Here is a 72,089-nt window from a genome sequence, read left to right on the forward strand (position 1 = left end):
GTTTTTTTTTCGCCCTGGGCTTCCAGGCAGATGGCTAGCGACCCGTCGGTGCGTGCTGCCCGTGCACTAACACTGTGATGTTATTGGCCACGTCATAGTGTGTGTCCCAGCAGGGCGCATAGACCTGCTGCCCGCTTTCTGCCGGGAAGCTTCAGAGGTTAGAATACAGTTTTTTATTCTTAAGGGGGCTGGGCAGGGGCCATTACCATGGGGGCTGCAATGGGGGCATTACCAGGGGGCATTATCGTGGGGGCTGTGCAGGGGACATTAGTATTGATAAGGATGGATTCTATATCAATACTTAATGTCCTTAGTCCACTTTAATAGAATTGTGATGAATAAGCATTATTCCATAAAGAACATGAATTATCCAGAATGGACACTGATCAGTTATTTCTACTCTTAGTTATGGAACTAGCTGCACCGGGCTCTGAATAGGAAAATCAATAAGCTAATTATTAACCGATCAAGTGCTATGAAATTATAGAATGTTTCCTTAACGCTTTCCAATGATTGTAAGACAACTCAGCAAATTTGGCTCCTCTCCAATATACTGACTTGTCCCCCTGGAGGATTAACCTAACAGTATGAGGGCTGTGCATGGGATATTACTATTGGGCGCTGGGCCATGCAGGGGACATTACTATTGGGCGCTGGGCTGTACATGGGACATTACTATTGGGCGCTGGGCCGTGCAGGGGACATTACTATTGGGTGCTTGGCCGTGCATGGGACATTACTATTGGGCGCTGGGCCGTGCAGGGGACATTACTATTGGGCGCTGGGCCGTGCAGGGGACATTACTATTGGGCGCTGGGCCGTGCAGGGGACATTACTATTGGGCGCTGGGCCGTGCAGGGGACATTACTATTGGGCGCTGGGCCGTGCAGGGGACATTACTATTGGGCGCTGGGCCGTGCAGGGGACATTACTATTGGGCGCTGGGCCGTGCAGGGGACATTACTATTGGGCGCTTGGCCGTGCAGGGGACATTACTATTGGGCGCTGGGCCGTGCATGGGACATTACTATTGGGCGCTGGGCCGTGTATGCGACATTACTATTGGGCGCTGGGCCGTGCAGGGGACATTACTATTGGGCGCTTGGCCGTGCAGGGGACATTACTATTGGGCGCTGGGCCGTGCAGGGGACATTACTATTGGGCGCTTGGCCGTGCAGGGGACATTACTATTGGGCGCTGGGCCGTGCATGGGACATTACTATTGGGCGCTGGGCCGTGTATGGGACATTACTATTGGGCGCTGGGCCGTGCAGGGGACATTACTATTGGGCGCTTGGCCGTGCAGGGGACATTACTATTGGGCGCTGGGCCGTGCATGGGACATTACTATTGGGCGCTGGGCCGTGTATGGGACATTACTATTGGGCGCTGGGCCGTGCATGGGACATTACTATTGGGCGCTGGGCCGTGTATGGGACATTACTATTGGGCGCTGGGCCGGGCAGGGGACATTACTATTGGGCGCTGGGCCGTGCAGGGGACATTACTATTGGGCGCTGGGCCGTGCAGTGGACATTACTATTGGGCGCTTGGCCGTGCAGGGGACATTACTATTGGGCGCTGGGCCGTGCAGGGGACATTACTATTGGGAGCTGGGCCGTGCAGGGAACATTACTATTGGATGCTGGGCCGTGCAGGCGACATTACTATTTGGCGCTGGGCCGCGCAGGGGACATTACTATTGGGCGCTGGGCCTCGCAGGGGACATTACTATTGGGCGCTGGGCCGCGCATGGGACATTACTATTGGGCGCTGGGCCGTGCAGGGGACATTACTATTGGTCGCTGGGCCGTGCAGGGGACATTACTATTGGGCGCTGGGCCGGGCAGTGGACATTACTATTGGGCGCTGGGCCGTGCAGTGGACATTACTATTGGGCGCTGGGCCGTGCAGGGGACATTTCTATTGGGGGCTGGGCCGTGCAGGGGACATTACTATTGGGCGCTGGGCCGTGCAGGGGACATTACTATTGGGCGCTGGGCCGTGCAGGGGACATTACTATTGGGCGCTGGGCCGTGCAGGGGACATTACTATTGGGCGCTGGGCCGTGCAGGGGACATTACTATTGGGCGCTGGGCCGTGCAGGGGACATTACTATTGGGCGCTGGGCCGTGCAGGGGACATTACTATTGGGCGCTGGGCCGTGCAGGGGACATTACTATTGGGCGCTGGGCCGTGCAGGGGACATTACTATTGGGCGCTGGGCCGTGCAGGGGACATTACTATTGGGCGCTGGGCCGTGCAGGGGACATTACTATTGGGCGCTGGGCCGTGCAGGGGACATTACTATTGGGCGCTGGGCCGTGCAGGGGACATTACTATTGGGCGCTGGGCCGTGCAGGGGACATTACTATTGGGCGCTGGGCCGTGCAGGGGACATTACTATTGGGCGCTGGGCCGTGCAGGGGACATTACTATTGGGCGCTGGGCCGTGCAGGGGACATTACTATTGGGGGTTGTGTGTTGGTGAGGGGACCCTGCTTTGGACATTTTATCAATGAGGGGAGGCTGCTGGCCATTTTGTTAATATGTATCAGCTGCATTTCCCACTCTTGGTTTATACTGAAGGCAATAAGTTTCCCAGTTTATTTTGTTGGAAAATTAGGAGGCTCGGCTTGTACCTGGGCGAGTATATTTGGAAGAAAAAGGGGGCTACAGAAAAAGGAGCGTTATCAGGAGGGGGCTACAGAAAAGGGGGAACTATTAAGGTACAGAAAACGGAGGGGGATACAAAAATGGGGGAGCTATAAAGGCTACAGTAACAAGAGTGGTTACATAAAAGGGGGGGTAGTTCAAAGGGGGGGGTGTTAGATCCGGCGGAGGCAGGGAATGCCCAATTATATGGGTTGGAGTAAGATGTGGGGTATTTGCTGGGCACACTATTTATTTTTCTAGGGATCATGGTGCTGGAAAATTTTTGGTGCAGCCGCTCCCCGAATACAAAAAGTTTGGGGACCATTGCACCAGAGAAGAGGAGAACAGGGAAGAGAACATACGGGCCTGATACCCCGGGGGATAGAAGAGACATCTATAGTCCACATGACTGGTAGAAAAATACAGATTTTATTAAAGTGCCAGGAAAATGTTTGTCTTGCAGTCTCATTAATCCAAACACGTAATGTTCCTCGTGGCCTCCTCGTGGCCTCCTCACGGCCTCCTCATCCTTCTTGAACTCTTGAGCTGTTTGTCTTGTCGCACTTTTCCTCCTCCATCTTTTTCCAGACTTGGATCAGTTCGTCTGTGACGACTCCGTGCACAACGATTGCCTGCATGTAGTTACAATTGTCGTATCTCATCCCATGGACACGGAAACGGGCGTCGTGTCTGTACGTCAAATTTGATGCTAAAATCAAGAAGCCAAAGTAGACATCATCCAAAGGGAAAACCGGCAATACCAGAGAAGCTTCGTATAATCTGTGGACTGAGGGTCCTGAGAAGATGAAGCCTCCACCGGACACAAAGCCAGGATAGAATGTCATTGGGTAGAGGGCCTCGGAGACTCGGTATTTTGAGCCACGGATTACATTTGGTCGATGATTATGAAAGCCATGGACTAAATCAGGAGAACCAAAATTCTTTAGAAGATCCACCATCAGTATTTTGTTCACAAACACATCGTCGTCACCTGTCAGAAGAACAGAGGACATTATATAAGGTCTCAGTTATAGTAGAGGAGAAACAGCGTCACACATAGGATTCCTATAAATGAGAAGGTCCGTTGTTCTACTCACCCTTGTATACGTAGGCCACCCCCGGGAGATTGTGGTGCAGCCACTCCAGGAAGCATCGCTCCTTCAGAGATAAGTTGTGATGTTCCTCAGTAATGTCCCATTGTAGGATGTCCCCATACGTGTCGCTCTCCACTTTCACCAACTCCATTTCCCCGGACACCTTCGTTCTCCCCACCAGAAAGAGATGTTTCATCTTGTATCCTTCCACCCGCTGATCCTTTGCCCAGGTCTGTCGTATGGCCGATCTCCGGGCTCCCGATCCTGGGGGGGACTTGACGGCCATCACGATGAGAGATGAGTTGCCGTCGTCAAACCTCGCTACAGGGGGACTGAGGATCACGGAGCATTGATAAGTCTGCATGTAGGGGAACTCCATATAAAACCTGGAGAGGTCCAAGTGATAGTCATACTCTCCATCATTCAGAGTCACCGATTGTCTCTGCACTGGAATCATGGTCGTCACATTAGGCACAATAAGAGTAATTCTGGAAATAGCAGGATCAAACTTCCCAATCCATCTACTCGTCACGAAGATGATGGCACAAATCAGAGCACAGATAACCAAAAAATGTATATGCTTCATATCCTAAGGAGAGAGAAGAAAAAACTGGAGGTTCATGAAGTGTCCCAGGGAATCCAAATCCATGGAAATTACTACTATAATACTGCCCCCTATGTACAAGAATATAACTACTATAATACTGCCCCTATGTACAAGAATATAACTACTATAATACTGCCCCCTATGTACAGGAATATAACTGCTATAATACTGCCCCTATGTACAAGAATATAACTACTATAATACTGCCCCCTATGTACAGGAATATAACTACTATAATACTGCCCCCTATGTACAGGAATATAACTACTATAATACTGCCCCCTATGTACAGGAATATAACTACTATAATACTGCCCCCTATGTACAAGAATATAACTACTATAATACTGCCCCCTATGTACAGGAATATAACTACTATAATACTGCCCCCTATGTACAGGAATATAACTACTATAATACTGCCCCCTATGTACAAGAATATAACTACTATAATACTGCCCCCTATGTACAGGGATATAACTACTATAATACTGCCCCCTATGTACCAGAATATAACTACTATAATACTGCCCCCTATGTACAAGAATATAACTACTATAATACTGCCCCCTATGTACAGGAATATAACTACTATAATACAGCCCCCTATGTACAGGAATATAACTACTATAATACTGCCTCCTATGTACAAGAATATAACTACTATAATACTGCCCTCTATGTACAGGAATATAACTACTATAATACTGCCCCCTATGTACAGGAATATAACTACTATAATACTGCCCCCTATGTACAGGAATATAACTACTATAATACTGCCCCCTATGTACAAGAATATAACTACTATAATACTGCCCCCTATGTACAGGGATATAACTACTATAATACTGCCCCCTATGTACCAGAATATAACTACTATAATACTGCCCCCTATGTACAAGAATATAACTACTATAATACTGCCCCCTATGTACAGGAATATAACTACTATAATACAGCCCCCTATGTACAGGAATATAACTACTATAATACTGCCTCCTATGTACAAGAATATAACTACTATAATACTGCCCTCTATGTACAGGAATATAACTACTATAATACTGCCCCCTATGTACAGGAATATAACTACTATAATACTGCCCCCTATGTACAGGAATATAACTACTATAATACTGCCCCCTATGTACAAGAATATAACTACTATAATACTGCCCCCTATGTACAGGGATATAACTACTATAATACTGCCCCCTATGTACCAGAATATAACTACTATAATACTGCCCCCTATGTACAGGGATATAACTACTATAATACTGCCCCCTATGTACAAGAATATAACTACTATAATACTGCCCCCTATGTACAGGGATATAACTACTATAATACTGCCCCCTATGTACAGGGATATAACTACTATAATACTGCCCCCTATGTACAGGGATATAACTACTATAATACTGCCCCCTATGTACAGGGATATAACTACTATAATACTGCCCCCTATGTACAGGGATATAACTACTATAATACTGCCCCCTATGTACAGGGATATAACTACTATAATACTGCCCCCTATGTACCAGAATATAACTACTATAATACTGCCACCTATGTACAAGAATATAACTACTATAATACTGCCCCCTATGTACAGGAATATAACTACTATAATACAGCCCCCTATGTACAGGAATATAACTACTATAATACTGCCTCCTATGTACAAGAATATAACTACTATAATACTGCCCCCTATGTACAGGAATATAACTACTATAATACTGCCCCCTATGTACAGGAATATAACTACTATAATACTGCCCCCTATGTACAGGGATATAACTACTATAATACAGCCCCCTATGTATAGGAATATAACTACTATAATACTGCCTCCTATGTACAAGAATATAACTACTATAATACTGCCCTCTATGTACAGGAATATAACTACTATAATACTGCCCCCTATGTACAGGAATATAACTACTATAATGCTGCCCCCTATGTACAGGAATATAACTACTATAATACTGCCTCCTATGTACAAGAATATAACTACTATAATACTGCCCCCCTATGTACAGGAATATAACTACTATAATACTGCCCCCTGTGTACAGGAATATAACTACTATAATACTGCCCCCTATGTACAAGAATATAACTACTATAATACTGCCCCCTATGTACAGGGATATAACTACTATAATACTGCCTCCTATGTACAAGAATATAACTACTATAATACTGCCCCCTATGTACAGGAATATAACTACTATAATACTGCCCCCTATGCACAGGAATATAACTACTATAATACTGCCCCCTATGTACAGGAATATAACTACTATAATACCTCCCCCTATCTACAGGAATATAACTACTATAATACTGCCCCCTATGTAGAGGAATATAACTACTATAATACTGCCCCCTATGTACAGGGATATAACTACTATAATACTGCCCCCTGTGTACAAGAATATAACTACTATAATACTGCCCCCATTGTACAGGAATATAACTACTATAATACTGCCCCCTATGCACAGGAATATAACTACTATAATACTGCCCCCTATGTACAGGAATATAACTACTATAATACCTCCCCCTATCTACAGGAATATAACTACTATAATACTGCCCCCTATGTAGAGGAATATAACTACTATAATACTGCCCCCTATGTACAGGGATATAACTACTATAATACTGCCCCCTGTGTACAAGAATATAACTACTATAATACTGCCCCCATTGTACAGGAATATAACTACTATAATACTGCCCCCTATGTACAAGAATATAACTACTATAATACTGCCCCCTGTGTACAAGAATATAACTACTATAATACTGCCCCCATTGTACAGGAATATAAATACTATAATACTGCCCCCTATGTACAGGAATATAACTACTATAATACTGCCCCCTATGTACAGGAATATAACTACTATAATACTGCCCCCTATGTACAAGAATATAACTACTATAATACTGCCCCCTATGTACAAGAATATAACTACTATAATACTGCCGCCTATGTACAGGAATATAACTACTATAATACTGCCCCCTATGTACAAGAATATAACTGCAATAATACTGCCCCCTATGTACAAGAATATAACTACTATAACACTGCCCCCTATGTACAGGAATATAACTACTATAATACTGCCCCCTATGTACAAGAATATAACTGCAATAATACTGCCCCCTATGTACAAGAATATAACTACTATAATACTGCCCCCTATGTACAGGAATATAACTACTATAATACTGCCCCCTATGTACAGGAATATAACTACTATAATACTGCCCCCTATGTACAAGAATATAACTACTATAATACTGCCCTCTATGTACAGGAATATAACTACTATAATACTGCCTCCTATGTACAGGAATATAACTACTATAATACTGCCCCCTATGTACAAGAATATAACTACTATAATACTGCCCTCTATGTACAGGAATATAACTACTATAATACTGCCTCCTATGTACAGGAATATAACTACTATAATACTGCCCCCTATGTACAGGAATATAACTACTATAATACTGCCCCCTATGTACAGGAATATAACTACTATAATACTGCCCCCTATGTACAGGAATATAACTACTATAATACTGCCCCCTATGTACAGGAATATAACTACTATAATACTGCCTCCTATGTACAGGAATATAACTACTATAATACTGCCCCCTATGTACAGGAATATAACTACTATAATACTGCCCCCTATGTACAGGAATATAACTACTATAATACTGCCCCCTATGTACAGGAATATAACTACTATAATACTGCCCCCTATGTACAAGAATATAACTACTATAATACAGCCCCCTATGTACAAGAATATAACTACTATAATACTGTCCCCTATGTACAGGAATATAACTACTATAATACTGCCCCCTATGTACAGGAATATAACTACTATAATACTGCCCCCTATGTACAGGAATATAACTACTATAATACTGCCCCCTATGTACAGGAATATAACTACTATAATACTGCCCCCTATGTACAGGAATATAACTACTATAATACTGCCCCCTATGTACAGGAATATAACTACTATAATACTGCCCCCTGTGTACAGGAATATAACTACTATAATACTGCCCCCTATGTACAAGAATATAACTACTATAATACAGCCCCCTATGTACAGGAATATAACTACGATAATACTGCCCCCTATGTACAAGAATATAACTACTATAATACTGCCCCCTATGTACAAGAATATAACTACTATAATACTGTCCCCTATGTACAGGAATATAACTACTATAATACTGCCCCCTATGTACAGGAATATAACTACTATAATACTGCCCCCTATGTACAGGAATATAACTACTATAATACTGCCCCCTATGTACAGGAATATAACTACTATAATACTGCCCCCTATGTACAGGAATATAACTACTATAATACTGCCCCCTATGTACAAGAATATAACTACTATAATACTGCCCCCTATGTACAAGAATATAACTACTATAATACTGTCCCCTATGTACAGGAATATAACTACTATAATACCGCCCCCTATGTGCAAGAATATAACTACTATAATACTGCCCCCTATGTACAGGAATATAACTACTATAATACCGCCCCCTATGTACAGGAATATAACTACTATAATACTGCCCCCTATGTGCAACAATATAACTACTATAATACTGCCCCCTATGTACAGGAATATAACTACTATAATACTGCCTCCTATGTACAGGAATATAACTACTATAATACTGCCCCCTATGTACAAGAATATAACTACTATAATACTGCCCCCTATGTACAGGAATATAACTACTATAATACTGCCCCCTATGTGCAAGAATATAACTACTATAATACTGCCCCCTATGTACAGGAATATAACTACTATAATACTGCCCCCTATGTACAGGAGTATAACTACTATAATACTGCCCCCTATGTACAAGAATATAACTATTATAATACTGCCCCCTATGTACAGGAATATAACTACTATAATACTGCCCCCTATGTACAAGAATATAACTACTATAATACTGCCCCCTATGTACAGGAATATAACTACTATAATACTGCCCCCTATGTACAGGAATATAACTACTATAATACTGCCCCCTATGTACAGGAATATAACTACTATAATACTGCCCCCTATGTACAGGAATATAACTACTATAATACTGCCCCCTATGTACAGGAATATATCTACTATAATACTGCCCCCTATGTACAGGAATATAACTACTATAATACTGCCCCCTATGTACAAGAATATAACTACTATAATACTGTCCCCTATGTACAGGAATATAACTACTATAATACTGCCCCCTATGTGCAAGAATATAACTACTATAATACTGCCCCCTACGTACAGGAATATAACTACTATAATACCGCCCCCTATGTACAGGAATATAACTACTATAATACTGCCCCCTATGTGCAAGAATATAACTACTATAATACTGCCCCCTATGTACAGGAATATAACTACTATAATACTGCCTCCTATGTACAGGAATATAACTACTATAATACTGCCCCCTATGTACAAGAATATAACTACTATAATACTGCCCCCTATGTACAGGAATATAACTACTATAATACTGCCCCCTATGTGCAAGAATATAACTACTATAATACTGCCCCCTATGTACAGGAATATAACTACTATAATACTGCCCCCTATGTACAGGAGTATAACTACTATAATACTGCCCCCTATGTACAAGAATATAACTATTATAATACTGCCCCCTATGTACAGGAATATAACTACTATAATACTGCCCCCTATGTACAAGAATATAACTACTATAATACTGCCCCCTATGTACAGGAATATAACTACTATAATACTGCCCCCTATGTACAGGAATATAACTACTATAATACTGCCCCTATGTACAAGAATATAACTACTATAATACTGCCCCCTATGTACAGGAATATAACTACTATAATACTGCCCCCTATGTACAGGAATATAACTACTATAATACCTCCCCCTATCTACAGGAATATAACTACTATAATACTGCCCCCTATGTACAGGAATATAACTACTATAATACTGCCCCCTATGTACAGGAATATAACTACTATAATACTGCCCCCTATGTACAGGAATATAACTACTATAATACTGCCCCCTATGTACAGGAATATAACTACTATAATACTGCCCCCTATGTACAGGAATATAACTACTACAATACTGCCCCCTATGTACAAGAATATAACTACTATAATACTGCCCCCTATGTACAAGAATATAACTACTATAATACTGCCCCCTGTGTACAAGAATATAACTACTATAATACTGCCCCCTATGTACAGGAATATAACTACTATAATACTGCCCCCTTGCTGAGAGGTTGTGTGCAGTGTGAGCTCCTGAGTCTCCTCATGCCTGGAGATAGCACAGGGCGGGGCCACGCTGGGTGGGGATCTTCCCCAGGCAAGGTCCAGGCTCCAAGGCCTTCTCTGGGAGGAAACTCTCATGCACCAAAACCCGAGGATGTAAATCCTGAAGTGAAATCTGTGAGTAAGGTGCAGAATGTCAGTGGTTTTAGGGCAACCGGAGTTTGTGAGAGAAAGAAGGTGAATGTTGTGGAAAAGCAGGAAGCAGCAGTAAGTACCTACCTGTGTGGTGAATCCATCCACCAATGTTAATGAGCAGCAGAAACCTGTGAGTGAGACCAGAGCGCTGGGTCAGGCAGTGGGGAAAGTTGTGCAGGAGCAGAGGGATCTTCTCAGAGATTATTGTAATTATTGAGACTATTATTATTATTATAAATTGTATTACTTTTATTATTATGGAGATGATTATTAATAATAGTAAAAATAATAATAATTATCTCCATAATAATAATAATCTCCATAATAAAAATAATAGTCTCAATAATTACAATAATCTCTGAGAAGATCCCTCTCTATATACCAAGGCATTAAATCTGTGTCGCAGTGTAACAGTAGTCATAGTTCTTAGTTACCAAAATTCTACACCTTGATAATCACTGAGATTATAGCTCAGTTGGTTGGGGTGCTGTGACATTGTTGTTCATGGACACTGCAGGTTCTGCATTTTTTTTTTTATTGAGATGATTTTTATTATTAAAATATAGCTAAAATTTGGGGGCGTGGCCAGGTAGTGATTGGGGGTGTGCTTAGGGGGATCGCCGCCATTTTGTCCCATTTTGTCCCTCTTTCCCTTTCACAAATGTTGGGAGGTGTGCTGTGTGCACCTGAGCTCCGCCTGGCTGACCAGATCCCAGCGCTGTGTGCACCTGAGCTCCGCCTAACTGACCAGATCCCAGCGCTGTGTGCACCTGAGCTCCGCCTGGCTGACCAGACCCCAGCACTGTGTGCATTTGAGCTCCGCCTGGCTGACCAGATCCCAGCGCTGTGTGCACCTGAGCTTCGCCTGGCTGACCAGACCCCAGCACTGTGTGCATCTGAGCTCCGCCTGGCTGACCAGATCCCAGCGCTGTGTGCACCTGAGCTCCGCCTGGCTGACCAGATCCCAGTGCTGTGTGCACCTGAGCTCCGCCTGGCTGACCAGATCCCAGCGCTGTGTGCACCTGAGCTCCGCCTGGCTGACCAGATCCCATCGCTGTGTGCACCTGAGCTCAGCCTGGCTGACCAGATCCCATGACCTGCCCTGATGTCATCCAGTAGAGCCACGTAACGCCAATCCTGCAGCTGGCAACATTCCCCTACCACAGAGCCGGTGATCAGCCACTTACAGCAGAGGCACTACAAGTCCCAGCAGCCTGCAATCCCCAGCAAGAACAGAGACACCTGACTGATGGTGCAGTGCAAGCACCACAAGTCCCAGAAGACCTCTCCTCGTAGAGAGACTGTAGAGACGTTCCTGAAGGTAACACTGCAGCAGAGCTCCCAGGTGACTCCGGAGCAGGACAATCAGGATTCTGCTGTGCCTGTTACTGACCCTGCTGATAGTAATGTGTCATGTACCGCTGAGATTTCTGTGTCTGATCCCAGTGGGAAGGGGAAGGGGCTTCACCATCTGTCTGGGATGTTGCCATAGAGCAGTCAGAGCAGTGTAGGAAGGCTGATGGTGGGGAGGAGGTAGCGCAGTCCACCGTTCAGGACTTCCCCCCTTTAGTCCCTGATGTTAGTGCGGACCCTCCTAATGCAGGTGCTCAGCTGCCCCCACAGTGCCCCCAGTCACAGCGTGGTACCGGTCCTGATCGGGGTGCACCATCCTTTATGCTCACATTATACCGGTCAGGCTTTTAAGAGGCGGAAGGTAGTCAGATTTAAGAACAGAGGAGCCAAGGAAGACCTACCTGACCGGAGGTTTGTGGTAAGATCTCTGCTATGTGACCAGATGGGTTTCTCGACAAGTGACATCCCGGCAGTGATAAACCTCCCAGACCGCCAGGGATATGACGTTAGCTTTAAGTTAATGTGTAACCTGGAACGGTTTTGGGCCAATTTCTCCAGGGTCAGAGATGCTGAGGGGTGGAATAAGTTCAGCTTCATCCCCATCTCTAAGCCTGGTCAGGTTACTGTCACCATCATCTTCTGGAATGAGTATGTGCCCCCGCAGGATATTGTGCTCCGGGTCAGGAGACATTGTGACCTCATGTCAGAGCTCACCAAGACCCGGGATGAGGACGGGATCTGGACAAGAGGGTGGAAGGTCCTGGTGAGGTTGTGCCAATACAACAACATTACCCAGCACCTGCCCAACTCTTTCTTCATTGGCCAGGAGAAGGGGTATGCTTCTATCCTGGTCAGCCCCGCAGATGCTTTAGGTGTGGTAGGGCCGGTCACATGGCCAGTAACTGCACTGTGGTCAAGTGCAGCCTGTGTGGAGACATCGGCCATGTGAGTGCGGATTGCCAGAACATCAGGTGTAATCTGTGTGGAGAGATGGGGCATGCTCACAGGGATTGTCCTAATGTCTGGCACAACATCTGAAAGACCTTCCCTGATGAGGATATACTGGCAGGGGCAGATTACATGGGGGAGGAGGAGGCTTTGTTGTCAGGGTCAGCTCAGGCTGGGCCAGAACCTCAGCGGATGGAAAGTGACACCATACCAGCGCCAGACCAACCACCGAGCAACACCAAACCAGAACCAGACCAACCACCGAGCAACACCATACCAGCACCAGACCAACCACCGAGCAACACCAAACCAGAACCAGACCAACCACGAGCAACACCAAACCAGAACCAGACCAACCACCGAGCAACACCACACCAGAACCAGACCAACCAACGAGCAACACCAAACCAGAACCAGACCAACCACCGAGCAACACCAAACCAGAACCAGACCAACCACGAGCAACACCAAACCAGAACCAGACCAACCACCGAGCAACACCACACCAGAACCAGAGCAACCACCGAGCAACACCAAACCAGAACCAGACCAACCACCAAGCAACACCAAACCAGAACCAGACCAACCACCGAGCAACACCAAACCAGAACCAGACCAACCACGAGCAACACCAAACCAGAACCAGACCAACCACCGAGCAACACCACACCAGAACCAGACCAACCACCGAGCAACACCAAACCAGAACCAGACCAACCACCGAGCAACACCAAACCAGAACCAGACCAACCACCGAGCAACACCACACCAGTACCAGACCAACCACCGAGCAACACCACACCAGAACCAGACCAACCACCGAGCAACACCAAACCAGAACCAGACCAACCACCGAGCAACACCAAACCAGAACCAGACCAACCACCGAGCAACACCACACCAGTACCAGACCAACCACCGAGCAACACCACACCAGAACCAGACCAGGCCCAGACACAAAGCATTGAAGGGAACAAGCAGGTTGTCCATCAGGTTGTACCACCCTCAGTGCCCATTCCTTCTCCAGCACCAACTTCTACAAAGAGAAGGAAGAAGGATACATCTAAGCCTGAGGGTGAGTGGACCACTGTCCAAAAATCATCTAGGATGAGGGTGGACAGAACGGCAGATGTGACAATGACTGTGAACAGGTTTAGTGTTGTCGGAGTCTGATGCGGAGGAAGAACTAGAGCGGGAATTGCAGAAAATGGTGGCAGAATATGAGGATGAGCCAGATGCAGATCCCCCATCCAAACAGAGACCTCAGGCAGTAGGGCCAGAATCTGAATCCGATATGTAGACGGGTGGTCAGCAGGAGGACGCGGACTTATGGTGATGGGGTTACTCTCTCTGCTCCTTCTTATAATAATAATAATTCTTTATTTATATAGCGCCTACGCAGCGCTGCACAAGGCATGGCAAATTGGTCCTTATGCCTCTAATGGAGGATTAGTCATCTCGACTAATGTAAATAGCATTAGGGCAAGGAAGACGAGACATGCAGTGTATGAACATCTCCAATATCTGGACGCTGATGTCTTTTTCCTACAGGAGACTCATTTCCACAGTCTTAGTCTCTTACGAGAAGCAGAGAGGGAATGGCGCTCAGGTCCATCCCTCTGGTCTGTGGAGCCTTGTGCCGGGGTCTCCATACTCTTTAATACCCACAATGTCACCATCCATAGACTAACCGAGGTGTTGATGGGAAGGTGTCTGGTGCTGGAGGTCGGAGGCTCCGACTTATTAATATCCATGGTCCACAGACTGAAAGGGGGAATCTGTTTAATGAGGTGAAGCCCTATCTCTTCACAACGGACATTAACGATTATCCCAAACAATCCAATATTCACTCCTTATCGACGGAACAGGAAGAAACACTAAATGCTCCTCTACCAACAGCAGAAGTAACTAAAACTATTACATCCCCGGCTAAACACAAGTCCCCAGGACCGGACGGTGTCACCTCCTAATATTACAAAGCTTTTATCTTACCTGATCACCTTCCCAAATGTTACAATGAAGCAGCTGATACAAACAAGTTCCCTTTAGAGAATCAACATCCCCAAACCTAATAAATCGCCAGAACTTCCTCATCATTACCGCCCCACATCCCCGCTCACCACGTACCTTAAGTTGTAGGTTTCTATAATCGCCTCCTGGTTATTGCCTTTTATCTCACAGATAGTAAGAGAAGACCAAGCAGGATTGATCCTTGTATAACACTAGAAGAGAGAGAGATATATCACCTTCACTCCTCTAAGACCCTGCAGTTCTGGGCACCTTAGATGACGAGAAGACGTTTGACCACATGAACTGGTTGGACGCCTTTTCAGCGCACCGAGCTATGGGGCTAAAATCAGAATCATAAACACTATTGGTGCATTATACAACTCCCAGCCCCCACTACTGATAATGAAATGCCCCATGCAGCCAGCCCCCACTACTGATGGTGAGATGCCCCATGCAGCCAGCCCCCACTACTGATAATGAAATGCCCCATGCAGCCAGCCCCCATTACTGATGGTGAGATGCCCCATGCAGCCAGCCCCCATTACTGATGGTGAGATGCCCCATGCAGCCAGCCCCCATTACTGATGGTGAGATGCCCCATGCAGCCAGCCCCCACTACTGATGGTGAGATGCCCCATGCAGCCAGCCCCCATTACTGATGATGAAATGCTCCATGCAGCAAGCCCCCATTACTGATGATGAAATGCTCCATGCAGCGAGCCCCCACTACTGATAATAAAATGCCCCATGCAGCCAGCCCCCACTACTGATTATGAAATGCCCCATGCAGCAAGCCCCCACTACTGATTATGAAATGCCCCATGCAGCAAGCCCCCACTACTGATTATGAAATGCCCCATGCAGCGAGCCCCCACTACTGATAATGAAATGCTCCATGCAGCGAGCCCCCCACTACTGATAATTAAATGCCCCATGCAGCCAGCTTCCCCCACTACTGATGATAAAATGCCCCATGCAGCGAGCCCCCACTACTGATAATGAAATGCCCCATGCAGCGAGCCCCCACTACTGATGATGAGATGCCCCATGCAACGAGCCCCCACTACTGATGATGAGATGCCCCATGCAGCGAGCCCCCAATACTGATGATGAGATGCCCCATGCAGCGAGCCCCCAATACTGATGGTGAGATGCCCCATGCAGCGAGCCCCCACTACTGATAATGAAATGCCCCATGCAGCTGCCCCCACTACTGATGATGAAATGCCCCATGCAGCGAGCCCCCACTACTGATGATGAGATGCCCCATGCAGCGAGCCCCCAATACTGATGGTGAGATGCCCCATGCAGCGAGCCCCCACTACTGATAATGAAATGCCCCATGCAGCTGCCCCCACTACTGATGATGAAATGCCCCATGCAGCCAGCCCCCCACTACTGATAATGAAATGCCCCATGCAGCGAGCCCCCACTACTGATGATGAGATGCCCCATGCAGCGAGCCCCCACTACTGATAATAAAATGCCCCATGCAGCCAGCCCCCACTACTGATGGTGAGATGCCCCATGCAGCCAGCCCCCCCTACTGATTATGAAATGCCCCATGCAGCAAGCCCCCACTACTGATTATGAAATGCCCCATGCAGCCAGCCCCCACTATTGATAATAAAATGCCCCATGCAGGGAGCCCCAACTACTGATGGTGAGATGCCCCATGCAGCCAGCCCCCACTACTGATAATGAAATGCCCCATGCAGCCAGCCCCCACTACTGATAATTAAATGGCCCATGCAGCGAGCCCCCACTACTGATGGTGAGATGCCCCATGCAGCCAGCCCCCACTATTGATAATAAAATGCCCCATGCAGGGAGCCCCCACTATTGATGGTGAGATGCCCCATGCAGCCAGCCCCCACTACTGATAATGAAATGCCCCATGCAGCGAGCCCCCACTACTGATGATGAAATGCCCCATGCAGCCAGCCCCCACTACTGATAATTAAATGCCCCATGCAGCCAGCCCCCACTACTGATAATTAAATGCCCCATGCAGCGAGCCCCCAAAACTGATGAAATCCTCCATGCAGCCAGCTGCCCCCCTACTGATGGTTAAATACCCCCTGCAGTGAGCCCCCCTACTGATGGTGAAATGCCCCATGCAGCCAGCCCCCACTACTGATGGTGAAATGCCCCATGCAGCCAGCCCCCCCTACTAATTGTGAAATGCCCCATGCAGCCAGCCCCCCTACTAATGGTGAGATGCTCCATGCAGCCAGCTGCCCCTCTACTGATGGTGAAATGCCCCATGCAGCGAGCCCCCACTACTGATGATAAAATGCCCCATGCAGCCAGCCCCCCCTACTAATGGTGAAATGCCCCATGCAGCCAGCCCCCCTACTAATGGTGAAATGCCCCATACAGCGAGCCCCCACTACTAATGGTGAGATGCCCCATGCAGCCAGCCCCCACTACTGATGATAAAATGCCCCATGCAGCCAGCCCCCCCTACTAATGGTGAAATGCCCCATGCAGCCAGCCCCCCCTACTAATGGTGAAATGCCCCATGCAGCGAGCCCCCACTACTGATGGTGAGATGCCCCATGCAGCCAGCCCCTCTACTAATGGTGAAATGCCCCATGCAGCTAGCCCCCACTACTGATAATGAAATGCCCCATACAGCGAGCCCCCACTACTGATGATGAAATGCCCCATGCAGCGAGCCCCCACTGCTGATGGTGAAATGCCCCATGCAGCTAGCCCCCCCTACTGATGGTGAAATGCCCCATGCAGCAAGCCCCCACTACTGATAATGAAATGCCCCATACAGCGAGCCCCCACTACTGATGGTGAAATGCCCCATGCAGCCAGCCCCCATTACTGATGATGAAATGCCCCATGCAGCCAGCCCCCACTACTGATAATTAAATGCCCCATGCAGCGAGCCCCCACTACTGATAATGAAATGCCCCATGCAGCCAGCCCCCACTACTGATAATGAAATGCCCCATGCAGCGAGCCCCCACTACTGATGATGAAATGCCCCATGCAGCGAGCCCCCATTACTGATAATGAAATGCCCCATGCAGCGAGCCCCCACTACTGATGATGAAATGCCCCATGCAGGGAGCCCCCACTACTGATAATGAAATGCCCCATGCAGCGAGCCCCCACTACTGATGATGAAATGCCCCATGCAGCCAGCCCCCACTACTGATAATGAAATGCCCCATGCAGCGAGCCCCCACTACTGATAATGAAATGCCCCATGCAGCGAGCCCCCATTACTGATAATGAAATGCCCCATGCAGCGAGCCCCCACTACTGATGATAAAATGCCCCATGCAGCCAGCCCCCCCTACTAATGGTGAAATGCCCCATGCAGCCAGCCCCCCCTACTAATGGTGAAATGCCCCATACAGCGAGCCCCCACTACTGATGGTGAGATGCCCCATGCAGCCAGCCCCCCCTACTGATGATGAAATGCCCCATGCAGCGAGCCCCCACTACTGATGATGAAATGCCCCATGCAGCCAGCCCCCCCTACTAATGGTGAAATGCCCCATGCAGCCAGCCCCCCTACTATTGGTGAGATGCCCCATGCAGCCAGCCCCCCCTACTAATGGTGAAATGCCCCATGCAGCCAGCCCCCCTACTAATGGTGAGATGCCCCATGCAGCCAGCCCCCATTACTGATGATGAAATGCTCCATGCAGCAAGCCCCCATTACTGATGATGAAATGCTCCATGCAGCGAGCCCCCACTACTGATAATAAAATGCCCCATGCAGCCAGCCCCCACTACTGATTATGAAATGCCCCATGCAGCAAGCCCCCACTACTGATTATGAAATGCCCCATGCAGCAAGCCCCCACTACTGATTATGAAATGCCCCATGCAGCGAGCCCCCACTACTGATAATGAAATGCTCCATGCAGCGAGCCCCCCACTACTGATAATTAAATGCCCCATGCAGCCAGCTTCCCCCACTACTGATGATAAAATGCCCCATGCAGCGAGCCCCCACTACTGATAATGAAATGCCCCATGCAGCGAGCCCCCACTACTGATGATGAGATGCCCCATGCAGCGAGCCCCCACTACTGATGATGAGATGCCCCATGCAGCGAGCCCCCAATACTGATGATGAGATGCCCCATGCAGCGAGCCCCCAATACTGATGGTGAGATGCCCCATGCAGCGAGCCCCCACTACTGATAATGAAATGCCCCATGCAGCTGCCCCCACTACTGATGATGAAATGCCCCATGCAGCGAGCCCCCACTACTGATGATGAGATGCCCCATGCAGCGAGCCCCCAATACTGATGGTGAGATGCCCCATGCAGCGAGCCCCCACTACTGATAATGAAATGCCCCATGCAGCTGCCCCCACTACTGATGATGAAATGCCCCATGCAGCCAGCCCCCCACTACTGATAATGAAATGCCCCATGCAGCGAGCCCCCACTACTGATGATGAGATGCCCCATGCAGCGAGCCCCCACTACTGATAATAAAATGCCCCATGCAGCCAGCCCCCACTACTGATGGTGAGATGCCCCATGCAGCCAGCCCCCCCTACTGATTATGAAATGCCCCATGCAGCAAGCCCCCACTACTGATTATGAAATGCCCCATGCAGCAAGCCCCCACTACTGATGATGAGATGCCCCATGCAGCGAGCCCCCACTACTGATAATAAAATGCCCCATGCAGCCAGCCCCCACTACTGATGGTGAGATGCCCCATGCAGCCAGCCCCCCCTACTGATTATGAAATGCCCCATGCAGCAAGCCCCCACTACTGATTATGAAATGCCCCATGCAGCCAGCCCCCACTATTGATAATAAAATGCCCCATGCAGGGAGCCCCCACTACTGATGGTGAGATGCCCCATGCAGCCAGCCCCCACTACTGATAATGAAATGCCCCATGCAGCGAGCCCCCACTACTGATGATGAAATGCCCCATGCAGCCAGCCCCCACTACTGATAATTAAATGGCCCATGCAGCGAGCCCCCACTACTGATGGTGAGATGCCCCATGCAGCCAGCCCCCACTATTGATAATAAAATGCCCCATGCAGGGAGCCCCCACTATTGATGGTGAGATGCCCCATGCAGCCAGCCCCCACTACTGATAATGAAATGCCCCATGCAGCGAGCCCCCACTACTGATGATGAAATGCCCCATGCAGCGAGCCCCCACTACTGATAATTAAATGCCCCATGCAGCCAGCCCCCACTACTGATAATTAAATGCCCCATGCAGCGAGCCCCCAAAACTGATGAAATCCTCCATGCAGCCAGCTGCCCCCCTACTGATGGTTAAATACCCCCTGCAGTGAGCCCCCCTACTGATGGTGAAATGCCCCATGCAGCCAGCCCCCACTACTGATGGTGAAATGCCCCATGCAGCCAGCCCCCCCTACTAATTGTGAAATGCCCCATGCAGCCAGCCCCCCTACTAATGGTGAGATGCTCCATGCAGCCAGCTGCCCCCCTACTGATGGTGAAATGCCCCATGCAGCCAGCCCCCCCTACTAATTGTGAAATGCCCCATGCAGCGAGCCCCCACTACTGATGATAAAATGCCCCATGCAGCCAGCCCCCCCTACTAATGGTGAAATGCCCCATGCAGCCAGCCCCCCCTACTAATGGTGAAATGCCCCATACAGCGAGCCCCCACTACTGATGGTGAGATGCCCCATGCAGCCAGCCCCCACTACTGATGATAAAATGCCCCATGCAGCCAGCCCCCCCTACTAATGGTGAAATGCCCCATGCAGCCAGCCCCCCCTACTAATGGTGAAATGCCCCATGCAGCGAGCCCCCACTACTGATGGTGAGATGCCCCATGCAGCCAGCCCCTCTACTAATGGTGAAATGCCCCATGCAGCTAGCCCCCACTACTGATAATGAAATGCCCCATACAGCGAGCCCCCACTACTGATGATGAAATGCCCCATGCAGCGAGCCCCCACTGCTGATGGTGAAATGCCCCATGCAGCTAGCCCCCCCTACTGATGGTGAAATGCCCCATGCAGCAAGCCCCCACTACTGATAATGAAATGCCCCATACAGCGAGCCCCCACTACTGATGGTGAAATGCCCCATGCAGCCAGCCCCCATTACTGATGATGAAATGCCCCATGCAGCCAGCCCCCACTACTGATAATTAAATGCCCCATGCAGCCAGCCCCCCCTACTGATAATGAAATGCCCCATACAGCGAGCCCCCACTACTGATGGTGAAATGCCCCATGCAGCCAGCCCCCACTACTGATAATGAAATGCCCCATGCAGCCAGCCCCCACTACTGATAATGAAATGCCCCATGCAGCGAGCCCCCACTACTGATGATGAAATGCCCCATGCAGCGAGCCCCCATTACTGATAATGAAATGCCCCATGCAGCGAGCCCCCACTACTGATGATGAAATGCCCCATGCAGCGAGCCCCCACTACTGATAATGAAATGCCCCATGCAGCGAGCCCCCACTACTGATGATGAAATGCCCCATGCAGCCAGCCCCCACTACTGATAATGAAATGCCCCATGCAGCGAGCCCCCACTACTGATAATGAAATGCCCCATGCAGCGAGCCCCCATTACTGATAATGAAATGCCCCATGCAGCGAGCCCCCACTATTGATGATAAAATGCCCCATGCAGCCAGCCCCCCCTACTAATGGTGAAATGCCCCATGCAGCCAGCCCCCCCTACTAATGGTGAAATGCCCCATACAGCGAGCCCCCACTACTGATGGTGAGATGCCCCATACAGCCAGCCCCCACTACTGATAATGAAATGCCCCATGCAGCCAGCCCCCCCTACTGATGATGAAATGCCCCATGCAGCGAGCCCCCACTACTGATGATGAAATGCCCCATGCAGCCAGCCCCCCCTACTAATGGTGAAATGCCCCATGCAGCCAGCCCCCCCTACTAATGGTGAAATGCCCCATGCAGCCAGCCCCCCTACTAATGGTGAAATGCCCCATGCAGCCAGCCCCCCCTACTGATAGTGAAATGCCCCATACAGCGAGCCCCCACTACTGATGATGAAATGCCCCATGCAGCGAGCCCCCACTACTGATAATGAAATGCCCCATGCAGCGAGCCCCCACTACTGATAATGAAATGCCCCATGCAGCCAGCCCCCACTACTGATAATGAAATGCCCCATGCAGGGAGCCCCCACTACTGATGGTGAGATGCCCCATGCAGCGAGCCCCCACTACTGATGGTGAGATGCCCCATGCAGCCAGCCCCCCCTACTGATGATGAAATGCCCCATGCAGCGAGCCCCCACTACTGATAATAAAATGCCCCATGCAGCGAGCCCCCACTACTGATAATAAAATGCCCCATGCAGCCAGCCCCCACTACTGATGATGAGATGCCCCATGCAGCCAGCCCCCACTACTGATAATGAAATGCCCCATGCAGCCAGCTTCGGCCTTCATTAAATGTCCCATACAGCCCTCTCGGTGTATTTGAAAAAAAAAACAAACGTCACATACTTACCTTCTGGCCCTCCCGGATGCTCCCCGTGGCTCCTCTTCATTCTTCTCTTTGCGTTTGCCTGTCGGCTGAGCATGGAAATGCCTCTGCTCGGTGTTAGAGCGCATGGATGCCCCTCTGCCCACTGTTACACACATCAGGGAGCACCAGAAGGTAAGTATGTGGGGCGTGGCATGGCTGCCGTCTATGATGGACGTGTGAGGCTCCGCAGCAATCCGCCAAACCAGTGACTACAAAGCAATCAAACCCGCCAATATCTCACCCAATCCTTCCTACTACCCTCCTGTCATGACCAAGAAGAGGAAAAACGCCATGCGCCCGCAAAAACTCACTCATTTCATGTTTCCTTCATCACTGAGCTCTATCCAAGAGACGCACTGCTGCACATCCATTTTTATACCGAAAGAGCGACTGCCTGAAACCGGAAGAAAGATGGGTCAACTTCCAGCTCCACGCGCTGACATTGCATCGTACACGACCTCTCTGCAACCACTCTACAGCTGAGAAGACAACGCGCTCCTATGACCGCCATCCTGTGAGTAGATAATGGGGCTCCCCTGTGCACCTCGTCCTCACTAAGGACGGAGTAACCCACGCGGCACCATCGGTACTACTAAAACATTGGAACATTCCGAATATGCCAACATCTCTGGAGAAACCTCCAGACAGAATAGAAGAGGAATGGGAAACCACAACGCCCACCACTAACCAGCGGTCAGGAACACTGGCGGCCGCGGCCCTTGGCTCACATCGCCGTCTATACGGTATCTGCTGGACTTTCCCCCAACATCGTCCGTCAGAACCTTTCTCCAACTATGGCTCGAGCCAGAACCATGGAGTCCACCGGGCGGCACAGAAGTCACTATTTGTGCAGGTTGTTTTCTATGTTATTTCCACTTGTTTTTCTTGTAGGGAAAATACATTAAGATAATTTTCATTTTTTACAGGGATGGAAGTAAAAGTAATAGCGATATAAACTTTCTGCCCTTGTGATCAGAGAAGACAAGCGCTGAGCGATATTTCTTGCGTTTTATTCCAAAATAGCAACAAGTTACACATCAGCCGTGTCCTATGGTAGAGCCGCAGCTTCTCCAGGCAAAGGTTCATCCACCACTCCTTCTAAATAGTTTCAAACAATAGCCCCCACACCCTAATCCAGCCGCACCTCCTCTGCTATCTGGGTATTACCTGGTAGGGGGTGGTGGGAAACCCCCACTGGAGCTGTGGAGTGACCTAGACTTCTGGAGGTTCCAGGAATAGAATCCTCCAGAGGTCCATGTTACACACATGATCAGATACGGACACACATGTAACACACTACAAAACACCAGATAGTGATACATGCCAAGGATACGTCACAGCCTCTTCCCTCTGCGTCCATAACCCCATGAATCTATGGCTATTAATACAATATCCAAGGGCCTGAACGCTCCTTCCAAAATTATGGGGATTAATTAATCGCCATAAACTTATTGGAGGAAATTTCAACCTCATTCCTGATCCTCACGCTGACTCTACTGATACGTCAAGGCTCCAGAGGCCAGGGCTGGATTCTGAACTATGGAAATACGATTTATTTGATACATGGAGAGTTATGTCCGGAACAGAAGAGACGACTCATTCCATTCACAGGTTCACAACTCATATCCCGCATTGATCTTATACTGGTGGATAGAGTTCTGCTTCCTTGGACGTCCGAGGCTAAGATTGGTATAATCACGTGGTCTGACCACACGCTGGTCACGCTTCAGATATCGGAGGGCTGGTCTTCTGTTCCCCCTCATGTTTGGAGATGTAACCCTTACATTTGATGCCATTTGTCCTATCGCCCCCACATTGACAGCAGCCTCACAGAATATTTCCATTATTACACTGACTCGATCACTGATGTGGCCACCGTTTGGAATAATCATAAGATCTTCATGAGAAGGATTTACAGGAAATGCGGCTTCATTGATGTAAAAAAAAAGGAACGCCCAGACACGCGAAATAACTAGAAAACTTCACGGAGCGGAAGAGATACATTAATCAAATCCTTCCCCTCAGGGATTGGATCACATTCAAACACTTAGAACATTAGAATACCGCAAATCAAACGGAAACATTTAGAATCCACTATTCCCTTCTTATATAACCCAGCAGATAGTGGTGAGAGTTATACGCCAAGAGATCCAAATCCTTTTACGAGGGTCTATATAATCTACATAATGATCCGTTCACAGCTCGGCCCAACATAACGGACATCAACGATTTCCCCAAACAGTCCAATATTCCCTCCTTATCGGCAGAACAGGAAGAAACACTAAATGCTCCTCTACCTTGGCAGAAATAACTAAAACTATTACATCCCCGGCTAAACACAAGTCCCCAGGACCGGACGGTGTCACCTCCTAATATTATAAAGCTTTTATCTTACCTGATCACCTTCCCAAATGTTACAATGAAGCAGCTGATACAAACAAGTTCCCTTTGGAGAATCGACATCCCCAAACCTAATAAATTGCCAGAACTTCCTCATCATTACCGCCCCACATCCCCGCTCACCACGTACCTTAAGTTGTAGGTTTCTATAATCGCCTCCTGGTTATTGGCTTTTATCTCACAGATAGTAAGTGACGACCAAGCAGGATTGATCCTTGTATAACACTAGAAGAGAGAGAGATATAGTACATCACCCTCACTCCTCTAAGACCCTGCAGTTCTGGGCACCTTAGATGCCGAGGAGGCGTTTGACCGCATTAACTGGTTGGACGCCTTTTCAGCGCTCCGAGCTATGGGGCTAAAAGGCAGAATTGTAAATGCCATGAGTGCATTATACTCCTCCCCATCTGCTCAGACCTTTGCATATGCCTCACTATCAGGAAATGTTTCCATTACCAATGGAACGCAACACGGATGTCCCCTCTCCCCTCTAATTTTTATCTTATCAATCAAACCTCTAGCGAGGACTCAACGAACAACTGCTGTCATATTGGGCGTCCAAATAGGGGGGAAATCACATACCAACCTACCACATACGTATACGCAGACAATCCTTACACTAGAAAAACCGGAAACCTCTCTAGAAGCGGCCATGCAGGTCATTGAAAGATTTAGTCAGATCTCATGTTACAAACCAAAATATTCAAAAATCTCTCCCCATTCACATCCCTCACAACTCCCTTTACTATTTATAACAAACATTCTACTTAGATTGGCAACAATAATCCGTACAATTCTTAGGAAGCCAAGTTACGAATTCCCCAAATACCTTCTATGCACATAACTTTGTGCCGCTCCTTACTAGAGACTGTAGCTCCTTGTAGAAGATAGAAATATCATCTCTAGGCCGCATCGCAGCGCGTAAAATAAGCCGATTACCAAAGCTCCTTTATCTTTTTAGGACCCTACCTGTAACCCCTCCCCAAATCTTATCTCTACACAATACATTCTAAGATCTCAATTCATCTGGGTGGGGAAAAAACCTTGTAACGCAAAAACCAAAAACTCCAACCTTGACTGCATAGCCCACCAACCCCACTCCCACGCCTCCCCCTTTTCCCCATTATACTCGCATACCACAAGGTTGGATAAATATTGGCCACAGCAGCCATTTTATTACAAACCACATACAACATAAATAACATTTTATAACCTCTTACAAATAACTTTTAATATGAAAATACTGCCTAGAAAGGAGGAGGTTCTTGGAGCTACTAAAGTAGAGAGTAGCCAATCTGTCCCACTTGTTACTTACCCTCAACCGCCACCTCTGATTCAAGGGCACCAGACCCCCCTCCCCTTTTTCAACACTCCCCGGGACACCACCCAGCGGGAGACCAACAAACAGCATGTCTTTTCCTGGAAACCAACCAGTATGTTTCCCATCACCCGAACTTTCCACCAATTCCAAGGACCTCGCACCCTGCCACAGCCGGCCTGCTTCGACCACCTCAAGCATGCAGGCCCTCCACCATCAATAACAACCCTTTCGATACCGCCTTGAATATTCAAGGCCCATATATCTATGCCAATCACATTTAGATGTACTTCATCAGCCAGCCAGCACTCCCCCATGCCCGGTTTGGCGAACAAACAACCCTCCGTTCCCCACCACAAAACTGTCTATTGACCTGTTAAGTTTTACCCGAGCCCTATTTAAACAGGATACCGACCGATCATGTCTCCAAACTTTTCGATGCATCATATCCGACCAAACCACCACCAAATTGGGCCAAACCACCCACAAACGCCACAGGTCATGCTTCAAATCCCAAATCAATTCACGCACCGGACGGACTCCCAAATCATTCCCTCCGACGTGTAGAGCCGAACGAACTTGTGAAATTCTTGCAAAACTCTTGCCCCACTTCATTCATCTGAACCCTAACCACCTTACGACTACTTTCTCTCTTGGGAAACCCAACTGCCACCCGCCTGGGCAAACAGCGGCCCTCTCCGCTCCCCAATGCACGTAGGAGTGCCCAAGTATCCACACCATCTGAGACGTCTCTCCTGAAAATAGAAAAGGAAAGTTACATAACAACCCCTAACAATAACAAAAACTCATGACCCCTCACCCCCACATACTAACCACCTCTACATGCACCATCCACGTCCCCCACTCACTCCTTCCTCAAAGGGCTAAATGACCAACATAAGAAACATACCTTCTTTATTCCCTCCTCCCGATTCTTTTAACCAAGTCTCGGCCCAAACCCCAAGCCACAGCCTCCGTTGTTGCCCCAATCCTGAACGAATGAGTAGCAAATTCCTTCGGATCCAATCCCAACTCCACCAAACATTGTCTGAAAATGGCCGTAAATTGACATCTTGACAAAAAGGTCCCATCAGAATGGCGCAATAGTGGTCCCTTCTCCCTCACCCGCACTTCCCAAAAACACTGCAAACAAGTCACCGGCACATTGGCGACCCTGCGACAGCTCCCAAAACTATCAACCGCCCCTTACCCCACCGATCCGTCTTAGATTTCCTCAACGTAAACTCGACTTTCCCCATACCTATCCCATCATTCATAGACAAACCCCTAGGATGCGACAAGTGTTGAATCAGTCTCCGGCTCCGTTGTTTGGAACTACTCCCAGCAGGGACACCACCAAATCTTTTACTGGCACCGTTTTATATGGACCCGCCATCCTACTCAGCCCCACATCCTTTTCCAACTTTTCGGTAACCATCCCCGGATAACTGTAAGCAGACTTCAAATTCCTCCGCGAACCACATCCTCCAGCCCCGGAAACACAAAACCTCCCAAAAACCCTTGCGCAACAACTTCGCCCCCTCCCGATCTGGATACCTACTTAGAAAGGTTTCCATCTCTTGCAGTTTCACTGGAGTCGCCCCCTTGTGATCGGATTGTGGTGCATCGGCGTCGGCTTTCACACAACAGAAATTGGGGGGTGTGGCCATCGGAAAATTGCGGATTTGGAAAAAACGCGGAATTTAAAAAAAATTTGTGTCGCAAGATCAGCACTCACATACACCGGGACGAAGAAGGGGAACCCGGCGGACCTCGGCGCAGCAGCGACACCTACTTGATATTGGGCGCATGGACCTTAATGAATCCCGGCAAGCTCCGAATCAACATCGGACAACGGGCTGCGGGATCGCAAATGAACCAGGTAAGTAAATCTGCCCCTATATCTGTGGAGCTGTTCCTGTGAAGGCGGACCGGCTCCCCATATGGAATATTGTCCAGCACATGTTTGGGGTGACATGACATGGACAATAAAAATTGTATTGCCGCAGTTGGCTGATGAAATGGTGACACCTCTATAGTTCTGTCTTGTCCTGCAAGTGCGACATCCAAATCATCAATACTTTTACCCCCGAAATGGTGTGCGAAGCGTAAGTTCATGTGGTTGGTATTTAAATATCTTACAAAATCGTCAAATTCAAAATGAGTTCCATCCCGAATCCATCTCAGATCCTCTATAGAGCGGCCGTAGCACTTTATAGACTATCGGTGTGGATCGGGGTCTGATAAAACATCACATTTTTCCCATTGAATCATGAAAATATTTGCAAGGGAGGGGACAATATACCTCCCATTGGAGCCGCCTCCACTCGCAAATAATATTTAGTATCAAACATCTCTTATTTTTTAAGAGAAATTCAGTTGTCATTACGAGAAATTGTTTTTAAATCAGGGGAATAAACACAAAATTCCTCTAAATGCCTGGACAGATAAATGCGAGCTCGGTTATGTGGATTGGATGAATAGAGACGGGATCGCAGGATGTGCGGCTGTAAGTGTCTCTCCATGGCATCTGCTCCGTCACTTCCAATAAATGTTCAGTGACTTTCAAAAAACTAGGTGTGACCACAGTCAGAGGTTGGAGATATTCATCCAGCCAGTCGCTCCCCAAGGCTCCCAACACCTCCAACAATGGGACACGGAGGGGGAAATCCCTTGTGATCATTGGGGAGAGAGTGGAAGACTGGAATAACAGGAAATGTATCGAAAAGAAAATCTCTAAGTCATTCATCCAAGATTCCCATCGCTGCTCCCTCATTTACAGGTTTCTCCAGATTACTTAGACTACTGTGAGTAGGATCCGTACTGAGTTTCCGATAAGTTGTACCATCATTGAGCGGGGTTTCATTTCATTTGTTATATAAGACAATGGAGCCGCCTTTCTCTGCATCTCTTCTTATTAAATCTGTCTTATTTTTCAGAGTCTCTCGGACTTTGTGATGTTAGATTTAGTGTGAACAAGATCACATTTCGTTGGTAGATCCGTGAGTTCTCTCTCCACAAGCGTATCCGTATAATCGCACCTGGACATAAGTGGGTAAAAAGAAGGGTTATTGATCTTAAATTCATTCGGGTGCTATTATTCCAATCAGATGATTCATTACTAAGGCTTCTCAGATTAAATACATTGGGGCAGATTTACCTACCACGTCCTGGCGCGATCCCGCGGCGTGATGTACGACGAGGATTCGGGTCCGTGCGCCCGAGTTCCTGCTTCTGTTGCTTCCCCACCGAGGTCCGCCGGAGTTCACCTGCTTCTTGCTGGTGTATGTGAGTGCGTGATCTTGCGACACAGTTGCGTTTTTAAATTCCGCGGTTTGTCCAACGGCCACGCCCCAACGGTTTCTGTCACGTACAAGCCAATGCCAATGCGCCACAATCTGATCGCGTGCGCCCAAATCCTTGGGGAAATTCGGCGCAAAACGGAAACCTGACAAAAATGTGTCGTAACCCAACCATCCCCCGTGGAGCCGCCCACAAAAGGAGTCATATTAATAGAACCAGATTGATGACTCGTGTTAGTGTCCGTTTTATCCAAAAAATGATTTCTTACAGTCAGATTTCTGACAAACTTATTATCATCTAGTAAAGTTCTGTACAAATCAAAGTCTGTGGAAAGTTGAGACCTTCACTTAGGACTCTGTAATAATGGAGCTTGACAAGTCAATTACTGTCAAGCCGAGCTCCGTTTTTTCGTGGACGTTGCGGGTTTTGGCGTTCCATGTCTTGTTTTCGTTTTCTCCTTTGTCCCTTAGATGTTTCCTCCCTGCTCTTCTCCCCCGTTTTTCGAGGGGGTTCTGTTAATCTGGAGCTTCATCCGATGGACATGAGGAGGAGCCATTGTGTCCTCTGTGTCATGTGCCATGTAAGGACCTCTATTCTTTTTATTGTATCTCAAATGTTTTTTCTTTTTTAAATTTATCTCGGAGTAGAATTTCTTTCCTGGCTATAGAATTTCCATGTGTAGACTTCATTATAGTCCAACAAATCCCTCTCAAATGTCTTTCTCTCCATAATACTATATTCTGTGTCCATTATTTTGTTCCATTGTGGATTTATCTCCCGTGGAGAAATAGTTTTTTAATGTCTTCCATTTCTTGTCTGATAGTTTTGGGTACATTGGGCTCCTCTTTATCCATCAGCGCCATTAATCTTTCAGAACTCTTGATTCCAATGTTCTGGGAAGAGATCAGAGTAACCTGTATTTGGAGCTTTCATAATGCACAATCCGCGCGGAATCATTTCTATAGATAAATGGCGACAAAGTCTCCGCATCCACCATATTTTTACCTCTTTCTCCAGCAATTACAATCCCTAGATCTTTTGATTACAGTGGAAGATATCGAACAGTGTTGTAGTACATTTAAAAAACCCCACGTCCAGAAATGGTTGTATTGTCCTCGCCAGTTGCCATTTACCTCAATGGCTGATGGATGTCCCATCAGACGCAGTTGCACACATTGACACTTTGGAAAAGGAAGCAGCCGCCCGCACCGAGCAATTTACACAGAAACAAAATCCAACTCTACTGTGGAGACCATAACCAGCGAAGAGGAGCCTCTACTGTGGAGACCATAACCAGAGAAGAGGAGCCTCTACTGTGGAGACCATAACCAGAGAAGAGGAGCCTCTACTGTGGAGACCATAACCAGAGAAGAGTAGCCTCTACTGTGGAGACCATAACCAGCGAAGAGGGGCCTCTACTGTGGAGACCATAACCAGAGAAGAGGAGCCTCTACTGTGGAGACCATAACCAGCGAAGAGGAGCCTCTACTGTGGAGACCATAACCAGAGAAGAGGAGCCTCTACTGTGGAGACCATAACCAGAGAAGATGAGCCTCTTCTGTGGAGACCATAACCAGAGAAGAGGAGCCTCTACTGTGGAGACCATAACAAGCAAAGAAGAGCCTCTACTGCGGAGACCATAACCAGAGAAGAGGAGCCTCTACTGTGGAGACCATAACCAGAGAAGAGGAGCCTCTACTGTGGAGGCCATAACCAGAGAAGAGGAGCCTCTACTGTGGAGACCATAACCAGTGAAGAGGAGCCTCTACTGTGGAGACCATAACCAGAGAAGAGGAGCCTCTACTGCAGAGACCAGAACCAGAGAAGAGGAGCCTCTACTGTGGAGACCATAACCAGAGAAGAGGAGCCTCTACTGTGGAGACCATAACCAGAGAAGAGGAGCCTCTACTGTGGAGACCATAACAAGCAAAGAAAAGCCTCTACTGTGGAGACCATAACCAGAGAAGAGGAGCCTCTACTGTGGAGACCATAACTAGAGAAGAGGAGCCTCTACTGTGGAGACCATAACCAGTGAAGAGGAGCCTCTACTGTGGAGACCATAACCAGAGAAGAGGAGCCTCTACTGTGGAGACCATAACCAGAGAAGAGGAGCCTCTACTGTGGAGACCATAACAAGCAAAGAAAAGCCTCTACTGTGGAGACCATAACCAGAGAAGAGGAGCCTCTACTGTGGAGACTATAACCAGAGAAGAGGAGCCTCTACTGTGGAGACTATAACCAGAGAAGAAGAGCCTCTACTGTGGAGACTATAACCAGCGAAGAGGAGCCTCTACTGTGGAGACTATAACCAGCGAAGAGGAGCCTCTACTGTGGAGACCATAACCAGCGAAGAGGAGCCTCTACTGTGGAGACCATAACCAGCGAAGAGGAGACTCTACTGTGGAGACCACAACCAGAGAAGAGGAGCCTCTACTGTGGAGACCATAACCAGCAAAGAGGAGACTCTACTGTGGAGACCACAACCAGAGAAGAGGAGCCTCTACTGTGGAGACAATAACCAGCGAAGAGGGGCCTCTACTGTGGAGACCACAACCAGAGAAGAGGAGCCTCTACTGTGGAGACCATAATCAGCGAAGAGGGGCCTCTACTGTGGAGACTATAACCAGCAAAGAGGAGCCTCTACTGTGGAGACCATAACCAGAGAAGGTGAGCCTCTACTGTGGAGACCATAACCAGAGAAGAGGAGCCTCTACTGCGGAGACCAGAACCAGAGAAGAGGAGCCTCTACTGTGGAGACCATAACCAGAGAAGAGGAGCCTCTACCGCAGAGACCAGAACCAGAGAAGAGTAGCCTCTACTGTGGAGACCATAACCAGCGAAGAGGGGCCTCTACTGTGGAGACCATAACCAGAGAAGAGGAGCCTCTACTGTGGAGACCATAACCAGCGAAGAGGAGCCTCTACTGTGGAGACCATAACCAGCGAAGAGGAGCCTCTTCTGTGGAGACCATAACCAGAGAAGAGGAGCCTCTACTGTGGAGACTAGAGATGAGCGAACACTAAAATGCTCGGGTACTCGTTATTCGAGACGAACTTTTCCCGATGCTCGAGTGCTCGTCTCGAATAACGAACCCCATTGAAGTCAATGGGAGACTCGAGCATTTTTCAAGGGGACCAAGGCTCTGCACAGGGAAGCTTGGCCAAACACCTGGGAACCTCAGAAAAGGATGGAAACACCACGGAAATGGACAGGAAACAGCAGGCTGCCCCTGCATGGATGCCTCTGAGGCTGCATAATCGCAACATTATGCCAAAATTATGGGCAACAGCATGGCCATGACAGAGTGACAGAATGAAGCTAGATAGCATCTAAAACATCCAATAATTGACCCTGACACTATAGGGGACGGCATGCAGAGGCAGCGGCAGCAGGCTAGAGAGTGTCATGGCGACATACCCTAAATGGACTCAGGCTTCAAACCAATGGGTGGCAGAGAGGAACCAAAGGAGGTGAGCAAGAAGCGCTCAAATAATATCGGTACATGATAAAAGTTTGCCAGTATATTTTGTGGATTACACAGCAGGGTGGCGACAAAGTTAACATGGAAGCCATGAAAACAACCCAAAATTCTGCCTGACACAGCTCGTTTGATAAGGGGACCATGTATGGAGGCAGTGAACTAGTAGTAGATTAAAGGTGCTGCAGTTAAAACTATGTTAGTTGGATCTTGGCATGGAGCTGGCGCTCTGCAGCCAGGCGAGCTTTCGCCAATCCAAGCCCCTGTCTATAGGCTACTCCCCAAACAGCACTTCTAAGAACCTTTTGTATAAGATCAAGTGTAGTAGCGTTCTTATAAGTTTAGGATATGGCGGGTGAGGGGAATGTAAACAGATGCGCAAGAAGCGCTGAAATAATATCCCAAAATGGTAAAAGTTTGCAAGTATATTTTGTGGATTACACAGCAGGGTGGCGACAAAGTTAACAACTTTGATGTGGAATGCCCTGTAATAGCTCTTGGGCGGTGTGCCTTTTATCGCCTAGGCTCAGCAGTTTGAGCACCGCCTGCTGTCGCTTAGCGACGGCACTGCTGCTGTGCCTAGAGCTACCGACTGATGGCGCCATGCCCACGGATGGTAATTCGGAGGAGGAGGAGGTGGAGGAGGGGTGGGAGGAGGTATAGTAGGCCTTTGAGACCTGGACCGAGGTAGGCCCCGCAATTCTCTGCGTCGGCAGTATATGACCAGCCCCAGGGTCAGACTCGGTCCCAGCCTGCACCAAGTTAAGTGTAGTAGCGTTCTTATAAGTTTGGGATATGGCGGGTGAGGGGAATGTAAACAGATGCGCAAGAAGCGCATGATGCGCATGGAGCTGGCGCTCCGCTGCCAGGCGAGCTTTCGCCAATCCAAGCCCCTGTCTCTAGGCTACTCCCCAAACAGCACTTCTAAGAACCTTTTGTATAAGATCAAGTGTAGTAGCGTTCTTATAAGTTTAGGATATGCCGGGTGAGGGGAATGTAAACAGCTGCGCAAGAAGCGCTGAAATAATATCCCTAAATGGTAAAAGTTTGCCAGTACATTTTGTGGATAACACAGCAGGGTGGCGACAAAGTTAACAACTTTGATGTGGAATCCATGAAAACAACCCAAATTTCTGCCTGACACACCTCGTTTGATAAAGGGACGATGTATGGAGGCAGCTATATGGACGACTTTTGGAGGTAGCAATGGAGACAACGTGTGGAGGCTGCTATGGAGACAATTTAATTTGGATAGTGCCTGTATGTGGCAGTCCCAAACATTTTTCAAACCAGAGGAGCAGGTAGGTGGCCCTCCAGTAAAATGGAATAGATTGAGTGCCTGTATGTGGCAGTCCCAAAAATTTTTTAAAACAGAGGACCGGGTAGGTGGCCCTCCAGAAAAATGGAATAGATTGAGTGCCTGTATGTGGCAGTCCCAAAAATTTTTTAAAACAGAGGACCGGGTAGGTGGCCCTCCAGAAAAATGGAATAGATTGAGTGCCTGTATGTGGCAGTCCCAAAAATTTTTCAAACCAGAGGAGCAGGTAGGTGGCCCTCCAGTAAAATGGAATAGATTGAGTGCCTGTATGTGGCAGTCCCAAAAATGTTTCAAACCAGAGGAGCAGGTAGGTGGCCCTGCAGTAAAATGGAATAGATTGAGTGCCTGTATGTGGCAGTCCCAAAAATTTTTCAAACCAGAGGAGCAGGTAGGTGGCCCTCCAGTAAAATGGAATAGATTGAGTGCCTGTATGTGGCAGTCCCAAAAATTTTTCAAACCAGAGGAGCAGGTAGGTGGCCCTGCAGTAAAATGGAATAGATTGAGTGCCTGTATGTGGCAGTCCCAAAAATGTTTCAAACCAGAGGAGCAGGTAGGTGGCCCTCCAGTAAAATGGAATAGATTGAGTGCCTGTATGTGGCACTCACAAAAATTGTTTCAAACAGAGGACCGGGTAGGTGGCCCTCCAGAAAAATTAAATGCATGAAGTACTATAGCAAGAGCCAGTGGGCCCTGTCAAAAAATAGCCATTTTCCTCTGCTTTACTGTACAAAGAGGAGGAGAAGGAGGAAAATGAGGAGGAGGAGGAGGAGTGGATCAATTATTCAGGTTGAGCTTCCTTCACCTGGTGGAGATTGGAAATTCTGAGAAATCCAGCCTTTATTCATTTTAATAAGCGTCAGCCTGTCAGCGCTGTCAGTCGACAGGCGTGTACGCTTATCGGTGATGATGCCACCAGCTGCACTGAAAACCCGCTCGGACAAGACGCTAGCGGCAGGGCAGGCAAGAACCTCCAAGGCGTACAGCGCCAGTTCGTGCCACATGTCCAGCTTTGAAACCCAGTAGTTGTAGGGAGCTGTGTGATCATTTAGGACGATGGTATGGTCAGCTACGTACTCCCTCACCATCTTTCTGTAAAGATCAGCCCTACTCTGCCGAGACTGGGGACAGGTGACAGTGTCTTGCTGGGGTGACATAAAGCTGGCAAAAGCCTTGTAAAGCGTACCCTTGCCAGTGCTGGACAAGCTGCCTGCTCGCCTACTCTCCCTCGCTACTTGTCCCGCAGAACTACGCACTCTGCCGCTAGCGCTGTCAGAAGGGAAATACTGTTTCAGCTTGTGCACCAGGGCCTGCTGGTATTCATGCATTCTCACACTCCTTTCCTCTGCAGGGATGAGAGTGGAAAGATTTTGCTTGTACCGTGGGTCCAGGAGAGTGAACACCCAGTAATCGGTGCTGGAATAAATTCTTTGAACGCAAGGGTCACGGGATAGGCAGCCTAGCATGAAATCTGCCATATGCGCCAGAGTCCCAACGCGCAAGAATTCACTCCCCTCACTGGCCTGACTGTCCATTTCCTCCTCCTCCAACTCCTCCAACTCCTCTTCTTCTGCCCATACACGCTGAACAGTGAAGGACTCAACAATGGTCCCCTCTTGTGTCTCGCCAACATTCTCCTCCTCTTCCTCCTCATCCTCCTCCACCTCCTCCGATATGCGCTGAGAAACAGACCTGAGGGTGCTTTGGCTATCAACAAGGGAATATTCTTCCCCTGTCTCTTGTGACGAGCGCAAAGCTTCCGACTTCATGCTGATCAGAGAGTTTTTTTTTTTTTTTTTTTAAATAAAATTTTTATTAAACAAAAGAGAAGTTTACAAGCAATAGACCATCATTCGGTCTTACAAGTTACACAGTATTCTTAGACATACACCTAGAGTGATATTAGGCTTTCCAGGTCATTATAGAAACTTAGAAGTGACAGTTCACATCATCACTATTGCAGAAAAGGTAACAGTCAGTTTCTTGTAGGATGTCCATTTAGAGTTCTTGGTGATATATAGTGTCGGTAACTGCTTTTTCGGTACTAAGAGCGTTTTCAGAGTATGCCTTCTTTACTTCTCAAACATAAAATATCTCAAACAAAAGGTTATGACAATAAACATACATATCATAAACCAAGGGTATATATAACTGTGCCCAATTTAGTCAGAGAAAAGCTTATTTCAATCTTGGAAGTGGCTAGAGGTCGTCCAGATGCTCCATTGTCTTGTGAAGGCTGCTAGAGTGTTGTTTTGGTATGAAAGTGCTTTCTCAAAAGCGAAGTTTGTGTTGACTTGGGAGGTGACCTCGTGCAAGGGGGGACAAATCGATTCTTTCCAGTGTCTTGTTAGAATTAATTTAGTTGACATCAATATGTGTGCCACTACTGTTTTAGTTGTATGAGAGAGCTTGTCTAAGTCAATAAGAAGGAGAGATTTCTCTGGTGAGTCTAGATTCTCCGTGACCCCTAGATTGGATATTATGGAGAGAGCCCCCTTCCATAGAGTACGGATCTTAGGACAAAGTATGTGGATTAGAGTTCCCCTCTGGCCACACAGCCTCCAGCAACCTGGGGGGGTAGAAGGGTAAATCCTATGTAATCTTGAAGGGGTGAAATACCACCTCATTTGAGATTTAACTATGACTTCTTGGTGAGCCACACACCGAAATGATGAGTGAGTTAGGACCATTGATTTTTGCCATTGAGTAATGGATAGCGAGATGTCTAAATCCCTTTCCCACTGGGTCATATAAGGGAGTTTAGTGAGTTCGTGTCTATTACTAAGCAATGTGTAGAAAAGAGTTATTCCTTTCTTTTTCAATACGGCTTTGTGAAGGTAATTAAGCACTGATTTATGAATATTCAAAATTTTCAGGTCGTTATAATATAGGAAGCTCCTGATCTTCATAAAATTGAAAATTTCTCTTTCTGGGATGGACGTTTTTTTATTAAGCTCTCTAAAAGGGAGAAGTTTGTCTTCTACTATTATATCTGCAAGAGTATTTAGACCACAAGCCCGCCACTGAGAAAGATCAAGTTCTGGTATTTTGTATTCTAGATATTCCAAGGGAATTATATGAAGCGGGAGTTTGATTTTGTCCGATTCTGCGGTCACTAGCTTTTGCCACGCTAAGTCTGAGGCGGTAATTGTAGCTAATTTAGATGGGCTTGGGGTTTTACGCCATATGCCGTCTAATAGGCGAAACAGGAGGGGTTGTCCGCTTACTTTACTTTCAATTTCTCTCCAGGTCATGTTAGTTTCTTCATTCCACCAGAAGTATAGCTGGTCTAAGACTGCAGCCAAATAATAATCTTTAAGATCTGGAACACTGAGGCCACCCACCCCTTTAGGTTTGGTTAAAATTTTATGTGCTACTCTAGGCTTGTTGTTGTGCCAAATGAATTTGTTAAGTTGTGTTCTTATAGTATTAAAGAAGGACTCTGGGATAGGAATAGGGATTGTTCTAAATAAATATAAGAATTTGGGTAGAATCATCATTTTATAAGTTGCAATGCGGCCCATCCAGGAGAGGATGTGTTTAGAGTAGTCTGTCAGTTCTTTGTCTATTTTTGCTACAAGTGGAAGAAAATTTAATTTATATAATTCTGTAATTGGGAAGGCGAGTTCTATTCCTAGGTAGGTGACTTGTTTTGTTTGCCAGTCCAGACTGAATTGGGTTTTTAACCTAGTGAGGGTATGGGGGGATAAGTTCACTGGTAGGATCTGCGATTTAGAATTGTTAATTTTATAGTAAGACAGGGAGCCAAATAGTTGAGCTAGTTGGAATATACATGGAAGGGATTTTTCCGGGGAAGTGGTCATTAATATGATGTCGTCCGCAAATAAGGCGATTTTATGTTCCTGATCCCCCACTTTAATCCCTGCTACATCTGGATGCGAGCGAATAGCTTCAGCCAGTGGTTCAATTGAAATCACAAAGATGATAGGCGAGAGAGGGCATCCTTGGCGGGTTCCATTCGACAGGGTAAATTTATCTGAGAGAGTGCTGTTGACAAATACTCTAGCTGATGGTGCAGAGTACAATGCTTTAATAGCCATAAACATATGGCCTTCTATTCCAAATTTGCGTAATGTCATAAATATATACTCCCAATTTACCCTATCGAACGCTTTTTCCGCGTCAACTGTTAAAAATGTAGCTGGGATTTTTCTAAGTTGACATATCTGCATAAGATTGATCAATCTACGTGTATTGTCTGAGGCTTGGCGGTTTGGGGTAAAACCTGCCTGATCGGGTGCAATTAGGGAGGGGAGAATTTTTTTAAGCCTGTTAGCTAGGATCTTGGCGTATAATTTAACATCCTCATTCAGTAGAGAAATGGGGCGGTAGTTTGCTGTGTTATCTGAAGATTTGCCTGGTTTTGGGATGGTGACTATTAATGCCTCTAGCATCCTTTCCGGAAAGGCTCCTTGTGCGGCTGCTTCTTTATATACTCTACTTAGATATGGTGTTAGTACTTGGGGGAATTTTTTATAGAATGCTCCTGGGAGCCCATCTGGGCCGGGGGATTTATTGCTTTGTAGGGTCTTAATTGTTTTGTTAATCTCTGCTTCAGATATTGGAGCGTTCAATGAGGCCAACTGTTCTGGAGATATTTTAGGTAAAGACAAACTGTCTAAGAATGTCTGTATTTCAGTCTGAGAGGGAACCCTAATGTTTTTATCCTCCCTAAGATTATACAATTCTGAGTAGAAAGACATAAAAGCGTTTGCAATATCTCTAGGGGCAATCATTTTTCCCCCATTCTGTGGATGGAGAATAGATGGAATTTTTGATTTGTGAGCTCTTTGTTTCAGACGTCTAGCTAACATAGCCCCGGCTTTTTGGTCTTGGGAATAAAACCGTAATTTCAATTTCTGAAGTGCATGGGTATATTTATGCAACATAAGGTTCCTTAGATGGGTACGTAGTTTATTTAATTCTAAAATTAGAGTTTGTGAGAGGGTCGACTTGTTCTGGGCTTCCAACAATTGTATTTTTAACAGGGTGTCATTTATCTCCTTGTCTCTTTTTTTTTTAATCGCACTACCTATGGCTATAAATTCTCCCTGTGCAAATCCTTTCAACATCACCCAGATCGAAAAAATTTTAGCTTCCCCGTTATCATTGAATCTCAAAAATTCTCGGAGAGCATTTTCCATTCGGGCCGAGTGCAATGCCTGAGCTACAGAGGACATGTTGGCTCTCCAGATAAAATCGTTATGGTCTGAAAATTTATCCATGATCTTGATTTTAACTGGAGCATGGTCAGACCAATGTATAACCCCTATTTCAGAAGAAATTACTTGATCTATCATACGCCTATCTATTATTATAGAGTCAATACGTGAGTATGTCTTATGTCTGGGGGAGAAATATGTAAAATCTCTTTCAGTTGTATGTTGTATACGCCAAATATCATGTAGATCATTTTCCCAGAGCAAGCGGTTAAGAGTAAAGGATCTAGAGGGGTTAGTAGAGGTAGTGTCCATCTGAGGATGGTTAATTGCATTGTAGTCTCCACACATTATTAAGAAGCCCTGTTTGACTGAAGAGACTTTTTTAAGAAGTTTTTTAAGAAAAGGCCCCTGCTTGGTGTTAGGTGCATATATATTCACTATTGTATACTGTAAGTTGTTAATTTTACAAACCAAAATTATATAACGGCTTTGAGGGTCTATAATGGAGGTTTGTATATCTATTGCTAGGGAAGATTTAAGGGCAATGAGGACACCTCTTTTTTTTTTATGGAAGGAGGAAGAGATTATATGAGGAAAAGATGGATGGGAAAGTTTTGGAGGATTTGCTGAGCAAACATGAGTCTCCTGTAAGCACACAATGGGGGTCATTTACTAAGGGCCCGAATCGCGTTTTCCCGACGTGTTACCCGAATATTTCCGATTTGCGCCGATTGTACCTGAATTGCCCCGGGAATGTGTCGCACGCGATCGGATTGTGGCGCATCGGCGCCGGCATGCGCGCGACGGAAATCGGGGGGCGTGGCCGAACGAAAACCCGACGGATTCGGAAAAACCGCCGCATTTAAAAACCGAAAAAGTGTCGCTTTTAGGCCGCTTACCTTCACCTGGTCCGAGGTGGTGCATTCCGGCGCGTGGAGATGATTTTCAGCGCAGCAGCGCCACCTGGTGGACGGCGGAGGAACTGCCTTCATGAATCCCGGCCGGACCCGAATCCAGAGCAGAGAACGCGCCGCTGGATCGCGAATGGGCCGGGTAAGTAAATTTGCCCCAATGTCTCCCTTTTGTCTCTTCACCTCATTCCATAATTGTGATCTTTTAAAGGGACTATTTAGCCCCTTAACATTCAATGAAAGTATTGAAAGTGCCATAGGAGATAATTAGAGACAAGCTAAAGGGGACATTCCCATTTTCCTTAATAAGCATTGATACCCTTAAGACAACGTTAGTGGATAGTGGATAATAGCAGTATGGGCAAACATTACAAAACATTTTAACTATACAGAAAAACATAAGGTTAAACAAGAGATTTCGTACCCGTTTTTGATAGGTACCACACTGGGGGAAAATAGTCCTTGTGGAAACGTAAGGACATTGAGGTCGGCTCCACCACCTTTTCCTTTCTTCAGGTGTTCTTCTTCTTCCTCCATCCTGGGTCTAGGTGTTTGAGGTTGCTAGAAGAAGTTGATTGTTGGGGATCCAATCTGGGGAGACCCCAGGAGTAGAGGGTTGCTATACCTTCTTCGATGCTACTTATGGCTACAATTGTATTCTGCCTTTTAACTAGGATTTTAGTGGGGAAACCCCATCTATACGGAATGTCGTTCGCTCTCAGTATAGTAGTTATAGGTGCAAATCCTTTCCTTGCCTGGAGAGTGGCCGCTGACAGGTCTGCGAAGAGCTTGATAGGTTCATAAGGTGCTGGAAGCGTGGTGGGTTTTCTGGATTGTGCAAGCAATTCATCTTTCACATGGTAGAATGTAAATCTAGCCAGAGTGTCTCGAGGCATTGTATCTGGCAGATTGTCAGGCTTGGGCACTCTATGAGCGCGGTCGATGCTAAGTTCATAGTCCGCCAAGTCAGGGATGAGAGATTTGGTTAATTGCTGAACATACGGTTTAAGCTGTGAAGCAAGAATCGACTCAGGGATGCCTCTTATCTTGACGTTGTTACGTCTGTCTCTGTCCTCATTACTGATAAGTTTTGCTTGAATGGATGAGACTGAAGCCTCCATTGCGTTATGGGCATCTATCAGCTCATTATGTGATTCAACAAAGGATGCTAACTTGTCTTCAGTGTGGGACACTCTTTCTCCTAGCTCTGTGAGCGAGGTTTGAATAGGTTTAATGAGAGCAGACAGATCAGAATGCAGGGAGGATCGCAAAGCCATAAGCATAGACATAAGTGTGTGTTCAGACACCATTTTATCTGAAGCTTGGAATGAGGCAAAAAAATCAGACTGGTGAGAGAGAATATCATTCACCTGATGATGTTGTGCTGGATCCTGCTTCTTAGCCCGTTGCTTAGCTGGGCTGTTGGTAGGTGAATCCTCTGTTTCTTGCAGGGGGGATGCCGAGATTCGTGAGTTCTCCTCAGAATGAAGAAGCAGTGGAGGCATACTGCAGTCTTCCTCCGTTTGAGCGGGAGAGCGATGAGCTGGTGCCCGGAGAGAGCCTGAGTCTAGGCTCCAGCGTTCCGGGACCTCAAAGGAGGCTGGTGAATTATTCCCCGACGGGGGGCTTGCTCGTGGCTTGCGTTGTGGCAGAGCGCTGTGCGGCACGCTGCTGCCTGCTGGAGTCCGGACCGCGGCGCCATCTTGCCTCCTCGCGGCGCTGCGCGGCGGGTCCGGGGGAAAGTAGTGTCCTATCTGCCTCCCGCCCGGTTCTTTGGCTCCCCGTTTTCTCCCCATGGAGGAGGGAAGGGCGCTGGTGAGTTTGCTGGGCATTGTGCCCTCTGGTCGCTCGGATAGCTGCTGCTTAAGCGGTAGTGGAGCCGGAGCACTCTCCTCACGTGGCCATCTTACACGGCAGCCAGGCCACGCCCACCATGCTGACCAGAGAGTTTTTCAACAGGCCAAGCAGCGGGATGGTGAGGCTGATGATGGCGGCATCGCCACTGACCATCTGTGTTGACTCCTCAAAGTTACTCAGCACCTGACAGATATCAGACATCCACGTCCACTCCTCATTGTAGACTTGAGGAAGCAGACTGACCTGACTACCAGTTCTGGTGGAAGTTGACATCTGGCAGTCTACCATCGCTCTGCGCTGCTGGTAAACTCTGGATAACATGGTCAGTGTTGAATTCCACCTCGTGGGCACGTCGCACAACAGTCGGTGAGCGGGCAGTTGGAGGCGGCGCTGCGCTGCCCTGAGAGTGGCAGCATCTGGGCTGGACTTCCTGAAATGCGCACAGATGCGGCGCACCTTCGTGAGCAAATCAGACAGATTGGGGTATGTCTTGAGGAAACGCTGAACTATCAGATTTAACACATGGGCCAGGCATGGCACATGTGTCAGTCTGCCGAGTTGCAGAGCCGCCACCAGGTTACGGCCGTTGTCACACACAACCATTCCCGGCTTGAGGTTCAGCGGTGCCAGCCACAGATCAGTCTGCGCCGTGATGCCCTGTAATAGCTCTTGGGCGGTGTGCCTTTTGTCGCCTAGGCTCAGCAGTTTGAGCACCGCCTGCTGTCGCTTAGCGACGGCACTGCTGCTGTGCCTAGAGCTACCGACTGATGGCGCCGTGCCCACGGATGGTAGTTCGGAGGAGGAGGTGGAGGAGGGGTGGGAGGAGGAGGAGGCATAGTAGGCCTGAAACACCTGGACCGAGGTAGGCCCCGCAATCCTCGGCGTCGGCAGTATATGAGCAGCCCCAGGGTCAGACTCGGTCCCAGCCTCCACCAAGTTAACCCAATGTGCCGTCAGCGATATATAGTGGCCCTGCCCGGCAGCACTCGTCCACGTGTCCGTGGTCAGGTGGACCTTGTCAGAAACGGCGTTGGTCAGGGCACGGATGATGTTGTCTGACACGTGCTGGTGCAGGGCTGGGACGGCACATCGGGAAAAGTAGTGGCGGCTGGGGACCGAATACCGAGGGGCGGCCGCCGCCATGAGGTTGCGAAAGGCCTCGGTCTCTACTAGCCTATAGGGCAGCATCTCCAGGCTAAGCAATCTGGAGATGTGCACATTAAGGGCTTGGGCGTGCGGGTGGGTTGCACTATATTTGCGTTTCCGCTCCAGCGTCTGGGGTATGGAGAGCTGAACGCTGGTGGATGCTGTGGAGGATCGTGGAGGCGACGATGGGGTTTTTGTGGCAGGGTCCTGGGCAGGGGGCTGACTAGCAGCTGACACAGGGGAAGGAGCAGTGGTGTGCACGGCCGGAGGTGAACGGGCTTGTTGCCACTGAGTGGGGTGTTTAGCATTCATATGCCTGCGCATACTGGTGGTAGTTAAGCTAGTAGTGGTGGAACCCCTGCTGAGCCTGGTTTGGCAAATGTTGCACACCACAGTCCGTCGGTCATCCGGTGTTTCCTTAAAGAACCTCCAGACTTCTGAAGATCTAGCCCTCGCCGCAAGAGCCCTCGCCACGGGAGCTTCACTAGTTGACACATTTGGCGCTGATGCACCAGCTCTGGCCCTGCCTCTCCGTCTGGCCCCACCACTGCCTCTTCCAACCTGTTCTGGTCGAGGACTCTCCTCCGTCTCAGAAGCACTGTGTTCACCCGGCCTCTCAACCCAGCTTGGGTCTGTCACCTCATCATCCTCCGAGCCCTCAGTCTGCTCCCCCCTCGGACTTCCTGCCCTGACAACAACTTCCCCACTGTCTGACAACCGTGTCTCCTCATCGTCGGACACCTCTTTACACACTTCCACTACGTCAAGAAGGTCATCATCACCCACAGACTGTGACTGGTGGAAAACCTGGGCATCGGAAAATTGCTCAGCAGCAACCGGACAAGTGGTTTGTGACTGTGGGAAGGGTCCAGAAAACAGTTCCTCAGAGTATGCCGGTTCAAATGCCAAATTTTCCTGGGAGGGGGCAGACTGGGGGGGAGGAGGCTGAGGTGCAGGAGCTGGAGGAGTGGCGATTTCGGTGACATGGGTGGACTGCGTGGAAGACTGACTGGTGGTGGACAAATTGCTCGAAGCATTGTCAGCAATCCACGACATCACCTGTTCGCACTGTTCTGGCCTCAACAGTGCTCTACCACGAGTCCCAGTAACTTCAGACATGAACCTAGGGAGTGTAGCTCTGCGGCGTTCCCCTGCTCCCTCATCAGCAGGTGGTGTCTCACCCCGCCCAGGACCACGGCCTCTGACCCCTGCAGTAGTTGGACGCCCACGTCCCCGCCCTCGTCCTCTACCCCTAGCCCTCGGGTTAAACATTTTTAAAATGAGAGTTATAACTTTTTTTTTTTTTAACTTTTTTTGTTTTTTTTTTTGTGTTTTTTGTTTTTTTTTGTGTTTTTTGTTTTTTTTTGTGTTTTTTGTTTTTTTTTGAGTTTTTAAAACCAAACAATGCTATCCTATTGCTATGGCTATTTTCTAGCCAAGTATCAAAGCACAGTACTATGCCAGATGAGATGACACTGAGTTAGTGCCTAATTGAAATCCAACCCCTACTAAATTTTCCCACTTCGGTCTTTGCTATGGATATGTGCGTCACTAAGCGCAGAACACAGCGGTCGCAAGTCTCACTACAAATTGCTCAGAATTGGCTAGTACATGCACTGCAGAAAGTACAGCCACCAGCAGATCAACCAGAAATCAAATATATAGAACGCTACTGTAGGCGTAAGTAAGCTCTTTGTATTCTCCTATGGCTATTTTCTAGCCAAGTATCAAAGCACACTACTATGCCAGATGAGATGACACTGAGTTAGTGCCTAATTGAAATCCAACCCCTACTAAATTTTCCCACTTCGGTCTTTGCTATGGATATGTGCGTCACTAAGCGCAGAACACAGCGGTCGCAAGTCTCACTACAAATTGCTCAGAATTGGCTAGTACATGCACTGCAGAAAGTACAGCCACCAGCAGATCAACCAGAAATCAAATATATAGAACGCTACTGTAGGCGTAAGTAAGCTCTTTGTATTCTCCTATGGCTATTTTCTAGCCAAGTATCAAAGCACACTACTATGCCAGATGAGATGACACTGAGTTAGTGCCTAATTGAAATCCAACCCCTACTAAATTTTCCCACTTCGGTCTTTGCTATGGATATGTGTGCCACTAAGAGCTAAACACAACGGTAGCAAGTCCCCCTGCTAATTCCTCACAAAATGGTACTAGATGCAAATTAAAATAAAAAAAGTAGAACGTTATTGTAGCCCTAAGAAGGGCTGTTGGGTTCTTTGAGAATCACTCCTGCCTAACAGTAAGCTAATAGAACACCCTAACGCTTTCCCTGACCAGCAGCAGCTCTCTCCCTAGCGGCATCCAGACACAGAATGATCCGAGCAGCGCGGGCAGCGGCTAGTCTATCCCAGGGTCACCTGATCTGGCCAGCCAACCACTGCTATCGACGTGTAAGGGTACCACGTCATGCTGGGTGGAGTGCAGAGTCTCCTGGCTTGTGATTGGCTCTGTTTCTGGCCGCCAAAAAGCAAAACGGCGGGAGCTGCCATTTTCTCAAGCGGGCGAAGTATTCGTCCGAGCAACGAGCAGTTTCGAGTACCCTAATGCTCGACCGAGCATCAAGCTCGGACGAGCATGTTCGCTCATCTCTAGTGGAGACCATAACCAGAGAAGATGAGCCTCTACTGTGGAGACCATAACAAGCAAAGAAGAGCCTCTACTGCGGAGACCATAACCAGAGAAGAGGAGCCTCTACTGTGGAGACCATAACCAGAGAAGAGGAGCCTCTACTGTGGAGGCCATAACCAGAGAAGAGGAGCCTCTACTGTGGAGACCATAACCAGTGAAGAGGAGCCTCTACTGTGGAGACCATAACCAGAGAAGAGGAGCCTCTACTGCAGAGACCATAACCAGAGAAGAGGAGCCTCTACTGTGGAGACCATAACAAGCAAAGAAAAGCCTCTACTGTGGAGACCATAACCAGAGAAGAGGAGCCTCTACTGTGGAGACTATAACCAGAGAAGAGGAGCCTCTACTGTGGAGACTATAACCAGAGAAGAAGAGCCTCTACTGTGGAGACTATAACCAGCGAAGAGGAGCCTCTACTGTGGAGACTATAACCAGCGAAGAGGAGCCTCTACTGTGGAGACCATAACCAGCGAAGAGGAGCCTCTACTGTGGAGACCATAACCAGCGAAGAGGAGACTCTACTGTGGAGACCACAACCAGAGAAGAGGAGCCTCTACTGTGGAGACCATAACCAGCAAAGAGGAGACTCTACTGTGGAGACCACAACCAGAGAAGAGGAGCCTCTACTGTGGAGACAATAACCAGCGAAGAGGGGCCTCTACTGTGGAGACCACAACCAGAGAAGAGGAGCCTCTACTGTGGAGACCATAATCAGCGAAGAGGGGCCTCTACTGTGGAGACTATAACCAGCAAAGAGGAGCCTCTACTGTGGAGACCATAACCAGAGAAGAGGAGCCTCTACTGTGGAGACCATAACCAGAGAAGAGGAGCCTCTACTGCGGAGACCAGAACCAGAGAAGAGGAGCCTCTACTGTGGAGACCATAACCAGAGAAGAGGAGCCTCTACTGCGGAGACCAGAACCAGAGAAGAGGAGCCTCTACTGTGGAGACCATAACCAGAGAAGAGGAGCCTCTACCGCAGAGACCAGAACCAGAGAAGAGGAGCCTCTACTGTGGAAACCATAACTAGAGAAGAGGGGCCTCTACTGTGGAGACCGTAACCAGAGAAGAGGAGCCTCTACTGTGGAGACCATAACCAGAGAAGAGGAGCCTCTACTGTGGAGACCATAACCAGAGAAGAGGAGCCTCTACTGTGGAGACCATAACCAGAGAAGAGGAGCCTCTACTGTGGAGACCATAACCAGAGAAGAGGAGCCTCTACTGTGGAGACTATAACCAGCAAAGAGGAGCCTCTACTGTGGAGACCATAATCAGCGAAGAGGAGCCTCTACTGTGGAGACCATAACCAGAGAAGAGGAGCCTCTACTGTGGAGACCATAACCAGAGAAGAGGAGCCTCTACTGCGGAAACCAGAACCAGAGAAGAGGAGCCTCTACTGTGGAGACCGTAACCAGAGAAGAGGAGCCTCTACTGCGGAGACCAGAACCAGAGAAGAGGAGCCTCTACTGCGGAGACCATAACCAGCGAAGAGGAGCCTCTACTGTGGAGACCATAACCAGAGAAGAGGAGCCTCTACTGTGGACACCATAACCAGAGAAGAGGAGCCTCTACTGTGGAGACCATAACCAGCGAAGAGGAGCCTCTACTGTGGAGACCATAACCAGAGAAGAGGAGCCTCTACTGTTGAGACCATAACCAGAGAAGAGGAGCCTCTACTGTGGAGACTATAACCAGAGAAGAGGAGCCTCTACTGTGGAGACTATAACCAGAGAAGAGGAGCCTCTACTGTGGAGACCATAACCAGCGAAGAGGAGCCTCTACTGTGGAGACCATAACCAGAGAAGAGGAGCCTCTACTGTGGAGACCATAACCAGAGAAGAGGAGCCTCTACTGTGGAGACCATAACCAGCGAAGAGGAGCCTCTACTGTGGAGCCCATAACCAGAGAAGAGGAGCCTCTACTGTAAAGACCATAACCAGAGAAGAGGAGCCTCTACTGTGGAGACCATAACCAGAGAAGAGGAGCCTCTACTGTGGAGACCATAACCAGAGAAGAGGAGCCTCTACTGTGGAGACCATAACCAGCGAAGAGGAGCCTCTACTGTGGAGACCATAACCAGAGAAGAGGAGCCTCTACTGTGGAGACCATAACCAGAGAAGAGGAGCCTCTACTGTGGAGACCATAACCAGCGAAGAGGAGCCTCTACTGTGGAGACCATAACCAGAGAAGAGGAGCCTCTACTGTGGAGACCATAACCAGCGAAGAGGAGTCTCTACTGTGGAGACCATAACCAGAGAAGAGGAGCCTCTACTGTGGAGACCATAACCAGAGAAGAGGAGCCTCTACTTTGGAGACCATAACCAGAGAAGAGGAGCCTCTACTGTGGAGACCATAACCAGAGAAGAGGAGCCTCTACTGTGGAGACAATAACCAGCGAAGAGGGGCCTCTACTGTGGAGACCACAACCAGAGAAGAGGAGCCTCTACTGTGGAGACCATAACCAGAGAAGAGGAGCCTCTACTGCGGAGACAAAACCAGAGAATAGGAGCCTCTACTGTGGAGACCATAACCAGAGAAGAGGAGCCTCTACTGTGGAGACCATAACCAGAGAAGAGGAGCCTCTACTGTGGAGACCATAACCAGAGAAGAGGAGCCTCTACCGCAGAGACCAGAACCAGAGAAGAGGAGCCTCTACTGTGGAGACCATAACTAGAGAAGAGGGGCCTCTACTGTGGAGACCGTAACCAGAGAAGAGGAGCCTCTACTGCGGAGACCAGAACCAGAGAAGAGGAGCCTCTACTGTGGAGACCATAACCAGAGAAGAGGAGCCTCTACCGCAGAGACCAGAACCAGAGAAGAGGAGCCTCTACTGCGGAGACCAGAACCAGAGAAGAGGAGCCTCTACTGTGGAGACCATAACCAGAGAAGAGGAGCCTCTACTGTGGAGACCATAACCAGAGAAGAGGAGCCTCTACTGTGGAGACCATAACCAGAGAAGAGGAGCCTCTACTGTGGAGACTATAACCAGCAAAGAGGAGCCTCTACTGTGGAGACCATAACCAGCGAAGAGGAGCCTCTACTGTGGAGACCATAACCAGAGAATAGGAGCCTCTACTGTGGAGACTATAACCAGAGAAGAGGAGCCTCTACTGCGGAAACCAGAACCAGAGAAGAGGAGCCTCTACTGTGGAGACCGTAACCAGAGAAGAGGAGCCTCTACTGCGGAGACCAGAACCAGAGAAGAGGAGCCTCTACTGCGGAGACCATAACCAGCGAAGAGGAGCCTCTACTGTGGAGACCATAACCAGAGAAGAGGAGCCTCTACTGTTGAGACCATAACCAGAGAAGAGGAGCCTCTACTGTGGAGACTATAACCAGAGAAGAGGAGCCTCTACTGTGGAGACTATAACCAGAGAAGAGGAGCCTCTACTGTGGAGACCATAACCAGCGAAGAGGAGCCTCTACTGTGGAGACCATAACCAGAGAAGAGGAGCCTCTACTGTGGAGACCATAACCAGAGAAGAGGAGCCTCTACTGTGGAGACCATAACCAGCGAAGAGGAGCCTCTACTGTGGAGACCATAACCAGCGAAGAGGAGCCTCTACTGTGGAGACTATAACCAGCAAAGAGGAGCCTCTACTGTGGAGACCATAACCAGAGAAGAGGAGCCTCTACTGTGGAGACCATAACCAGAGAAGAGGAGCCTCTACTGCGGAGACCAGAACCAGAGAAGAGGAGCCTCTACTGTGGAGACCATAACCAGAGAAGAGGAGCCTCTACTGCGGAGACCAGAACCAGAGAAGAGGAGCCTCTACTGTGGAGACCATAACCAGAGAAGAGGAGCCTCTACCGCAGAGACCAGAACCAGAGAAGAGGAGCCTCTACTGTGGAAACCATAACTAGAGAAGAGGGGCCTCTACTGTGGAGACCGTAACCAGAGAAGAGGAGCCTCTACTGTGGAGACCATAACCAGAGAAGAGGAGCCTCTACTGTGGAGACCATAACCAGAGAAGAGGAGCCTCTACTGTGGAGACCATAACCAGAGAAGAGGAGCCTCTACTGTGGAGACCATAACCAGAGAAGAGGAGCCTCTACTGTGGAGACTATAACCAGCAAAGAGGAGCCTCTACTGTGGAGACCATAATCAGCGAAGAGGAGCCTCTACTGTGGAGACCATAACCAGAGAAGAGGAGCCTCTACTGTGGAGACCATAACCAGAGAAGAGGAGCCTCTACTGCGGAAACCAGAACCAGAGAAGAGGAGCCTCTACTGTGGAGACCGTAACCAGAGAAGAGGAGCCTCTACTGCGGAGACCAGAACCAGAGAAGAGGAGCCTCTACTGCGGAGACCATAACCAGCGAAGAGGAGCCTCTACTGTGGAGACCATAACCAGAGAAGAGGAGCCTCTACTGTGGAGACCATAACCAGAGAAGAGGAGCCTCTACTGTGGAGACCATAACCAGCGAAGAGGAGCCTCTACTGTGGAGACCATAACCAGAGAAGAGGAGCCTCTACTGTTGAGACCATAACCAGAGAAGAGGAGCCTCTACTGTGGAGACTATAACCAGAGAAGAGGAGCCTCTACTGTGGAGACTATAACCAGAGAAGAGGAGCCTCTACTGTGGAGACCATAACCAGCGAAGAGGAGCCTCTACTGTGAAGACCATAACCAGAGAAGAGGAGCCTCTACTGTGGAGACCATAACCAGAGAAGAGGAGCCTCTACTGTGGAGACCATAACCAGCGAAGAGGAGCCTCTACTGTGGAGCCCATAACCAGAGAAGAGGAGCCTCTACTGTGGAGACCATAACCAGAGAAGAGGAGCCTCTACTGTGGAGACCATAACCAGAGAAGAGGAGCCTCTACTGTGGAGACCATAACCAGAGAAGAGGAGCCTCTACTGTGGAGACCATAACCAGCGAAGAGGAGCCTCTACTGTGGAGACCATAACCAGAGAAGAGGAGCCTCTACTGTGGAGACCATAACCAGAGAAGAGGAGCCTCTACTGTGGAGACCATAACCAGCGAAGAGGAGCCTCTACTGTGGAGACCATAACCAGAGAAGAGGAGCCTCTACTGTGGAGACCATAACCAGCGAAGAGGAGTCTCTACTGTGGAGACCATAACCAGAGAAGAGGAGCCTCTACTGTGGAGACCATAACCAGAGAAGAGGAGCCTCTACTTTGGAGACCATAACCAGAGAAGAGGAGCCTCTACTGTGGAGACCATAACCAGAGAAGAGGAGCCTCTACTGTGGAGACAATAACCAGCAAAGAGGGGCCTCTACTGTGGAGACCACAACCAGAGAAGAGGAGCCTCTACTGTGGAGACCATAACCAGAGAAGAGGAGCCTCTACTGCGGAGACCAAAACCAGAGAATAGGAGCCTCTACTGTGGAGACCATAACCAGAGAAGAGGAGCCTCTACTGTGGAGACCATAACCAGAGAAGAGGAGCCTCTACTGTGGAGACCATAACCAGAGAAGAGGAGCCTCTACCGCAGAGACCAGAACCAGAGAAGAGGAGCCTCTACTGTGGAGACCATAACTAGAGAAGAGGGGCCTCTACTGTGGAGACCGTAACCAGAGAAGAGGAGCCTCTACTGCGGAGACCAGAACCAGAGAAGAGGAGCCTCTACTGTGGAGACCATAACCAGAGAAGAGGAGCCTCTACCGCAGAGACCAGAACCAGAGAAGAGGAGCCTCTACTGCGGAGACCAGAACCAGAGAAGAGGAGCCTCTACTGTGGAGACCATAACCAGAGAAGAGGAGCCTCTACTGTGGAGACCATAACCAGAGAAGAGGAGCCTCTACTGTGGAGACCATAACCAGAGAAGAGGAGCCTCTACTGTGGAGACTATAACCAGCAAAGAGGAGCCTCTACTGTGGAGACCATAACCAGCGAAGAGGAGCCTCTACTGTGGAGACCATAACCAGAGAATAGGAGCCTCTACTGTGGAGACTATAACCAGAGAAGAGGAGCCTCTACTGCGGAAACCAGAACCAGAGAAGAGGAGCCTCTACTGTGGAGACCGTAACCAGAGAAGAGGAGCCTCTACTGCGGAGACCAGAACCAGGGAAGAGGAGCCTCTACTGCGGAGACCATAACCAGCGAAGAGGAACCTCTACTGTGGAGACCATAACCAGAGAAGAGGAGCCTCTACTGTTGAGACCATAACCAGAGAAGAGGAGCCTCTACTGTGGAGACTATAACCAGAGAAGAGGAGCCTCTACTGTGGAGACTATAACCAGAGAAGAGGAGCCTCTACTGTGGAGACCATAACCAGCGAAGAGGAGCCTCTACTGTGGAGACCATAACCAGAGAAGAGGAGCCTCTACTGTGGAGACCATAACCAGAGAAGAGGAGCCTCTACTGTGGAGACCATAACCAGCGAAGAGGAGCCTCTACTGTGGAGACCATAACCAGCGAAGAGGAGCCTCTACTGTGGAGACCATAACCAGAGAAGAGGAGCCTCTACTGTGGAGACCATAACCAGCGAAGAGGAGCCTCTACTGTGGAGACCATAACCAGAGAAGAGGAGCCTCTACTGTGGAGACCATAACCAGAGAAGAGGAGCCTCTACTGTGGAGAGCATAACCAGCGAAGAGGAGCCTCTACTGGGGAGACCATAACCATATATTATTACTTCTCCAACAAGAATTCTAGAAGTAGCGTAATTAAAGACTGACATCCTAGGCTTTAGTGTCGGCAAGGAAATTCTCAAGGAGAATGTTTATCATCCGAGGACCTGGGAGACGTAATGCAATTCTTGTTATCTCCATTTTATCGCTTATCAGAAGTTTAGATGTAGTTTCTCTGCGTTTTGAACCCATGATATAGGCCACAATTATTGGCATATTCCTGTAGAAGGCATCATCTTCTGAAATCAAAAATCAATCCCAACGCCCTTTTTTCCGGATCTTCAGAATACAGTCATTTGATTCCTTGTTGAAATCCACCTCAACAGAACCAAAGACCTCAGAATGTAATTCTATTCTTTCACTTATTGGGTCCCAGGAGAAGTTTTGAAGCATCTAATAAAGGTCATCCAGGTGGGTCCAGGGTGCCCTGGGGAATCCACCACTGGATCTACAAGGGAAGATGGATTCTGGGTGGTAGATTTCCTTTAAGACGTAAACTTCATTTTTTGTGTTTCAATTTTTCACTTCCCGCATCCCAAAAGCCACGTCTTCTTTGTTTTTCCATTTATACGGCCATATGGACTTTTTATCTGCTGCACTTATTGGACTTCCCAGTGGAAACATTTAATATCCCAAGCAATGTACTGAATATCTGTGCTCTGTGCACATCTTTCTTAATCTTAGATCGAGAGATCGAGATCTGAACATCTCTCGGAGAAGAATCCATCATCTGCTAAACCACAAGGACATGGCCGCCCAGCGTCCAGGGACAGGCCAGAGCCTCAGGATCACTGCGGAGGAGCAGCAGAGATCCACAATTCAGGGGAGAATCTGTCCACAGGATGACTATTAGTCCTGCACAAATCAGCAAGAAGCTGTTACTGAAAGTCATAAGAAGTCCCGTCCTATGTAGAGACATGAAAGAATATGGAAGAAGGGGCTCAGAGGAGGCCACAACTAATACAGCTAAACACCAATACCCCCTGACCATATCATCCCAATCGTAAAACCTGAGGGGGGGGGTCATAAAATCCTAAGGGAGACCGAGCTTCATCAGGGCTGGGAAGCTGCTCAGAGATGATGGGAAGAAGATAGAGATAAATAGAGGGCAATCCTGGAGGAAAGCCTGGTGGAGGCTGCAGAAGACCTGAGAGCGGGGTGTAAGTTCACCTTCCAGCAGGATGACCCCCCTAAACATACAGTGGGGGCTACAATAGAAGGGACATCACAGCAGATTTATGTGTGTGCAATGTCCCGTCACAATCCCGACCTTCATCCCATTGAAAATCATCTCCAACAAATGTAAGGAGCTTTCATCCTCCTGGGACTAAAGTCATGCAAGTTTTCTTGTTGTCTTCATTTTTCCTCTTATCAGAAGTTGAGGTGAAGCTTTTCTGTGTTTTGAACCTGGAAGCCATTGGGGCAGATTTACTTACCCGGTCCATTCGCGATCCAGCGGCGCATTCTCTGCGGTGGATTTGGTGTGAGGTTGAGATTACACATGTGGCTTTGAGGAGGAGGAAGGTACATGCTGAGTGATGGGGGTAGTAGTACATTTTGTGTCCTGTGTGATGAGCGTAGGTACCTGCTATGTCTGGAGTGATGGGGGTAGGTACCTGTTGTGTCCAGAGTGATGGTGGGGTAGATACCTGCTGTGTCTGGAGTGATGGGGGTCGTAGTACATTTTGTGTCCTGTGTGATGAGCGTTGGTACCTGCTTTGTCTGGAGTGATGGGGGTAGGTACCTGTTGTCTCCGGGGTGATGGGGGGTAGGTACCTGCCATGTCCTGTGTGATGAGGGGTAGGTACATGCTGTATGTGATGGGGGTAGGTACCTGCCGTGTCCTGTGGCTCCTGCTGTTCCTATATTATATTATATAGAGGGAAGTGATAATATTCTCAGCTTCTGTTATAATCTTTACATAAAATGAGATAATAATCCTCTGCCTATAAAAGGTTAATCATTAACTCGTCTGAACTCCTTGTTCTAACCCATCACTGCCTCTCGTGCCACATCCTCCCATGTTCTCCTCTTCTCTAGTGTATCCTCATCCCGTGTTCTCCACTTCTCTAGTGTCTCCTCCTTCTCCCATGTTCTCCTCTCCTCTAGTGTATCCTCCTTCTCCCGTATTCTCCTCTCCTCTAGTATATCCTCCTTCTCCCGTGTTCTCCTCTTCTCTAGTGTATCCTCCTCCTCCCATGTTCTCCTCTTCTCTAGTGTATCCTCCTTCTCCCGTATTCTCCTCTCCTCTAGTATATCCTCCTTCTCCCATGTTCTCCTCTCCTCTAGTGTATCCTTCTTCTCCCGTGTTCTCCTCTTCTCTAGTGTCTCCTCTTTCTCCCATGGTCTCCTCTAGTGTATCCTCCTTCTCCCGTGTTCTCCTCTCCTCTAGTGTATCCTCCTTCTCCCGTGTTCTCCTCTTCTCTAGTGTCTCCTCCTTCTCCCGTGTTCTCCTCTTCTCTAGTGTATCCTCCTTCTCCCGTATTCTCCTCTCCTCTAGTATATCCTCCTTCTCCCATGTTCTCCTCTCCTCTAGTGTATCCTTCTTCTCCCGTGTTCTCCTCTTCTCTAGTGTCTCCTCTTTCTCCCATGGTCTCCTCTAGTGTCTCCTCCTTCTCCCATGTTCTCCTCTCCTCTAGTGTATCCTCCTTATCCCATGTTCTACTCTCCTCTAGTGTATCCTCCTTATCCCATGTTCTCCTCTCCTCTAGTGTATCCTCCTTATCCCATGTTCTCCTCTTCTCTAGTGTATCCTCCTTATCCCATGTTCTCCTCTCCTCTAGTGTATCCTACTTCTCCCATGTTCTCCTCTCCTCTAGTGTATCCTCCTTCTCGCATGTTCTCCTCTCCTCTAGTGTATCCTCCTCCTCCCATGTTCTCCTCTCCTCTAATGTATCCTCCTTCTCCCGTGTTCTCCTCTCCTCTAGTGTATCCTCCTCCCATGTTCTCCTCTTCTGTAGTGTATCCTCCTTCTCCCATGTTCTCCTCTCCTCTAGTGTATCCTCCTTATCCCATGTTCTCCTCTTCTCTAGTTTATCCTCCTTCTCCCGTGTTCTCCTCTCCTCTAGTGTATCCTCCTTATCCCATGTTCTCCTCTTCTCTAGCGTATCCTCCTTCTCCTGTGTAGTCTTCTTCTCTAGTGTATCCTCCTTCTCCCATGTTCTGCTCTTCTCTAGTGTCTCCTTCTTCTCCCATGGTCTCCTCTAGTGGATCCTCTTTCTCCCGTGTTCTCCTCTCCTCTAGTGTATCCTCCTTATACAATGTTCTCCTCTCCTCTGGTGTGTCCTCCTTCTTCCATGTTCTCCTCTTCTCTAGTGCATCCTCCTTATCCCATGTTCTACTCTTCTCTAGTGTGTCCTCCTTCTTTCATGTTCTCCTCTCCTCTAGTGTATCCTCCTTATCCCATGTTCTCCTCTTCTCTAGTGTATCCTCCTTCTCCCGTGTTCTCCTCTCCTCTAGTGTATCCTCCTTCTCCCGTGTTCTCCTCTCCTCTAGTGTATCCTCCTTCTCCCGTATTCTCCTCTCCTCTAGTATATCCTCCTTCTCCCGTGTTCTCCTCTTCTCTAGTGTATCCTCCTTCTCCCATAGTCTTCTCTAGTGTATCCTTCTTCTCCCGTGTTCTCCTCTTCTCTAGTGTCTCCTCTTTCTCCCATGGTCTCCTCTAGTGTATCCTTTTTCTCCCGTGTTCTCCTCTTCTCTAGTGTATCCTCCTTCTCCCATGTACTCCTCTTGTCTAGTGTATCCTCCTTCTCCCGTGTTCTCCTCTTCTCTAGTGTCTCCTCCTTCTCCCATGCTCTCCTCTCCTCTAGTGTATCCTCCTTATCCCATGTTCTACTCTCCTCTAGTGTATCCTCCTTATCCCATGTTCTCCTCTCCTCTAGTGTATCCTCCTTATCCCATGTTCTCCTCTTCTCTAGTGTATCCTCCTTCTCCCGTGTTCTCCTCTCCTCTAGTGTATCCTACTTCTCCCATGGTCTCCTCTCCTCTAGTGTATCCTCCTTCTCGCATGTTCTCCTCTCCTCTAGTGTATCCTCCTCCTCCCATGTTCTCCTCTCCTCTAGTGTATCCTCCTTCTCCCGTGTTCTCCTCTCCTCTAGTGTATCCTCCTCCCATGTTCTCCTCTTCTGTAGTGTATCCTCCTTCTCCCATGTTCTCCTCTCCTCTAGTGTATCCTCCTTATCCCATGTTCTCCTCTTCTCTAGTTTATCCTCCTTCTCCCGTGTTCTCCTCTCCTCTAGTGTATCCTCCTTATAACATGTTCTCCTCTTCTCTAGTGTATCCTCCTTCTCCTGTGTAGTCTTCTTCTCTAGTGTATCCTCCTTCTCCCATGTTCTGCTCTTCTCTAGTGTCTCCTCCTTCTCCCATGGTCTCCTCTAGTGGATCTTCTTTCTCCCGTGTTCTCCTCTCCTCTAGTGTATCCTCCTTATACCATGTTCTCATCTCCTCTGATGTGTCCTCCTTCTTCCATGTTCTCCTCTTCTCTAGTGCATCCTCCTTATCCCATGTTCTACTCTTCTCTAGTGTGTCCTCCTTCTTCCATGTTCTCCTCTTCTCTAGTGTATCCTCCTTATCCCATGTTCTCCTCTTCTCTAGTGTATCCTCCTTCTCCCGTGTTCTCCTCTCCTCTAGTGTATCCTCCTTCTCCCGTGTTCTCCTCTCCTCTAGTGTATCCTCCTTCTCCCGTATTCTCCTCTCCTCTAGTATATCCTCCTTCTCCCGTGTTCTCCTCTTCTCTAGTGTATCCTCCTTCTCCCATAGTCTCCTCTAGTGTATCCTTCTTCTCCCGTGTTCTCCTCTTCTCCAGTGTCTCCTCTTTCTCCCATGGTCTCCTCTAGTGTATCCTTCTTCTCCCGTGTTCTCCTCTTCTCTAGTGTATCCTCCTTCTCCCATGTACTCCTCTTCTCTAGTGTATCCTCCTTCTCCCGTGTTCTCCTCTTCTCTAGTGTCTCCTCCTTCTCCCATGCTCTCCTCTCCTCTAGTGTATCCTCCTTATCCCATGTTCTACTCTCCTCTAGTGTATCCTCCTTATCCCATGTTCTCCTCTCCTCTAGTGTATCCTCCTTATCCCATGTTCTCCTCTTCTCTAGTGTATCCTCCTTCTCCCGTGTTCTCCTCTCCTCTAGTGTATCCTACTTCTCCCATGGTCTCCTCTCCTCTAGTGTATCCTCCTTCTCGCATGTTCTCCTCTCCTCTAGTGTATCCTCCTCCTCCCATGTTCTCCTCTCCTCTAGTGTATCCTCCTTCTCCCGTGTTCTCCTCTCCTCTAGTGTATCCTCCTCCCATGTTCTCCTCTTCTGCAGTGTATCCTCCTTCTCCCATGTTCTCCTCTCCTCTAGTGTATCCTCCTTATCCCATGTTCTCCTCTTCTCTAGTTTATCCTCCTTCTCCCGTGTTCTCCTCTCCTCTAGTGTATCCTCCTTATCCCATGTTCTCCTCTTCTCTGATGTGTCCTCCTTCTTCCATGTTCTCCTCTCCTCTAGTGTATCCTCCTTCTCCCGTGTTCTCCTCTCCTCTAGTGTATCCTCCTCCCATGTTCTCCTCTTCTGTAGTGTATCCTCCTTCTCCCATGTTCTCCTCTCCTCTAGTGTATCCTCCTTATCCCATGTTCTCCTCTTCTCTAGTTTATCCTCCTTCTCCCGTGTTCTGCTCTTCTCTAGTGTCTCCTCCTTCTCCCATGGTCTCCTCTAGTGGATCTTCTTTCTCCCGTGTTCTCCTCTCCTCTAGTGTATCCTCCTTATACCATGTTCTCCTCTCCTCTGATGTGTCCTCCTTCTTCCATGTTCTCCTCTTCTCTAGTGCATCCTCCTTATCCCATGTTCTCCTCTTCTCTAGTGTATCCTCCTTGTCCCATGTTCTCCTCTTCTCTATTGTATCCTCCTTCTCCCGTGTTCTCCTCTCCTCTAGTGTATCCTCCTTCTCCCGTGTTCTCCTCTCCTCTAGTGTATCCTCCTTCTCCCATGTTCTCCTCTTCTCTAGTGTATCCTACTCCCATGTTCTCCTCTCCTCTAGTGTATCCTCCTTCTCCCATGTTCTCCTCTTCTCTAGTGTATCCTTCTTCTCCCGTGTTCTCCTCTCCTCTAGTGTATTCTCCTTCTCCTGTATTCTCCTCTTCTCTAGTGTATCCTCCTTCTCCCGTGTTCTGCTCTCCTCTAGTGTATCCTCCTTCTCCCATGTTCTCCTCTCCTCTAGTGTATCCTCCTCCCATGTTCTCCTCTCCTCTAGTGTATCCTCCTTCTCCCATGTTCTCCTCTTCTCTAGTGTATCCTTCTTCTCCCGTGTTCTCCTCTCCTCTAGTGTATTCTCCTTCTCCTGTATTCTCCTCTTCTCTAGTGTATCCTCCTTCTCCCGTGTTCTGCTCTCCTCTAGTGTATCCTCCTTCTCCCATGTTCTCCTCTCCTCTAGTGTATCCTCCTTCTCTCATGTTCTCCTCTTCTCTAGTGTATCCTCCTTCTCCCATGTTCTCCTCTTCTCTAGTGTATCCTCCTTCTCCCATGTCCTCCTCTTCTCTAGTGTATCCTCTTTCTCCCATGGTCTCCTCTCCTCTAGTGTATCCTCCTTCTCCCGTGTTCTCCTCTCCCCTAGTTTATCCTCCTTCTCCCATGTTCTCCTCTCCTCTAGTGTATCCTCCTTCTCCATTGTTCTCCTCTCTAGTGTATCCTCCTTCCCCCGTGTTCTCCTCTCCTCTAGTGTATCCTCCTTCTCCCGTGTTCTCCTCTCCTCTAGTGCATCCTCCTTCTCCCATGTTCTCCTCTCCTCTAGTGTATCCTCCTTCTCCCATGTTCTCTTCTTCTCTAGTGTATCCTCCTTCTCCCATGTTCTCCTCTTCTCTAGAGTATCCTCCTTCTCCCATGTTCTCCTCTTCTCTAGTGTATCCTCCTTCTCCCATGTCCTCCTCTTCTCTAGTGTATCCTCTTTCTCCCATGGTCTCCTCTCCTCTAGTGTATCCTCCTTCTCCCGTGTTCTCCTCTCCTCTAGTTAATCCTCCTTCTCCCATGTTCTCCTCTCCTCTAGTGTATCCTCCTTCTCCATTGTTCTCCTCTCTAGTGTATCCTCCTTCTCCCGTGTACTTCTCTCCTCTAGTGTATCCTCCTTCTCCCGTGTTCTCCTCTCCTCTAGTGCATCCTCCTTCTCCCATGTTCTCCTCTTCTCTAGTGTATCCTCCTTCTCCCATGTTCTCCTCTTCTCTAGTGTTTCCTCCTTCTCCCATGTTCTCCTCTTCTCTAGTGTATCCTCCTTCTCCAATGTTCTCCTCTTCTCTAGTGTATCCTCCTTCTCCCATGTTCTCCTCTTCTCTAGTGTATCCTCCTTCTCTCATGTTCTCCTCCTCTCTAGTGTATCCTCCTTCTCCCCTGTTCTCCTTTCCTCTAGTGTATCCTACTTCTCCCGTATTCTCCTCTCCTCTAGTGTATCCTCCTTCTCCCATGTCCTCCTATTCTCTAGTGTATCCTCCTTCTCCCGTGTTCTGCTCTTCTCTAGTTTACCCTCCCTCTCCCATGTTCTCCTCTCCTCTAGTGTATCCTCCTTCTCCCATGGTCTCCCCTCCTCTAGTGTATCCTCCTTCTCCCGTGTTCTGCTCTCCTCGAGTTTATCCTCCTTCTCCCACGTTCTCCTCTCCTCTAGTGTATCCTCCTTCTCCCATGTTCTCCTCTCTAGTGTATCCTCCTTCTCCCGTGTTCTCCTCTCCTCTAGTTTATCCTCCTTCTCCCGTGTTCTCCTCTCCTCTAGTGTATCCTCAATCTCCCGTATTCTCCTCTCCTCTAGTGTATCCTCCTTCTCCATTGTTCTCTTCTCTAGTGTATCCTCCTTCTCCCGTGTTCTCCTCTTCTCTAGTGTATGCTCCTTCTCTTCTGTTCTCCTATTCTCTAGTGTATCCTCCTTCTCCCGTGTTCTCCTCTCCTCTAGTTTAACCTCCTTCTCCCATGTTCTCCTCTCCTCTAGTGTAGCCTCCTTCTCCCATGTTCTCCTCTTCTCTAGTGTATCCTCCTTCTCCCGTGTTCTCCTCTAGTGTATCCTCCTTCTCCCGTGTTCTCCTCTTCTCTAGTGTATCCTCCTACTCCTGTGTTCTCCTCTTCTCTAGTGTATCCTCCTTCTCTCCTGTTCTCCTCTTCTCTAGTGTATCCTCCTTCTCCCGTGTTCTCCTCTCCTATAGTGTATCCTCCTCTCCTGTTCTCCTCTTCTCTAGTGTATCCCTCTTCTCCCATGTTCTCCTCTTCTCTAGTGTATCCTTCTCCCGTGTTCTCCTCTCCTCTAGTGTATCCTCCTTCTCCCATGTACTCCTCTTCTCTAGTGTATCTTCCTCTCCTGTTCTCCTCTTCTCTAGTGTATCCTCCTTCTGTTCTGTTCTCCTCTCCTCTAATGTATGCTCCTCCTCCCGTGTTCTCCTCTTCTCTAGTGTATCCTCCTTCTCCAGTGTTCTCCTCTTCTCTAGTGTATCCTCCTTCTCCCATATTCTCCTCTTCTCTAGTGTATCCTCCATCTCCCATATTCTCCTCTCCTCTAGTGTATCCTCCTTCTCCCATGTTCTCCTCTTCTCTAGTGTATCCTCCTTCTCCCGTGTTCTCCTCTTCTCTAGTGTATCCTCCTTCTCGCATGTTCTCCTCTTCTTTAATGTATCCTCCACCTCCCATATTCTACTCTTCTCTAGTGTATCCTCCGTCTCCCGTGTACTCCTCTTCCCTAGTGTATCCTCCTTCTCTTCTGTTCTCCTCTTCTCTAGTGTAACCTCCTTCTCCCGTGAACTCCTCTTCCCTAGTGTATCCTCCTTCTCTTCTGTTCTCCTCTTCTCTAGTGTGTCCTCCTCTCCTCTTCTCTAGTGTAACCTCTTCTCCCAAGTTCTCCTCTTCTCTAGTGTATCCTCCATCTCTTCTGTTCTCATCTTCTCTAGTGTATCCTCCTCTCCTCTTCTCTAGTGTATCCTCCTTTTTACATGTTCTCCTCTTCTCTAGTGTATCCTCCTTCTCCCCTGTTGTCCTCTTCTCTAGTGTATCCTCCTTCTCTCCTGTTCTCCTCTTCTCTAGTGTATCCTCCTTCTGTTCTGTTCTCCTCTAGTGTATCCTCCTCCTCCCATGTTCTCCTCTTCTCGAGTGTAACCTCCTTCTCCCGTGTTCTCCTCTTCTCTAGTGCATCCTCCTTCTCCCGTGTTCTCCTCTTTCTCTAGTGTATTCTCCTTCTCCCATGTTCTCCTCCTCTCTAGTGTATCCTCCTTCTCCCATGTTCTCCTCTCCTCTAGTGTATCCTCCTTCTCCCATGTTCTCCTCTCCTCTAGCATATTCTCCTTCTCCCATGTTCTCCTCTCCTCTAGTGTATCCTGCTTCTCCCGTGTTCTCCTCTCCTCTAGTATATCTTCCTTCTCGCATGTTCTCCTCTTCTCTAGTGTATCCTCCACCTCCCAAGCTCTCCTCTTCTCTAGTGTATCCTCCTTATCCCATGTTCTGCTCTTCTCTAGTGTATCCTCCTCCTCCCGTGTTCTCCTCTTCTCTAGTGTATCCTCCTTCTCCCATGTTCTGCTCTTCTCTAGTGTATCCTCCTCTCTTCTTCTCTAGTGTAACCTCCTACTACCATGTTCTCCTCTTCTCTAGTGTATCATCCTTCTACCATGTTCTCCTCTTCTGTAGTGTATCCTCCTTCTCCAATGTTCTCCTCTTCTTTAGTGTATCCTCCTTCTCCCATGTTTTCCTCTTCTCTAGTGTATCCTCCTTCTCCCATGTTCTCCTCTCCCCTAGTGTATCCTTTTTCTCCCGTGTTCTCCTCTTCTCTAGTGCATCCTCCTTCTCCCATGTTCTCCTCTTCTCTAGTGTAACCTCCTTCTCCCATGTTCTCCTCTTCTTTAGTGTATCCTCCTTCTCTCCTGTTCTTCTCTCCTCTAGTGTATCCTCCTTCTCCCGTGTTCTCCTCTTCTCTAGTGTATCCTCCATCTCCCGTGTTCTTCTCTCCTCTAGTGTATCCCACTTCTCTCCTGTTCTCCTCTTCTCTAGTGTATCCTCCTTCTCCCATGTTCTCCTCTCCTCTAGTGTATCCTCCTTCTCTCCTGTTCTTCTCTCCTCTAGTGTATCCTCCTTCTCCCGTGTTCTCCTCTTCTCTAGTGTATCCTCCTTCTCCCGTGTTCTTCTCTCCTCTAGTGTATCCCACTTCTCTCCTGTTCTCCTCTTCTCTAGTGTATCCCACTTCTCCCATGTTCTCCTCTTCTCCAGTGTATCCTCCTTCTCCCATGTTCTCTTCTTCTCTAGTCTATCCTCCTTCTCCCGTGTTCTCCTCTTCTCTAGTGTATCCTCCTTCTCCTGTGTTCTCCTCTTCTCTAGTGTATCCTCCTTCTCCCATGTTCTCCTCTTCTCTAGTGTATCCTTCTTCTCCCATGTTCTCCTCTTCTCTAGTGTATCCTCCTTCTCCTGTGTTCTCCTCTTCTCTAGTGTATCCTCCTTCTCCCATGTTCTCCTCTTCTCTAGTGTATCCTTCTTCTCCCATGTTCTCCACTTCTCTAGTATATCCTCCTTCTCCCATGCTCTCCTCTTCTCCAGTGTATCCTCCTTCTCCCGTGTTCTTCTCTCCTCTAGTGTATCCTGCTTCTTCCATGTTCTCCTCTTCTCTAGTGTATCCTCCTTTTTCTGTGTTCTTTTCTTCTCTAGTGAACCCTCCTTCTCCCATATTCTCCTCTTCTCTAATGTATCCTCCTTCTCCTTTGTTCTCCTCTTCTCTAGTGTATCCTCCTTCTCCCGTGTTCTCCTCTCCTCTAGTGTATCCTCCTTCTCCCGTGTTCTCCTCTTCTCTAGTGTATCCTCCTCCGCCCATGTTCTCCTCTTCTCTAGTGTATCTCCCTCCTCCCATGTTCTCCTCTTCTCTAGTGTCTCCTCCTTCTTCCGTTTTCTCCTCTTCTCTAGTGTTTCCTCCTTCTATTATGTTCTCCTCTTCTCTAGTGTATCCTCCTTCTCCAGTGTTCTCCTCTCCTCTAGTGTATCCTCCTTCTCCCGTGTTCTCCTCTCCTGTAGTATATCTTCCTTCTCGCATGTTCTCCTCTTCTCTAGTGTATCCTCCACCTCCCATGTTCTACTCTTCTCTAGTGTATCCTCCTCCTCCCGTGTTCTCCTCTTCTCTAGTGTATCCTCCTTCTCCCATGTTCTGCTCTTCTCTAGTGTATCCTCCTCTCTTCTTCTCTAGTGTAACCTCCTACTCCCATGTTCTCCTCTTCTCTAGTGTATCATCCTTCTACCATGTTCTCCTCTTCTGTAGTGTATCCTCCTTCTCCAATGTTCTCCTCTTCTTTAATGTATCCTCCTTCTCCCATGTTTTCCTCTTCTCTAGTGTATCCTCCTTCTCCCATGATCTCCTCTCCTCTAGTGTATCCTCCTTCTCTCCTGTGTTCTCCTCTAGTTTATCCTCCTTCTCCCGTGTTCTCCTCTTCTCTAGTGCATCCTCCTTCTCCCATGTTCTCCTCTTCTCTAGTGTAACCTCCTTCTCCCATGTTCTCCTCTTCTCTAGTGTATCCTCCTTCTCTCCTGTTCTTCTCTCCTCTAGTGTATCCTCCTTCGCCCGTGTTCTCCTCTTCTCTAGTGTATCCTCCTTCTCCCGTGTTCTTCTCTCCTCTAGTGTATCCCACTTCTCTCCTGTTCTCCTCTTCTCTAGTGTATCTCCTTCTCCCATGTTCTCTTCTTCTCTAGTCTATCCTCCTTCTCCCGTGTTCTCCTCTTCTCTAATGTATCCTCCTTCTCCTGTGTTCTCCTCTTCTCTAGTGTATCCTCCTTCTCCCATGTTCTCCTCTTCTCTAGTGTATCCTTCTTCTCCCATGTTCTCCTCTTCTCTAGTGTATCCTCCTTCTCCCATGCTCTCCTCTTCTCCAGTGTATCCTCCTTCTCCCGTGTTCTTCTCTTCTCTAATGTATCCTCCTTCTTCCATGTTCTCCTCTTCTCTAGTGTATCCTCCTTTTTCTGTGTTCTCTTCTTCTCTAGTGAACTCTCCTTCTCCCATATTCTCCTCTTCTCTAATGTATCCTCCTTCTCCTTTGTTCTCCTCTTCTCTAGTGTATCCTCCTTCTCCCGTGTTCTCCTCTCCTCTAGTGTATCCTCCTTCTCCCGTGTTCTCCTCTTCTCTAGTGTATCCTCCTCCGCCCATGTTCTCCTCTTCTCTAGTGTATCCTCCTCCTCCCATGTTCTCCTCTTCTCTAGTGTCTCCTCCTTCTTCCGTTTTCTCCTCTTCTCTAGTGTTTTTTCTCCTTCTCCTATGTTCTCCTCTTCTCTAGTGTATCCTCCTCCTCCCATGTTCTCCTCTTCTCTAGTGTCTCCTCCTTCTTCCGTTTTCTCCTCTTCTCTAGTGTTTCCTCCTTCTCCTATGTTCTCCTCTTCTCTAGTGTATCCTCCTTCTCCAGTGTTCTCCTCTTCTCTAGTGTATCCTCCTTCTCCCGTGTTCTCCTCTCCTCTAGTGTATCCTCCTTCTCACGTGTTCTTCTCTTCTCTAGTGTATCCTCCTTCTTCCATGTTCTCCTCTTCTCTAGTGTATCCTCCTTTTTCCGTGTTCTCTTCTTCTCCAGTGTACCCTCCTTCTCCCATATTCTCCTCTTCTCTAATGTATCCTCCTTCTCCTTTGTTCTCCTCTTCTCTAGTGTATCCTCCTTCTCCCGTGTTCTCCTCTCCTCTAGTGTATCCTCCTTCTCCCGTGTTCTCCTCTTCTCTAGTGTATCCTCCTCCGCCCATGTTCTCCTCTTCTCTAGTGTATCCTCCTCCTCCCATGTTCTCCTCTTCTCTAGTGTCTCCTCCTTCTTCCGTTTTCTCCTCTTCTCTAGTGTTTCCTCCTTCTCCTATGTTCTCCTCTTCTCTAGTGTATCCTCCCTCTCCAGTGTTCTCCTCTACTCTAGTGTATCCTCCTTCTCCAGTGTTCTCCTCTTCTCTAGTGTATCCTCCTTCTCCCATGTTCTCCTCTTCTCTAGTGTATCCTCCTTCTCCCGTGTTCTCCTCTTCTCTAGTGTATCCTCCTTCTCCCGTATTCTCCTCTCCTCTAGTGTATCCTCCTTCTCCCATGTTCTACTCTTCTCTAGTGTATCCTCCTTCTCCAGTGTTCTCCTCTTCTCTAGTGTATCCTCCTTCTATCATGTTCTCCTCTCCTCTAGTGTATCCTCCTTCTCTCCTGTTCTCCTCTTCTCTAGTGTATCCTCCTCCCATGTTCTCCTCTCCTCTAGTGTATCCTCCTTCTCCCATGTTCTGCTCTTCTCTAGTGTATCCTTCTTCTCCCGTGTTCTCCTCTCCTCTAGTGTATTCTCCTTCTCCTGTATTCTCCTCTTCTCTAGTGTATCCTCCTTCTCCCGTGTTCTGCTCTCCTCTAGTGTATCCTCCTTCTCCCATGTTCTCCTCTCCTCTGGTGTATCCTCCTTCTCTCATGTTCTCCTCTTCTCTAGTGTATCCTCCTTCTCCCATGTTCTCCTCTTCTCTAGTGTATCCTCCTTCTCCCATGTTCTCCTCTCCTCTAGTGTATCCTCCTTCTCCCGTGTTCTACTCTCCTCTAGTTTATCCTCCTTCTCCCATGTTCTCCTCTTCTCTAGTGTATCCTCCTTCTCCCATGTTCTCCTCTTCTCTAGTGTATCCTCCTTCTCCCATGTTCTCCTCTCCTCTAGTGTATCCTCCTTCTCCCGTGTTCTACTCTCCTCTAGTTTATCCTCCTTCTCCCATGTTCTCCTCTCCTCTAGTGTATCCTCCTTCTCCATTGTTCTCCTCTCTAGTGTATCCTTCTTCTCCCATGTTCACCTCTCCTCTAGTGTATCCTCCTTCTCCCGTGTTCTCCTCTCCTCTAGTGCATCCTCCTTCTCCCATGTTCTCCTCTTCTCTAGTGTATCCTCCTTCTCCCATGTTCTCCTCTTCTCTAGTGTATCCTCCTTCTCCCATGTTCTCCTCTTCTCTAGTGTATCCTCCTTCTCCCATGTTCTCCTCTTCTCTAGTGTATCCTCCTTCTCCCATGTTCTCCTCTTCTCTAGTGTATCCTCCTTCTCTCATGTTCTCCTCCTCTCTAGTGTATCCTCCTTCTCCCATGTTCTCCTCTTCTCTAGTGTATCCTCCTTCTCCCGTGTTCTCCTCTAGTGTATCCTCCTTCTCCCGTGTTCTCCTCTTCTCTAGTGTATCCTCCTACTCCTGTGTTCTCCTCTTCTCTAGTGTATCCTCCTTCTCTCCTGTTCTCCTCTTCTCTAGTGTATCCTCCTTCTCCCGTGTTCTCCTCTCCTATAGTGTATCCTCCTCTCCTGTTCTCCTCTTCTCTAGTGTATCCCTCTTCTCCCATGTTCTCCTCTTCTCTAGTGTATCCTTCTCCCGTGTTCTCCTCTCCTCTAGTGTATCCTCCTTCTCCCATGTACTCCTCTTCTCTAGTGTATCTTCCTCTCCTGTTCTCCTCTTCTCTAGTGTATCCTCCTTCTGTTCTGTTCTCCTCTCCTCTAATGTATGCTCCTCCTCCCGTGTTCTCCTCTTCTCTAGTGTATCCTCCTTCTCCAGTGTTCTCCTCTTCTCTAGTGTATCCTCCTTCTCCCATATTCTCCTCTTCTCTAGTGTATCCTCCATCTCCCATATTCTCCTCTCCTCTAGTGTATCCTCCTTCTCCCATGTTCTCCTCTTCTCTAGTGTATCCTCCTTCTCCCGTGTTCTCCTCTTCTCTAGTGTATCCTCCTTCTCGCATGTTCTCCTCTTCTTTAATGTATCCTCCACCTCCCATATTCTACTCTTCTCTAGTGTATCCTCCGTCTCCCGTGTACTCCTCTTCCCTAGTGTATCCTCCTTCTCTTCTGTTCTCCTCTTCTCTAGTGTAACCTCCTTCTCCCGTGAACTCCTCTTCCCTAGTGTATCCTCCTTCTCTTCTGTTCTCCTCTTCTCTAGTGTGTCCTCCTCTCCTCTTCTCTAGTGTAACCTCTTCTCCCAAGTTCTCCTCTTCTCTAGTGTATCCTCCATCTCTTCTGTTCTCATCTTCTCTAGTGTATCCTCCTCTCCTCTTCTCTAGTGTATCCTCCTTTTTACATGTTCTCCTCTTCTCTAGTGTATCCTCCTTCTCCCCTGTTGTCCTCTTCTCTAGTGTATCCTCCTTCTCTCCTGTTCTCCTCTTCTCTAGTGTATCCTCCTTCTGTTCTGTTCTCCTCTAGTGTATCCTCCTCCTCCCATGTTCTCCTCTTCTCGAGTGTAACCTCCTTCTCCCGTGTTCTCCTCTTCTCTAGTGCATCCTCCTTCTCCCGTGTTCTCCTCTTTCTCTAGTGTATTCTCCTTCTCCCATGTTCTCCTCCTCTCTAGTGTATCCTCCTTCTCCCATGTTCTCCTCTCCTCTAGTGTATCCTCCTTCTCCCATGTTCTCCTCTCCTCTAGCATATTCTTCTTCTCCCATGTTCTCCTCTCCTCTAGTGTATCCTGCTTCTCCCGTGTTCTCCTCTCCTCTAGTATATCTTCCTTCTCGCATGTTCTCCTCTTCTCTAGTGTATCCTCCACCTCCCAAGCTCTCCTCTTCTCTAGTGTATCCTCCTTATCCCATGTTCTGCTCTTCTCTAGTGTATCCTCCTCCTCCCGTGTTCTCCTCTTCTCTAGTGTATCCTCCTTCTCCCATGTTCTGCTCTTCTCTAGTGTATCCTCCTCTCTTCTTCTCTAGTGTAACCTCCTACTACCATGTTCTCCTCTTCTCTAGTGTATCATCCTTCTACCATGTTCTCCTCTTCTGTAGTGTATCCTCCTTCTCCAATGTTCTCCTCTTCTTTAGTGTATCCTCCTTCTCCCATGTTTTCCTCTTCTCTAGTGTATCCTCCTTCTCCCATGTTCTCCTCTCCCCTAGTGTATCCTTTTTCTCCCGTGTTCTCCTCTTCTCTAGTGCATCCTCCTTCTCCCATGTTCTCCTCTTCTCTAGTGTAACCTCCTTCTCCCATGTTCTCCTCTTCTTTAGTGTATCCTCCTTCTCTCCTGTTCTTCTCTCCTCTAGTGTATCCTCCTTCTCCCGTGTTCTCCTCTTCTCTAGTGTATCCTCCATCTCCCGTGTTCTTCTCTCCTCTAGTGTATCCCACTTCTCTCCTGTTCTCCTCTTCTCTAGTGTATCCTCCTTCTCCCATGTTCTCCTCTCCTCTAGTGTATCCTCCTTCTCTCCTGTTCTTCTCTCCTCTAGTGTATCCTCCTTCTCCCGTGTTCTCCTCTTCTCTAGTGTATCCTCCTTCTCCCGTGTTCTTCTCTCCTCTAGTGTATCCCACTTCTCTCCTGTTCTCCTCTTCTCTAGTGTATCCCACTTCTCCCATGTTCTCCTCTTCTCCAGTGTATCCTCCTTCTCCCATGTTCTCTTCTTCTCTAGTCTATCCTCCTTCTCCCGTGTTCTCCTCTTCTCTAGTGTATCCTCCTTCTCCTGTGTTCTCCTCTTCTCTAGTGTATCCTCCTTCTCCCATGTTCTCCTCTTCTCTAGTGTATCCTTCTTCTCCCATGTTCTCCTCTTCTCTAGTGTATCCTCCTTCTCCTGTGTTCTCCTCTTCTCTAGTGTATCCTCCTTCTCCCATGTTCTCCTCTTCTCTAGTGTATCCTTCTTCTCCCATGTTCTCCACTTCTCTAGTATATCCTCCTTCTCCCATGCTCTCCTCTTCTCCAGTGTATCCTCCTTCTCCCGTGTTCTTCTCTCCTCTAGTGTATCCTGCTTCTTCCATGTTCTCCTCTTCTCTAGTGTATCCTCCTTTTTCTGTGTTCTTTTCTTCTCTAGTGAACCCTCCTTCTCCCATATTCTCCTCTTCTCTAATGTATCCTCCTTCTCCTTTGTTCTCCTCTTCTCTAGTGTATCCTCCTTCTCCCGTGTTCTCCTCTCCTCTAGTGTATCCTCCTTCTCCCGTGTTCTCCTCTTCTCTAGTGTATCCTCCTCCGCCCATGTTCTCCTCTTCTCTAGTGTATCTCCCTCCTCCCATGTTCTCCTCTTCTCTAGTGTCTCCTCCTTCTTCCGTTTTCTCCTCTTCTCTAGTGTTTCCTCCTTCTATTATGTTCTCCTCTTCTCTAGTGTATCCTCCTTCTCCAGTGTTCTCCTCTCCTCTAGTGTATCCTCCTTCTCCCGTGTTCTCCTCTCCTGTAGTATATCTTCCTTCTCGCATGTTCTCCTCTTCTCTAGTGTATCCTCCACCTCCCATGTTCTACTCTTCTCTAGTGTATCCTCCTCCTCCCGTGTTCTCCTCTTCTCTAGTGTATCCTCCTTCTCCCATGTTCTGCTCTTCTCTAGTGTATCCTCCTCTCTTCTTCTCTAGTGTAACCTCCTACTCCCATGTTCTCCTCTTCTCTAGTGTATCATCCTTCTACCATGTTCTCCTCTTCTGTAGTGTATCCTCCTTCTCCAATGTTCTCCTCTTCTTTAATGTATCCTCCTTCTCCCATGTTTTCCTCTTCTCTAGTGTATCCTCCTTCTCCCATGATCTCCTCTCCTCTAGTGTATCCTCCTTCTCTCCTGTGTTCTCCTCTAGTTTATCCTCCTTCTCCCGTGTTCTCCTCTTCTCTAGTGCATCCTCCTTCTCCCATGTTCTCCTCTTCTCTAGTGTAACCTCCTTCTCCCATGTTCTCCTCTTCTCTAGTGTATCCTCCTTCTCTCCTGTTCTTCTCTCCTCTAGTGTATCCTCCTTCGCCCGTGTTCTCCTCTTCTCTAGTGTATCCTCCTTCTCCCGTGTTCTTCTCTCCTCTAGTGTATCCCACTTCTCTCCTGTTCTCCTCTTCTCTAGTGTATCTCCTTCTCCCATGTTCTCTTCTTCTCTAGTCTATCCTCCTTCTCCCGTGTTCTCCTCTTCTCTAATGTATCCTCCTTCTCCTGTGTTCTCCTCTTCTCTAGTGTATCCTCCTTCTCCCATGTTCTCCTCTTCTCTAGTGTATCCTTCTTCTCCCATGTTCTCCTCTTCTCTAGTGTATCCTCCTTCTCCCATGCTCTCCTCTTCTCCAGTGTATCCTCCTTCTCCCGTGTTCTTCTCTTCTCTAGTGTATCCTCCTTCTTCCATGTTCTCCTCTTCTCTAGTGTATCCTCCTTTTTCTGTGTTCTCTTCTTCTCTAGTGAACTCTCCTTCTCCCATATTCTCCTCTTCTCTAATGTATCCTCCTTCTCCTTTGTTCTCCTCTTCTCTAGTGTATCCTCCTTCTCCCGTGTTCTCCTCTCCTCTAGTGTATCCTCCTTCTCCCGTGTTCTCCTCTTCTCTAGTGTATCCTCCTCCGCCCATGTTCTCCTCTTCTCTAGTGTATCCTCCTCCTCCCATGTTCTCCTCTTCTCTAGTGTCTCCTCCTTCTTCCGTTTTCTCCTCTTCTCTAGTGTTTTTTCTCCTTCTCCTATGTTCTCCTCTTCTCTAGTGTATCCTCCTCCTCCCATGTTCTCCTCTTCTCTAGTGTCTCCTCCTTCTTCCGTTTTCTCCTCTTCTCTAGTGTTTCCTCCTTCTCCTATGTTCTCCTCTTCTCTAGTGTATCCTCCTTCTCCAGTGTTCTCCTCTTCTCTAGTGTATCCTCCTTCTCCCGTGTTCTCCTCTCCTCTAGTGTATCCTCCTTCTCACGTGTTCTTCTCTTCTCTAGTGTATCCTCCTTCTTCCATGTTCTCCTCTTCTCTAGTGTATCCTCCTTTTTCCGTGTTCTCTTCTTCTCCAGTGTACCCTCCTTCTCCCATATTCTCCTCTTCTCTAATGTATCCTCCTTCTCCTTTGTTCTCCTCTTCTCTAGTGTATCCTCCTTCTCCCGTGTTCTCCTCTCCTCTAGTGTATCCTCCTTCTCCCGTGTTCTCCTCTTCTCTAGTGTATCCTCCTCCGCCCATGTTCTCCTCTTCTCTAGTGTATCCTCCTCCTCCCATGTTCTCCTCTTCTCTAGTGTCTCCTCCTTCTTCCGTTTTCTCCTCTTCTCTAGTGTTTCCTCCTTCTCCTATGTTCTCCTCTTCTCTAGTGTATCCTCCCTCTCCAGTGTTCTCCTCTACTCTAGTGTATCCTCCTTCTCCAGTGTTCTCCTCTTCTCTAGTGTATCCTCCTTCTCCCATGTTCTCCTCTTCTCTAGTGTATCCTCCTTCTCCCGTGTTCTCCTCTTCTCTAGTGTATCCTCCTTCTCCCGTGTTCTCCTCTCCTCTAGTGTATCCTCCTTCTCCCATGTTCTCCTCTTCTCTAGTGTATCCTCCTTCTCCAGTGTTCTCCTCTTCTCTAGTGTATCCTCCTTCTATCATGTTCTCCTCTCCTCTAGTGTATCCTCC

At 48.1% G+C, this 72,089-nt stretch overlaps 1 protein-coding gene across 2 annotated transcripts; it reads right to left on the minus strand.

Moving 5' to 3' along the window:
* Positions 1 to 3,125: 3,125 nt before the first annotated feature.
* On the minus strand, positions 3,126 to 25,417 carry LOC140125825 (beta-1,3-galactosyltransferase 5-like). 2 transcript variants are annotated; one of them, XM_072144694.1, is made up of 4 exons: positions 25,303 to 25,417; positions 15,383 to 15,477; positions 3,753 to 4,338; positions 3,126 to 3,646 (listed from the first exon to the last, which is right to left on the minus strand). In XM_072144694.1, exons 3-4 carry the CDS (start codon positions 4,333 to 4,335, stop codon positions 3,180 to 3,182), a joined length of 1,050 nt encoding a protein of 349 aa, XP_072000795.1. In that variant the 5' UTR covers positions 4,336 to 4,338; positions 15,383 to 15,477; positions 25,303 to 25,417; the 3' UTR covers positions 3,126 to 3,179. The 2 variants fall into 2 exon arrangements, with proteins under 2 accessions (XP_072000795.1, XP_072000796.1); XM_072144695.1 differs by lacking the exons at positions 15,383 to 15,477; positions 25,303 to 25,417 and adding an exon at positions 12,709 to 12,901.
* Positions 25,418 to 72,089: the final 46,672 nt, after the last annotated feature.

Source organism: Engystomops pustulosus, chromosome 4 (assembly GCF_040894005.1).
Source record: "Engystomops pustulosus chromosome 4, aEngPut4.maternal, whole genome shotgun sequence".
Classification (NCBI taxonomy): domain Eukaryota; kingdom Metazoa; phylum Chordata; class Amphibia; order Anura; family Leptodactylidae; genus Engystomops; species Engystomops pustulosus.

Coding starts and splice junctions, on each gene's coding strand:
- LOC140125825 (XM_072144694.1), bottom strand. CDS start 4,335: ATGAAGCATATACATTTTTTGGTTATCTGTGCTCTGATTTGTGCCATC. Junction 3,647..3,752: donor GGTGGCCTACGTATACAAGG/GTGAGTAGAACA, acceptor TTCTTCTGACAG/GTGACGACGATGTGTTTGTG.